This window comes from Mizuhopecten yessoensis, unplaced genomic scaffold, assembly GCF_002113885.1.
Source record: "Mizuhopecten yessoensis strain PY_sf001 unplaced genomic scaffold, ASM211388v2 scaffold8361, whole genome shotgun sequence".
Taxonomy (NCBI): Eukaryota; Metazoa; Mollusca; class Bivalvia; order Pectinida; family Pectinidae; genus Mizuhopecten; species Mizuhopecten yessoensis.
Genome location: NW_018407509.1, coordinates 245,439 through 316,706, shown reverse-complemented (window position 1 = coordinate 316,706; position 71,268 = coordinate 245,439). Strand labels below are relative to the sequence as shown.

The following is a 71,268-nucleotide window of genomic DNA, read 5'->3' as shown; positions in this document are numbered from 1 at the left end:
GGGTGGGGGGGGGGAGGGTGTTCTTGAAGACCAAAAAAAACCTCTGGTTCCGCCACTGAACTTCGGCACAATTGGGTCAGGACACTTCCGTACACCAGGTATCTCTGTCGGTAAGAGCGACAACTAAATACTTTGAGGTTCAGAGTTAGAATCCTGGTCTAGCCCCTGTCAAATGTTCACACTGAGAACACTGTAGTTCATTAAATTTTGTTTATTTCACCCATTTATTAATTGTTTTATAAAAAAAAAACCTGCACAGCGTGTTTTTTTTCCAGAAAATATTTATGAAATCTAAAGTCATTCTGGCCCGAGTTGTGTTGTCAGTAGCACATGTACTGGGCCCTGAGTATATTTATATACTTTGTCAGTTTCAGACAACCATTAGTAGCGTGTATTTTTATTTTCGATATCGTAAGATTTTTTTTTAGACAATAACTGAATGCAGATACGTCTATGTTTATATACACTGACACACACTCTATCAGACAAATACACTTCTGCATTTATTCTGACATAATAGACAATAATAAAATGTCGACATGTAATATAATGTACATGTACACGTACTGTCTGTTGTCCCATCTGTTAAAAAGTGACGATGTCGTTCGAACCTCGGATTCGCTGAATACCATGTATTCCTCGAACTATTGATTTGGACCCTAAGAATTCGAGTAAACGGGGTTTTACTGTATATTACTTGAACATTCGGATCAGCATAACTTGTGTATATGATATCCAACTAGACAGATACATGTAGCATAAAGAGGACATTCTCAAGGAGGCATTTCTTTAGCTTGAACTCAAAAGGACACAAACAGATGCATGCTCGGCGACGGAACGAATAGAAGACGAGACAAACTCTCCTCTTTCTAAGCAGTTTGTATTTCTATGCTGCATACTGTATATCGGGAGATTTTCGCCAAGTAAAAACTCTTTCGCCCTTCGCCCTTGAAATCGATTTTCGGCGAGTGTTAAATTCGACCTTCGCATTTAAATGTTTTGTTTAATATGTTGTTGTCTTATATTCGGTGTAATGATAAAGTCGTTTTTATTACGAAGGACGAAAAGGGCGATTATTGAACTGCAGCTAAAATTTCCTGGTATGCAGTATCAAGATATATACACATTGTACATTTGTATGCTATACTCTTGTTGATCCGAATATTTAGGATATGATTTACCTGTTGCGCCCTATGTATAATGCACATGTATAATGCGTGGTAGAAATTCGTCGCAATAGAGAATATTTAATGGTTACCCATTTCAAAAATACCCGCGGGAAAACCATTAAATTTTCTAATCATTCCTTTTTTTTTGAAAATTAATACAACGTAAATATTGTTGCATCAATTCAGATCGCCATTCAATTCTCAATTCTGCTTTCATCTGGTAAAATTTCAAACAAAAAAGTATAAATTGTGGGTTTATGTTAATACCATACTGTATGAAAACAAACACTTATTATGCCGTTTCTTCATCTGAATTTGAAAGTAAAAATATGCGTGACTGACAAAATCAAAAATGATATCTTCACATATGAAGACATAACATTTTATATATCTTTTTCACTGCTGTGAATGCAGAAGTTGTTATAAAATGAATAATTCCTCATATTTTACTGATAATTATATAATAAATGTATGTGTAAAACTATACATTGTTATCCAGGTACTCATATCCTCATATCATTATTACCTGGCTGTTGACAATTGCAACACAACAAAGCCATCGTTTTTAAGAAGTCGACAAGGTTTAAAGGGACATCATGTGAAAAGGCGTTTTTTTTTTTTTAATGAATGTATGTATTGTATGCACTTCCACTTATGTTACCTCGATATCCCCATATTCATTGTCCGTTCCAAATGTCCAGTTGGACCACTTGAATTATTCGGGAAAGCCCTGCTAAAAATAGCGCCGATAACGTCACCTGACTTGGCAGTAAACACAAGTGTTGCGAGCGAGGTTTCCAAAGGGGCCCCCAGAGAGGGGCCGTCAGGCAACTGCAACTTCTTACCGTATTCAAACTTATTGAACAGTAATTATTCATCATCAGAAGTTATTTGCACACTTTCCAATATTCAGAATTTAAATTTATTTAGCTTTAAACATAAATTTGTTGCCAATAAAATTACACAAGGTATGGGGCACAAGATTTTACAATTTATCACAGCCTTCTCCCGTCATACATTTACAATTAAATGTCAACAATGATAATGGGCATAAACATAAAGTAGATATATTTAAATATATATTGAATTTAGTACCGGAATGTGACCGGTACAGTTGGTACGGGGCTAAACACCTTCTCACAACAATCGGACAAACCTTTCTGTAAAAAGTAATATTCACGAGACGAATGTCCCTTTTCAAATGTTCACATAAAGTGCATATATGCAATAACAAACTACACGCGAATAAAAAAGGAAACGTTTGTGAATTTATTTATTACATTATACAACTTAATGTTTTGCACAATTTTTTTTCTAGACCATGCATATAAATCTATATATACTCTCTTTCCCACTTTCACTGTCTTATTAACCATCACACACAGTAGACTGTATGGCAAAACCACTACGTATTCCGATTCTATCTGAAGTCGAAAATGTATTGATCATACATTCTAAGTCAACATCATATGAAAACATGAACTGTTGAAAAATTACGATTTAAAAAGAAAGGTTATGCGATCCTATTTACTAGAAGTAGGTTCTTCTTCCTCAGTTATTCATCCTGGTCCGTAATTTTGACATTTTTAATCTAGCTGCGATAACGTAGCTTTCTGACGAAGAGCGATTTTTTTTATATATTGCGTCGTCGCGCCAGAGGAGGCCGGGTATTATATTAGTACTAATTTTAATCTTACATGTCAATTTAATCTTACATGTCAAAACAAAAGAAAATCGTTTAATTCAGCAATATAATTAAATCATACCATTTTACTGATCCCGGTAATATTATAAATAATGTAAATCTAATAGCGCACGTATCTCATTTGACCCCGAGCACCGACAGAGGATCAGAGAACAGAATACGCCGTGGCCATCACAACAGTTATCCCTTGGAGGGCCTCATGGCAAAATCAAACTAACCAGTCACTTATCCCTTTCGTTCGCATAAACCTGTAAAATTATAAAAAACACAAAGTAAACTCTCTCCGATACATGCCCATTAACATATTAAACTAAGTTCATCTTTGTTCAAACTCACACAATGATACTAGCGAGGTTAATAGTTTTAGATATTTATTCATAACATAAACAGCGCTAGCATTTCTGTCGATTTTATTTCTGCTTAACCGGCCGCTATCCGGAAGAATACATGCACCGGACTAACTGCTAGGACAGTTATTTTCTGCTTTGAATACTTCCCACTGGCAATAATGATTCCGTAACGTACCCCTTGCGCTATCTTTTGACCATTTGGCAACTTTTCGCTTCGTAGCTGGCACGGTACAACACTTTTCTTTCGCTTACTTCACACGGCCAGTCATTTTGTTTACAAAAAAAATGGTGTGCTATGCGCATGTGGTAGAAGAGGGAAATCCCTGAACAAAACGTTGGTCTGGCAGGTAGAAATACCGATGATTATCTTGGATTTAATCATTTTTAGGAATCTATTTCAGCCAAATCCGATCGTTATTTTCCATAAGGAGTCTCACTTGATATGTTTATGTAGTATTTAAAAGAAAGACACAAAAAAAGTTACTTCAGCGTGATGCCCCTTTAATAAACAGACAAAGAGTACAATAAAATACATTCATCAAAACATTATTATAAGTTTACAATAGAAAACTGTAGCTAGTCTTGGAACAGGGCCATTTGAAGTCGTACGGACTTATCCGAGGTTTTTACGTGTACTCGTAATTTGTGTCTGTAAAAGATACAGATTAAACCTGGTGGTGGACTTGTCGTTGCTCATGCGTCATCACCTTACATTTAAACACGCCTAACGTTTATATAGAGACTCACAACATAATCTTACGATCTTATTTGGATTGTACATAGATATATACTTAGGCCGTGATACAATTTGTTGAAGTACAACAATGCGAGATCGTTTACAGACGAAATTCCCTTTACAATAGGAAAAGAAATTTGGTGTCCTTAACGGACTTTGTAAGCTTTTAGCATACAAATCTTGGTAATTATGGACTTGCAACAACATCTCACGATATGAAATGTAACAATTTCAAAGAATTTGTAGTGAAATTCGATAAAACTGTCACTTTCTTACTATGTACAAGACATGATCACACATATTTCTTAGATATTAGGCCAACCGGCATAATAGTATCATGATAAAGTCTTCTGATTATTCCTTAACAATTAATTTGTTCCCATGTCTTTCGCGGCATTTCTTATAGTCCCAGCTCAATATAGATTAAGTGTTTATACACTTGGTCTGTTGACGCCACGTGTTAATGACTAACAAACTGGTTGGTATTTGAGACATTAGTTGGCATAATGCCCAAATATTTAAGTATGTGATATGGTTACTTTTTTGAAATGTATATATCTGGACTATACATGTTACCAAAATCCTATCATACTTAGGATCTCTACGATAAAAATTTACTGATATTTATACTCATGTGATATTGAACATATGATGTAAATCTAATTTACGTGTACTCTAAAGTTGTGTCTGCAAAGAAATACGTCCTGTACATATTAAAGTACAAGCACAATGACGCAGAACATGTTATATCTTATTTATCTATAATGATCGAAGCTGTCAATTTGACAATACAAATGTTTCTTTTTGATATAAGACTAATATCAAACAAATTCTGAAGTCATTTAGAATATATTTACCATGGAGGGAGGCAAGCACGTATTAGTGAAATACAAATGTTGCTGTAATTCAACTCATTTACTAGGTACAAGCCTGGCCGTTGGGAATACCTACGAATTTCTCCGGTGTTGAAATATCCATCCATGTCGGCTGAAAACGTTTTCGATGTTATGCTTTCTTATACTTTCTTGTTTTACCTTTCCATTGACATATTTTCTCATCACCATTGTGAACCTGGATAAGCTGTTTCGGTTTCTCTGCCTAGCGACTCTGGAACATGTTAACTATTTGGGGCGAAGCCAACTATTGTTCGGAGTGAATTCATTGGTAGCGGGTTCAGGACAGGAGGACAAGGGTGTTATACGAAAAGCAGTCTTTTTCCTGTTTGAAAGTTTTGTGGATTTACCTGCTTACTAGCGTAAAGGCAGCTAAGTGCCTGACTAAAGCCATCGTCTTCACGACACTAGCCTAAGAACAGTCAAACACGCTGGAATCCAACCAATCGAACTGTGTAGAAAAACAAACAAACAAACACAACAGGAAAACCGGAGTGTCAACAAAACCCATATTTATAGATTTTGATGAACGGTGGAAACAGCAGGAGGCAATTATAACATATGCCAACCTTGATGATTGTAGTTATTGAGTATATGTTGACTTATGTCAAACCCTAAATGAGTCGTCAGAAGAAGAAGGAAATGAGGAAGAAAAATGCAAAGTCTTACTTATAAGACTTATTTTCATTTCAGATTCTAATTGATTTTATCCTCGGTTACATAACCGGCTCTACTTATGCCAGACACATATTGACCATGCATACATCACATGAACGGTCAACGCTGATAGGTCAACTTTTGTAGTTATTTATAGTATACTGTATGTTGACTATGAAAAACCCTAATCAAGGTAGTCGTCAGAAGAATTTAGGATAAAATGTTCACGCACCTTATTAACCACAGTGCATAACCATTCTGATAATAAAAAGATTAATGATTATGATATGAGTCCAAACTTTGACGGTCTAATACACAATTAAAAAGCCTCAATTATGTTGTACATGGTTCAACCCAGTTCTATACAACAGTGACACTAATAGAAATATTTAGGGAATTCAAAATTACACAGAAAAGAATTTCATCTATGTCCTAAATTCGGAAGCATATTTCCCTATTTCTTTTTTAAAATTGATAGCAAACCAATCCTCAAATCATTTAGAATGTTTAAACCATGGCGGGAGGTAGGAAGGTATTTAGCCTGAGAGAATCACTGATGTTGTGTTTGATCTTTGGATTATACATGTGCGTTGTATGGCAAACCTCGTCAAACAATAACACTATTTATGAACAAACTAACGGGAGGTTTTCAAGTACTGATTGTACTATGGCCGGATCTACGGATTGTTATGGAGTTATGTTCGAAAGGTGGGAATGGTAATATAATTCGGTGGCGATAAAAACAATATGACAGAAAGCCAGTCGATCTTGACCTACGTAAAAATATTAGTGAAATACAAATGTTGCTGTAATTCAGCTCATGTACTAGGTACAAGCTTGGTCGTTGGGAACACCTACGAACTTTCTCCGGTGTTGAAAGATCTATTCATGTCGGCTGAAAAGTTTCCCTACATCGATGTTATGCTTTCTTACATGTTCTTGTTTTACCTTTCCATTGACATATATCAGCTTTTTCGGTTTCTCTGACTAGCGACGGAACCGGTTAACTACTTGGGGCGAAGTCAACCCTTTTTCGGAGTGAATTCAATGGGAGCGGGTTCAGGACAGGGTCTTGGTAGGAGGACAAGGTGTTACGAAAGCAGTCTTTTTCGTGTTTGAAATTTCGTGGAGTTACCTGCTTACAAGCATAAAGGCAGCAAAGCGCCTGACTACAGCCATCGTCTTCACGCCACTAGCCTAAGAACATTCAAACACGCAGGAATCCAACCAATCGAACTGTGTAGAAAAAAGAAGAAGAAAAAAAAAACCACAACAGGAAAAATGAAAGAATACCGGAGTGTCAACAGAACCAATATTCAAACTCAATATCGGTTAAAAAAAATGTAAAATACGGATAAAGAAAACTTTCTGATGAAGACACTTGAAAACTTTAATTTTTATTGGATTGACAAATTCTATATTCTGTGAGAATATTTACGAAAATATGGTGATAGTTTTGTTTTCAAATCAGTATTGTGTAATATTTGAAAGTATAAATTCATATCTTTTCATGTCCAAGTAAGTCTGATTCAACTGTGATTTATTATTTAAAATACAGAAAATGTTCGATATAATGCCCCTCGCTTTATTGTCATCTCGCATACTGTCAACAACAATAAATGTATGTTTTTGTCTTTTCCAATGACAATTGTTTTATACGACTCTCTTGATATGTCGTATTATCTCTTAATAATGTAATGCCAGAACTTTGCTGCAAGAGGCACCTTATATATCAGTATGTTTTCTGTTGCATAAATCATCGACAAATTTCAATCGTTATATACCATGAAAATACGTTGAATGTAACGTATCAAGCATTGTCCGTATATGTATTTAGATGTTTGTTTTGTCTAATGAAATCACCAAACAATTTATATGATAATTCTTTTAATGTCTTCGTATTAATCATTTCTGAAAAGAATACAGACAGGCTTCTTACCAAATCATGCGTCATTTTAAAGAACCATGAAATTAAATGGGCATTATTAAGCATGTCAACTGAATTATACAGAAACCTCCCCTTAATTTCGTTTTGGATATAGCTGTAGCACAGTTGGGACATGACACTTCCGTAGATCAGGTATCTCTGTCGGTAAGAGCAAGAGTTATATGATTTTAGGTTCAGAGGTATTATCCTGGTCTAACTCCCGCCAAATGTTCATGCAGAGAAAACTGAAGCTGATTATATGTTGTTTAAGATAAGATTAAGTTTGTTACACCTTTCTTCATTTTTTCACAAGGCCCTGCAAGATATGGCCATCTTTTTAGTAATTTTCTATGAAAGCTATAATCATGCCGGAAAAAACAGTTTCCCATGCGTAGCCGCAGTGTTTGCAAGTGGTACGGGGATCCCTAAGTGTATTTATATATTTATATTTTTATATTATGGTCATGCTCCATTAGTAGGGTGTATTTTTAATTTCGATATCGTAATATATATGTAAATATTTTATAAGACGCAATAAATTGCCGAAAGCATATAAATAACTTAAAAATTCGGATCAGTATATTTAGTGTTTATGATGTCCAACTGGGCAGGTTTACTAAAAATGACATCATAGACATTTCTTCAAAATCAAAAAAGCACATGCTTGCCCACGGAACGAACAGTGGACGAGACTCAAAACTTGACTGTTTCTGTTTCTGGGTCACATATCAACGTACATACATAGTGTATCTATACTATTGTTGATCCGATGAGTTAAGACACGAATTACCTGTTGTAATTGTTCTTTGTCTAATGGTAATGCCCTGTTGAAATTTGTGTCCATATACGATATTAAATGGTTTCCAGGTGAATACCAGCGGGAAAACAATTAAATTGTCTACTTATTACATTTCTTAAAGTAACATGACGCCAACCTTGCTGCGTCAAAAAGACGCGAGATTTACTAACTGCTCAAATGAATAGTCAATATCTTTTGATGTTTTTGTTATCAAATCGGTATTGTGTTATATTTAAATGCATGAACTAATATTTTTTCACTCAAGGTAAGGTAATTTTAACTGCCATTTATTTTCTTAAGATACAGTCAATTTTCGATATTATGCCCCTCGTTTTATTGTCATCTCGCTTCTGTCAACAAAAATCAATATAACTGTTTGTCTTTTTATTAAAATTGTATACGACTCTTTCGATATATCACCCTCACCTCTTTATAATGTCATGCAAGCTCTTTGCCGATTTAAAAGAGAATAACGATAGTTGATTGTTTCAAGGGGCACCTTATATATCATTATGTTTTCTTTTGCATTTATCGCCGACAAAAATCATGAAAATACCTTTAACTTAACGAATTAGGCATTGTCCGTATAGGTATTAAAGTGTTTGTTTTGTCTTATTATATAATCAAATTGTATGTGAAGGTTTTTTTAATGGATTCGCATTATTATTTCTGCGAAGAACACAAACATGCATTTGGCATTTAATGATGCATGAAATCAAATACTTTTGAAAATGTACCCCATAAGTTACGAGTTACGGAGTAGATCATGCCTCGGATATTTCATCTTAGATAACAATCACTGCACTCATTTAAACGAATTGGATAGAAAGCAAAAAGACCGAACGCTTTCACATTCTGCTACAAAAATATCACTAATTGAAATTTTAACAGATTTGCCCGCATACAACTCCATGGTTGATGCCAAAACCTGTACTTGAAGATTGAAGACAATTGTCCTTGTACTGAACTATATGTAAAGTACTATTGTGATCATTGTGGTGTGTGATGAGTTTAGGGATCCATGTGGAACAGCACTCTATTTTTTCCTATGTATAGTCCCCCCTTAATTTCGCTTTGGATATAACTGTGGCACAATCGTTCACACCGAGGACACTGTAGTTGATTAAAGTTTGTTATTTCACCCTTTTGTCAATTTTTTCATAGAAAAAATCCTGCACAGCGTGGTTTTCTTTTAATAAAATATTTATGAAAGCTATAGTCATGCCGGAAAAAAAACAGTTTCTAATTCTACTCACAATTGTTTTGCTAGTGGTACATGTACGGGGATCCCTGAGTCTATTTATATACTTCGTCAGTTTCAAAGAACCATTAGTAGCGTGTATTTTTATTATTTCATATATCGTAAGATTTGTTTTTAGACAATTACCGAATGCAGATACGTCTATTTTTGTAAACACCTACACCCACTCAATTAGGCAAATACACATATGCATATCTTCTGACATAATACACAATAATATAATTTCGACAGGTAATACATGTATATAACTTAAACATTCGGATCAGCATAACTTGTGTATATGATATCCAACTGGACAGGTAACATAAAAAGGACATTCTAAAGGAGGCATTTCTTTTGCTTGAACTCAAACGGACACAAATAGATGTGTGCTCGGCGACGGAACAAACAGGAGACGAGAAAAAAACTTGTGTTTTTAGCAGTTTGTATTTCTGTGTTTCGTACTGTATAACGGGATTTTTTCGCCCAGTCAAACTTTTGCCCTTCATCTATTAAAACAATATTCGGTGAGTGTTATTTTCGACCTTCACATTTAAGTACTATGTTTTTTACTTATACTCAGTGTAATGGAAAATTCGCCTTTATTACGAAGGGCGAAAAAGGCGAAAACTGAACTGCAGCTAAAAGGTCCTGGTACATGTATACAGTATCAAGATTTATCTATACATTGCATGCTTTACTCTTGTTGATCCGAACATTTAGGATATGATTTACCTGTTGCGCCCTATGTATAATGCACACGTTTAATGCGTTGTAGAAATTCGTCTCCATAGAGAATTTTTGATGGTTACCCATTTACCAGCGGGAAAACCATTACATTCTCTACTTATTACTTTTTTTTTAAGTACCGGAATACAAATATTGTTGCATCAAAAAAGTGCGAGAATTTGTAGCGCAATATATTTGAATCCGTGTTCTTATGACGTCATGCTTGATAACAATTCAGATCGCCATTCGATTCTCAATTCTGCCGTTTGCTGCTTTCATCTGGTAATATTTAAAAACAAAAATATATCAATTTAGGGTTTATGTTAATACCATACTGTTTGTTGTAAGTGTGTATTAAAACAACCAGTAAGTATGCCGTTGCTTCATCTGAATTTGAAAGTTAAGATATGTGTATTTAATAGAAATTACTGTTCTTACTGACAATATTAAAAATGATATCTTTACATCTGAAGACTTAACATTTCATATATCTTTTTCACTGCTGTGAATGAAGAAGTTTTTATAAAATGAATAATTTCTCATATTTCATTGGTACTTATGTAATAAATGTATATGTAAAACTATACATTTCTATCCAGGTACTCATATGCTTATAAAACGATCTGTGACTACGATCATATCATTATTACCTGGCTGTTGACAATTGCAACGCACCAATTAAAGCCATCGTTTTAAAGAGGTCGACACGGTTTAATGTCAAGAGTTATGGAAATTATTCGGTTAGGCCTTTTGATGACGTATCTACTTTTTCAATTTATATTTTTAAGCATCGTCTTCCATTGTAATGATATGAGCCCATGAACCACAAGTTCACTTTTTCATTATAAAGTAATAAATCTCTTACATCATTTTAATGAAGCATGAATATATGCGCATTGCTTAAATGTGTCTATATGCATGTACTAATTTACAAGCTTCGTGAAACATACAACACCACCAAAATCAAGAACTATAAAACAAGCATTATCAGTACTAGTTATCATAAGCAACAAACACCACGACACAGTTAAATGACATCCGGGTGAAATATGCAAATTAAGTAATTGTACGATCGACTGTTTGATGCCGGGTAATTCATTATTGGCATACTGTATATGTATCAGTTTTACTAGAAGTTTAATGGGGATATCATATGTACATAATGTTTGATGTAACAGGTAAAATACTTCAACCATTCCTTTCAGTTTCGTGATATTTAATGTCCGATTCACATTGATATCTGAAACAGTATGAAGTTATACTGTTACGAAGCATAAACTAAAAGAGTTCCTTCCCTTACATGGTCTGGAAACAAAATACAGTGTAACATCAGCGAAACCAGGGATGTGCACTACACATCCCTGGCGAAACGTATGCTGTTTCTCAAGGGACTTAGTTGGCGTAATAACTGGCATACCATACCTCTACTTTTATGGTGTTTTTTTTGTAAGTTTAGAGAATCTGGCTGTTTTATTGCTACTTGCCCTATAGAGGGCGTTATTATGGAGACACCGACCGCGCAGGCTATATTCGTCCAGTCATGTTTTTTTGACATTCGTGCACTATATGTCCGATACACGCCATGACTGGCCATTCGTGATCGAGCTTATTTGTCGAATTGCCTACTGTTTCGTGACCTTAACTATCTAATTTGTCGGACTTGTATTGCTGGACATAAAACCACACTAAAGCACCTGACTGTGACGTCTAGACCAATCTGAGGCGTAGGCCTCTCTAACACCGTATGATGTGTACCTAGATTAGACTGTGGACCGAGGACACGTGACCCGCGCAGTCGCACTCATACAAAAAAAAATACCTTCAAATTCCGTTTTATAATTAATAAAAGTCATGAGCTGGGCCTTATGTTGTTGATTAATTTTGGCAGTTTTCGCTGGGAAATCCATATGATGAATGTTTAAGCAGGTTATACAAACAATTTAAAGATTTGATAATGATGATCTACAAGGATTTTTTACTGTGAAATTTGAGATTTTCAAATGTTTGGTTTGTTTGAATTTTACGTCCTTTTAACAGCTAAAGTAATTTAAGAATGGGATTCCCAAGAAATACTGTTGAAACAATAATTTAGTAAGGACAAAATGTTGGTCAGTTGTTAGTTCATGAAGCACATGAGCGTCACCAAATGTAGCCGAGCGTTGTTGAGAAAAATGAAAGTAACACACACACGCATGTTATAATAATAATAATCTTTATTTAACGTCTTGTCCAATTGTCAACAATAAACATAAGCTCAGTAGAGCTTTTATTACGACGTGTTATGTTATGTGCTGGGGATCGAACCGAAATTCTTCGGAGAGTGAGTGGTCTGAAGCTCACGCTTGATTTCACACAGTAGTACAATGACTGCGCGCGTTAGCGATCACGGCTACCGAGGCACCCAAAACCTTTTATTTCACCCATACAATTTGGTAATCGCCATAAGAAGCTCACATCTTTCAATCGGCGTCATCGCTATATAATAGATACAGTAAGCCAAACAAGGGTTACACTGCACCAAACAGTAGTTTCGTCCTTCTAGGAACAATCGGTGATGCTCGGTGGCCAAACACTAATTTGGATATCAAAGTTGGTCTAATCTACTGTTGGAACACAAGGGAAGGGATGCGTAACACGTCTTAATTGTATGAATCTGAGAATTGAGAGAAGTATTTGTAAATTCCAAATCAATAATGAGTCAGCTTCTTATTTTATGAACCGTTCCACTACTCAAAAGAGGTAATGTGGCCATCAATGGTTACGGCAAACCTCGAGAACTAAAGAATCCACCAGCAGTGTCTACAACCTTGTAACTTCAAAGAGGAACTTTAGATACACAAAGGTGAACGATCATATACAATCTGGTAATGGATACTTGATGCCAAAAATGAATTTCACTTAAGCAAAAGTTTCCTCTGTATCATATTCAGAAGATGTCTTGAGGAAGAAAATATACTGCAAAAAAAAGAAATTTTCGCGGTTGGAAATGTTCGCGTTGTGACCCTTAAAACTCCTCGCTGTGGACATTTTCGTGTTGGTAATAGTTTCTATTAATTTATAAGCTAAGTAATCTATATAAAGGTATTCGCCTTTGGACATTTTCGGGCTAATTATCTCAATTAAAACAATTTTACACCGCGAAAATTTTCGTTTTTACACTATGTTTGTTTCTTATCCTACCGATATTTTTCATCATCGCACAGCGTCAAATCGAAATAGATCGTATTGATACTACGTTCTGTCAAATAGGACATGAAATACATATCGTTTAAGACGTTCACCAGATATTGGCTATTCAACTTCAGAATCCACCCGTTAAACTTAACTAAATTTACTATTGTATAAAAGTGATCCACAGGGTTATCAACGAACCTCTAAAGAAACCCGAAGAGACTGCATCACAATATATTGTAATATTTCCTTTGTTCATATTTTGTCCTAGTTATATGAATTTTAAGATACTTTGTTTTTTTATACCCGCACGTTCAAAAAGGAAACTTATTTTAGCAATTAGTCAAAGCAAGACAGAAAAAAACACCGTGTTATTTAAAACATTGAAATATTCCAATTATTGTAATTACGTAACTAAGTTTACTCACATCGAAGATGATAAAACAGTATTTAATGATACATACTAGCATATGTTTTAGCCAGGTGGTGACCGATTACCATTTATTTGTGAATTTATTACGTAGTAGGTACATGTTCTTAAACATTAATGTGTTAAATAATCGTTTTTACGAGCTTCCGGTGAATAACGGTTCAAGAATCGATTTATTCTGCTGATACCTTTACTGTAACCAAACTCTGTTTATCAGTATTCATGGAATGATGTCTATGAAAAAAATGATACAAACTGAGTTATTTAAATAGTTGTGTTGGTTTATTGGAAAAATTATCACAGATATGACATGCATAAAATGTACATGATATATTATTCGGCAGGCAAACACACCAGAAAAACATAGAGAATTGCATAAGCTTTTTGCGCTGGCATCAATGCTAATCTTGATTGTTTCGTAGTTGAAGGACTATCTTCTTTGGATAAATACAGATATTGTATATCGGGAAATTGTCGCTGCAGTTTAATTTTCGTCTTTTTCGCCCATCGTAATGAGGGCGAATTTATCACGACCATGAAAATAAGTACACACCATACTAGAAATAATAATAACATGTGAAGGGCGAAATTACCACTGAGCGAAAATGAATTCTACCAGTAAAGGGGGAGAATTTGACTTGGCGAAAGTTTCCCGTTATATTTCGTTATATAGTAGGCCTTTTGGGTTGTTTTAGCGGAAACACAGGCTGCATATTTTCTGTGTGTTTGGGCAGGAACATTGGTATTCGCTTTCAGTATTTATGGTCGGGTACATGAACTTATATTTCAGTGCATGTTTGGTTAGTTATAGACTGACGTGGTTCCGTAATTAAGTGCAGGCGAAGATGGACATGACGTTGTCAGTTTATTTGCGCAGATACACGTATATTTTTGACTGTGTCTGTTTGTGTCTGTTTTGTTAAGATTAAAAACACCTGGCAACGGCTATGATAATATGAGGATGGGTCCCTTGGGCAATACCGCCGAAAAGGGTACTAGGAAAGTGAAAAAGAAACAAAATAAATACCCAAAATGTTCCAATGACTATACATTTTGGGGGCGGTGTGTATATTGACCGGACTACAGTAGACCATTGATCCGCTCGAGAAGGAAATGCGGACAGTACTTGAAAACAAGATGCGGTATAATAAGTAACATGTTGGTCAGGTCCGGCCACTCCGGGCGGGGCCGGACGGTCTGTAGATTGTCCGCGATTTATGTCCGCCAATATTAGATTCCAAATCAGTCTTATCACGGTCGCTGGGCCGCCAAATTTGGACAAATGTCTTGCTATCGATCCGACGCTGCTAACATGTTACTCATTTAATAAATGTCAACACTTTCGCCTCGGGTACTCCTCAATTCCATTTGACTTTTTCGTACGGACCTTTTCATTTCATTTGGCGACGGATTACGCGCCGAAAGGACCGGATGAAATGAACACGGATGCTGAAATGTTTATTTCACTTTACACTGTACGTAAGTACGGGTTTTGACGATAAAAAGTTGATTAACTGATTTGGTTAGCTTGCTTTCGACTTCCCCTCTGATTTATTGCTATTATTGAGAACTGACCAAGTGTAAATAAACATGCAGATGATATTCCTTTTAGCGTGAGGTGTTAGTAGGTCTCTGTGTGTCACGCAGATGTGACACAGTCGAGAATCCATACTTAAACACGCTTATCGTTGTTAATGAAGAAAAATGGTTCGGTAATCCATCAGCGAGCCGACCTAACACAGTAAAACATGGATTGTCTACACAGTTATGGCCAATAATGGCTGTACTTGCTAGGACAGACAAAGAACCGTCCCACGCTCGTGCTAGCGCCGCCAGTTGCTACACTGATGCTATTTGTGAGCTTGCTATGACAACGGTTAAAAAATTCGAAACGCTATCCATTATAAACTTCTTTTTGAATACCCATATTGCGTACATAGATTGATACGTGAGCCGAGTTCTATCAAATTTGATCTGTAGCCGGTAGTATATTGCTTATTTTGGATACGGATGTACAATGCTGTTAGATTTAAGGAACTCTAGCCCACTGCATTGTGCTTTTCAGTATATCTATACAATAATATATACAATATACAATGTTGTTGATTTTTTTTCTTCTATATTTCAGTTTTTATTATGTGTTTATGTATTTCTTTTAAAGAAATATACATTGACTGCCGATATGCTTTCCTGCATTTTACAAGACACATCCCGATACCTTTCAATTGTGGTACAAAAATTGTGTACCCTTCCAGATAAAACCTTTAGTTTCGCGTTTCGTTGATGCTGATGGTGCCTTCCGTTTTGTTTTGGTGTCTTTTATGTTTCTGTTCTTGTCTTTTAATATCAGCATCCATTGATATTTCTTTTGTATGTTGACTCTATTAAAACTATTAAACCAGAACCTAAAAATTTCTTCAGAAAACGTTCATTTTATTTGCAATTAAAGCATGTATTTTAATACAATTCTCATGTATAGCAAGAGTAATTGACCACAAACATTATTAAAAAAAACCACCTAGTAAGGTCTTTACCTTCAACAATTGCCAAACAAGGGAATTTCTACTAGTCAAACCAACAGAAGTAGAATGCTCCGTTACAGTGTTGAAATGAATATGAAACCATTTCTAGTGATATATTAGTATTCCTCGGGTGAACAAGTGAGGCAATTACATTGAACCATCAAAAGGGAGTGTTGTTGGAACTTTTAATAGAATTCAACATTTGAAAGATACCAAATAATGTTAAGGAAATCTGATTTGCATACTCTTATATCACAGTATTAAATATAGTTTCAGCGCGTGCAGACAGAGTCTATTTGAAAACAAATTGCGAGAATGACAAGTAGGCATGGAACACTTGCTGTTCTGGTGAAGAGTTTGCTCGTAAGCATTTTTTTTTAATACGTCATGTTGCCTTGTTTTCTACAATGTTTTTCTTGTTGTCTCTTTATAATGATTTTAATTTTATTTTGATATAGTGATGCTGATGCTGATGCTGANCTTTTTTTTTTTTTTTTTTTTTTTTTTTACATTTCACTAAATCAATTTTCATGTAATTAATAATGCTACAGCAATGTAGGTAGGTTTTGCAATTTCGTTTTTTTATTTCAGGACATTTTCCAGTATTTATGACATTGATACGGAAAACAACTTTCGCAAAATACTATTGAAACATTCTATCACATGATATTTTCAAAACACATATATTTTACACGGAGATCAATAGTCTGAACAAATCCTATTATCAGTTTGTACCTAACGTGCATTTTCTTTCGAAACACATTTCAGTGTTTAGGAGAGAGATACAAAAATAAAAAGAATTTTACCTAACAATATTGAATAAATCCAACAGAAACTAATGTACTCCGCCACAAATAAAAGTGCGGATAAGTACCCATTATCGACCGAAACTCTTCCCCGTCAATGGCCATTAAACACTGTCGATATAATGACCATTACAGCCAAGCGGACGTTGGTGGATTACCGACAATAAAACAGTCATTATCTATATCTGTGGGGCGGGATTCATACACAGTAAAGCCTCGTTATAATGCCCCCTCGCTTTATTTGACACCTTGCTTACATGTAAGGACAACATATCTATTTTGAAACCTCTGTTACTTTCTATGTTTCTATATCAGTGTCCTTTTCCTTTTTTACCTCAACATGTCTTTTGTATGTATCCATCAAAATATTGCCAATCCTCTATATTCATGTACGGCCAAAATGCTCATAGAAAAATGATGGCAGTATAACGACGTTTTCTTGTGTATTTGTATCCTTTGCTTCATGACACTACATGTAGTTGTAAAAATCTATTCAGATATATGTATTACAATGTAACTCTTGAAAAACTTTACTATTTGATTTGTATTAATATATTGTGTTCCGGAAAATTTTCGAATGTCGACAGTTACATCCATTTTCGCTAATTTTTCAATGCGACCTTCACATTTAATAACTATAGATAATGTTATTTACCACCGTTCGCTGTACTGATAAATTCTCCATTACTTTGCAGGGCGAAAAAAAGTGAAAATTAAACTGCAACGAAAATTTCCTGGTATGTAGTAGACAAAAGTATATATCTGCATTTGGATTTCCGATGAGTTCTAGAATGACGAAACAGTTGTATGATGTTTTGTGATTCGGTTTTGGCAGAATGTATATATTTCCATATTCTGTCTTTGCGTATTGCAGAGTTATTTTCTCTTGTGAGCAGGTATTGACTGTTACGTCATTTGTTGGTGGTGAGAGTAACGTCATCAATTTTTGAGAAAACGACGTAATTTTCTCACACAAACCAATGACGTAACAATCAATACCTGCTCACAAGAGAAGATAACTCTTAAATACACAAAGACGGAATATTTAGGGTGCAACCACCTGTGTGTGTGTGTGTTTGTTACGCTCATCTTTCTAGTAGATTTCTTTGTCCCCGAGATTTGTCGTAGCCTTGATAGCCACAGTAATTTATTTCGAGTAGTGGCACGGTTAATACAATGTAAATATACACACTTTACTCGTTATGTAATTTGATATTAACTAGTTCTGCTCTAAAAAATATATTTATTATCAATAAGGATATTTTAAAAACGCCCTTTCTGATTCAACAGTAGATTAAACCAATTTTAATTTCAGGCTTAATTCACTTTAACATCACCGGTGAGTCATTGAAGGACGAAAGAGCTGGTTTATGCTGTGGAATTCATTTTTGGCATTAGGTATTATAAAGATTATCAAGTACCTGTGTGTGTGATTTATGTTCATTTTTCAATAGGCCGCCCAATACTGATATGAATCAAACAACAAAGTCTCTACATATACAAGGAAACCTGTAAAATCTGACCACGAAGTAATCCGGTGTCCAGCCTCATCGAACATATTGTTGTTATCTATTTATTTCCCCCTCAAAAAAATCAAATCAGACCTATTTATTTCGACATTCTGTCAGTCTTCCCGATATATTTCATACAAAAAGGTGTCGGATTATGCAGGTTTCACCGTATTCCTGTTGTTTTACGACGGAAACATTTGACTGAAGTTACGTGTAATTTCGTGTAAAAGCAATGTTAATCCTAGAAGGAGAATCAGGTGTAAGGAGTACAGTTTTCCAGGCCATGAACAACACTTGTGTATATGTATCACTGAAAACAACCTTATAATCACGTACAGAGACAACCCCTTTATGTGGCAGGACAACGGTAGGACAATCAACCCTAGTGAAATTGACAATACAAGAGAAAATCCACGTCTATACTTATTGCTAGAGTTTTTGTGTAAGGAATGCGGATCGTAAGGCAGGACAGACCGAGTTTATGCGCGAATCATTACCACTGGGTGTCGGACAGTATAATTGACTGACGAACAAATGTCTGGACGGCTGAGGTCAGAGCCGTAAGGCCACATTACAGGTCCTGAGGCTGTCACCCCATGTCAACACACAACCTCGATACTTCGGGGTTTCCGCTCACTTTCGCTCTCTGTACCCCTGGCATATGTCGTAACAAAATTGAATATCTATTTTATTGGTTCTCGGGGGAAAAAAACCTGTCCAATCGCCAGGATAATACTTGTCCTTTGAAGACTACAGAGGAGCGACAACCGACTTAAAAGCCAGTCATTTTTTCTGTAATGCGACCGCGTGATTCTTTTTGCTGTGAAATATTACACGGGTGCAGAGAGCGAAAGTGAGCGTTACCCCTAGCGTATCGAGGATGGTCAACACAGGTCAACCTCATGTGGGAAGATAATTCAGACTTCAGCTTATCAGTGTAAGATACATTGCAAAATTAGGTACATTGCAGACACATACATGCACAATCAACATAATATAAACACATCGTATAATCTGTGGTACAATAAGCAGTCGTGAACAGTGTGATACGTAAATAACATCACCGTAGAGTGTCACACCTGCTCTTATTAGCAAACACAAATTAAATAAATATAATTCAATTGTTTCCTTTGAATACTAAATGAATCAGCTATACGTGTATTTTTGTATGATTTGGTACATCCTTCATTCATCTTAAAGTTGACATCGTAACATTTTAAAAGCGCGTTTTTGTTTTTTATCATGATAAGTACAACTGTACAGTAAAAAATGTAAGGGACGTACACCTTGGTTTGACTAGAAACATGATTACGGATGATTTTTGTGGTTAAGGAATTGTTATCATTTGTTTTTTTCTGAAACACATGGTTTATGTTCGTGTGTGTTTGTTTGCTTGTGTAGGTACGTGTGTGCGTGCGTGGAACATAAAGCAAGATAGGCGGTAAAAGTGCTTCGCTTTGTTTTAATACATCATTGTGTAATCAGGTTTTGTTCATCACTACGAAGCGCAACACACGTATTATTAATGCATGCTCGTATGCGCGTGTGCGGTTTTTTTGCCTGTGTAGTTACGTGTGTGCGTGCGTGGAACACAAAGCAAGATAAGCTTCGCTTTGTTTCTAATACATCATTGTGTAATCAGGTATTGTTCATCACTACGAAGCGTATTATTAATGCATGCTCGTATGTGCGTGTGCGTGCGTAGATGCGTGCGTTTGCGTGTGTGAGTACGTGGGTGCTTGCGTCAAAAGCATGGTATACAAAGCTAGGAGGGGGATAGAAATAACTCAATTCGCATTATAACTCACTTCATAACTAAGTTATTTACAAACAAACATATTAAATAATTAATAAAAAATATGCATTTTCGCGAGTATTTGAGTAAGAGTATGTGAGAAGGAAGATGTGAGTAGGAGAATGTGAGTAGAGGATGTGAGTAGAGAATGTGAGTAGAGGATGTGAGTAGTAGGATGTGAGTAGAAGGATGTGAGTAGGAGTATGTGAGTATAGGATCTGAGTAGGAGGATGTGAGTAGGAGGATATGAGTAGAGGATGTGAGTAGGAGGATATGAGTAGGAGTAGGTGAGTAGAATGTGAGTAGAAGTATATGAGTAGATGATGTGAGTAGGAGTATGTGAATAGAGGATGTGAGAAGGAGTATGTGAGTAGAAGATGTGAGAAGGCGTATGTGAGTAAAGAATGTGAGTAGGAGTATGCTAGTAGGAGGATATGAGAAGAAGATGTGAGTAGGAGGATGTGAGTAGGAGTATGTGAGTAGGAGTATGTGAGAAGAGGATGTGAGTAGGATGATGTGAGTAGGAGTATGTGAGTAGAATGTGAGTAAGAGTATGTGAGTAGAGGACATGAGAAGGAGTATGTGAGTAGAAAATGTGAGTAGAGGATGTGAGTAGGAGTATATGAGTAGAGGATGTGAGTAGGTGTATTTGAGTAGGAGGATATGAATAGGAGAATGTAAGTAGCGGATGTGTGTGGGAGGATGTGAGTAGAGGATGTGAGTAGGAGTATGTGAGTAGATGATGTGAGTAGGTGTATTTAAGTAGGAGTATATGAGTAGGAGTGTTTGAGTAGGAGGATGTGAAAAGGAGAATGTGAGTAGAATGTGAAAAGGGATGTGAGTAGGAGGATGTGAGAAAGAGGATGTGAGTAGAGGATGTGAGTAGGAGAAGGGGAAGTGAGAAGGAGGATGTGAGTAGAGTATGCGAGTAGGAGGATGTGGGTAGAGGATGTAAGTAGGAGTATGCGAGTAGAGGAACTGAGTAGGAAAATGTGATAAGGAGGATGTGAGTAGAATGTGAGTAGGAAGATTTGAAAAGGAGTATGTGATTAGGAGTATGTGAGTAGAGGATGTGAGTAGAGGATGACAGTTGGAGGATGTGAGTTGAGGATGTGAGTAGAGGATGTGAGTAGAGTATGTGAGTAGGAGGATGTGAGTAGAGGACATGAGTAGGAATATGTGATTAGGAGGATATGAGTAGAATGTGAGTAGAAGGATTTGTGTAGGAGGATGTGAGTAGGAGGATGTGAGTAGAATGATGTGAGTAAGAGGATGTGAGAAGGAAGATGTGAGTAGGAGTATGTGAGTAGGAAGATATGAGTAGGAGGATGTGAGTAGGAGTATGTGAGTAGGAATATGTGAGTAGAATGTGTGTAGGAGGATGTGTGTAGGAGGATGTGAGTAGAAGGATGTGAGTAGGATGATGTGAGTAGGAGTATGTGAGTAGGAGGATGTGAGTAGAAGGATGTGAGTAGGTGGATGTGAATAGCAGTATGGGAGTAGGAGGACGTGAGTAGAATGTGATTAGGAGGACCTGAGTAGGAGTTTGTGATTAGGAGTTCGTGATTAGGAGGATGTGAGGAGAATGTCAGTAGGAGGATTTGAGAAGGAGTGTGTGATTAAGAGGATGTGAGGAGAAGGAAATTAGTAGGAGTTTGTGAGAAGGAAGATGTGAGTAGAATGTAAGTTGCATGTGAGTAGGAGGATGTGATTAGAATGATGTGAGTAGAATGTGAGTAGAGGATGTGAGTAGAATGATGTGAGTAGGAGAATGTGAGTAGGAGGATGTTAGTAGAATGTAAGTAGAATGTGAGTAGGAGGATGTGTGTAGGAGGATGTGAGTAGGAGGATGTGAGGGGAGGATGTGAGTAGGAGGATGTACATGTGTGTGTTTGTTAGTGGTGTCGTGCTTTCATACCTTTTGGGGATTTTTCTCCTCGATTTTTGTTGTTGACTTTTCGTAAAAAACATTGAAATATTTTTTTGTCCTGGTTGTTTTACGTTGAGGTATATTTCTTTTCAACAGCGTCGTACCAACGACAATTTGACACAATAACCACGCATTTAGTACCGAATAATTTGATAACCGGGATTTAACGTCCTTTGTGTGGGGTTTAACGTCCTTAGTGTGTGGTTTAACGTCCTTTGCGTGGTGGGGTTTAAGGTCCTTTGTGTGGAGTTTTACGTCCTTTGCGTGGGGTTTAACGTCCTTTGTGTGGGGTTTAACGTCCTTTGCGTGGTGGGGTTTAACGTCCTTTGTGTGGGGTTTAAGGTCTTTTGTGTGGGGTTTAACGTCCTTTGCGTGGTGGGGTTTAAGGTCCTTTGTGTGGGGTTTAAGGTCTTTTGTGTGGGGTTTAACGTCCTTTGCGTGGTGGGGGTTAACGTCCTTTGTGTGGGGTTTAAGGTCTTTTGTGTGGGGTTTAACGTCCTTTGCGTGGTGGGGTTTAAGGTCCTTTGTGGGGAGTTTTTCGTCCTTTGCGTGGGGTTTAACGTCCTTTGTGTGGGGTCTAACGTCCTTTGTGTGGGGTCTAACGTCCTTTGCGCGGGGTCTAACGTCCTTTGCGTGGGGTCTAACGTCCTTTGTGTGGGGTCTAACGTCCTTTGCGTGGGGTCTAACGTCCTTTGCGTGGGGTCTAACGTCCTTTGCCTGGTGTGTAACGTCCTTTGTGTGGGGTCTAACGTCCTTTGCGTGGTGGGGTTTAAGGTCCTTTGTGTGGAGTTTTACGTCCTTTGCGTGGTGGGGTTTAACGTCCTTTACGTGGTGTGTAACGTCCTTTGTGTGGGGTTTAAGGTCCTTTGTTAGGGGTTTAACGTCCTTTTTGTGGGGTTAAACGTCCTTTCTGTGGGGTGTAGCGTCCTTTGTGTGGGGTTTAACGTCCTTTGCGTGGGGTCTAACGTCCTTTGTGTGGGGTTTAACGTCCTTTGCGTGGGGTTTAATGGTGCCTCCAATGTTTAAGAGGAGTGGTGTCTGGGGAGAAACCGTCAAGAAGGTAAAAACATCAGCAACGTGAGAAAATATCCCAAAATGCGGAGGTAGATTTGTTTTAGTTTCTGTGGTGTCCCCTTAGAGGCACCATAAAACAACAAAGTGATGTTTTTCAATGTTCAAATAGACATAAAAAAAACTAACGCAAAAACAATCAAAGTGTCATATAAGAAAGACGTGTCTATATTTGGACTTACAATGTATTTTGTTAAATCGTTAATTAGGATTAGTGCTTCATATCGCATATTGGAGTTTTCGTTGAAAGAATCTTTATTGCAAACCATTAATTATATCGACTATCGACAGTCTTAATAGCCCTTTTCTTCATTAGTTTGTCTTTCAAACCTGCTGTCTTGCCTAAAATGTTAATTGTCCCTGACTTTGTTTTCTAAAGGAAAAGTCGAAAGTCAATATTACCAATGAGGTGTTAAATTTTGGATTAATTTATTGTCAAAAGTTCATGCTAGGAATTTAATGATTTTTTTATATATTACTTGGAAATGTCACTGGAAAGTTACAAGCAGTAATTGATAAAAGTACTACGAAAGCCTATATATGGTTTCAAAAAACGTTGATTGGTTCTTAAGAAAGACACCGTTTATCGTTTTGCAAATTGTGTGTAAATTGAGAGCAAGCGTAAACTTTAAACAGATGAAAGCAGATGGGATTAAATTCTTTCTTACCAATTGAAATAAAAAAAATATTTCTTTTTCTTCCGGATGTTCTAGATGTAATACAACAGGGGAAAATATACCGTAAAACTAATTGCAACAGGACATGAAACCATGACTTATAAATATTTGATGTTTCGAGAGTTACATCGCCACTATATGGTTCTACGCATAGGGCCTCAGGTGGGCAGGTGATTCGGTGTGGGCACAAGAAAATTCTTTTTATCTCGTTCAGGGACCAACACCTTGCTAATTGAATACCGGGAGCGAGCCACTAAGGACACTGGCACCAGTTAGGATGTGTGAGCGAACTTATTTTATTTGGTGTTTTATTAGCTATTACAGCCCGGACTGACCGTCCATCAAATGGACTGACCGTCCAGCAAATGGACTAAGTACATCATGTCATGTGCTGACCCGTGATGGACTTCTCAGTCGTCAGTAATTATAAAGCAGAAACACCCGACCGTTCTCCGGAATGGATGATTTACCTGAAAAATTATCGCCTAGAACTGAAGTTCCCATACAATTACAGCATCGATCTCCCGCAGTAAGATGCGGGCCTCATTGGTATTCACGTCGAATAATGGGCCTCGCACACAACTTACTATACATACGAGGTTGCTAACGAAGCCAGTCAAATCCTACGCCCTTTACGCATGGAGAGCGAACGGGAGAAGGCAGATATGCAGGAGCATAATGACATGTTCCGTTTTGTGTAGTTTTTACAACTTTAATACATTCCTAGTCGTTATTCATCAAGTTGGCCGATGTTGACATCTCATTTATATAATGCGTTGCTTAAAAACACATAACAAGGTGATGTCGTCCTGGGGCTAAAGACAAACAAGCCTTAGTTATATATTTAAGCTGTAATTCTATCCCCATTTCTGGGGGTTGTATCGATAGATATGACTTTTATCAGACTTTCTATAAATTCAATTTGATCTTATTCGATTTTACTCCAAGACTGTCTTACTGATGTCAAACGAAATAGGAATTTAAAATCTTGAAATGAGGAAATATTCAGGACGATATCCTTGCTTATCGGCTTAGGTAATTCGATTGTGTGGCAAGTATAGGTTTGTTACACTACAGCCAGACCGGAGATCGGGTGGAGTAATCTTGTTGTGTGTCAGGAATAACGTTACAAAAAATCCGGGAATATGTTACCTCGGAACTGACCACTGACAAGTATGCCCGCGGGTAGTCCGACGTCCGATAAATACGTGGTCTACACCGTGGATACGGAGGATAGTAGTTCCGGTCTAGAGGACGGACAAATTGTGTTCCGGGACCCGGACGGTATCAATGGGCTTAAAAGGATGCCGCTTCGCTCCCTGTCTTCCGACTCCTGGGGGACTTACTGGTCCAAAAGGGAGAAGTGTTGTTGTCTCTGGAACGTCTTCCTTATTCTCGTCGTCATCTGTCTTGCCATCGTCTTCATCGTCATGCATAAGACCCTAACGGACCAACAGTCGGAGCCGGACAATTCTAGTATGGTACATACAGCTTCCGGACATCCGGACGTGGCGGACAGACGCGTCACACCGGCACCTCTTGCCCCCAGGGAAACGGTAAGTCACCACTAACCTTACTAGTAGGCAATTGAATCAAATCGTATTTAGAATGAATGCTTTAATTTGATAACGGAGCCATTTTAAAAGTACAGCGTACGACAGCTGCCAAAACATATGCAGATGAGTTGGCTTTAACGGGGAAATTGAAAGAAGAACATCCAATTTAAATATTGTTTCTCCTAATCCTCCGGTTATCTTATACACTAGCGTTCGACTGAATCATATATCTGTCCGAGATAGGCCCGGGAGAAGCTCTGTTTTAGACGTTTTACTTGCTAGTGGTATACCATATATCGATCTTTGAAATTACAAACATTTGATTATACACTTGTATATGTTAAACTGTCAAGGAACACGACACTAGGCTGTCAGTTGCCAATCAAATATTGCCAATTTCATGTTTTGAGTTGCTCACCTTACTGCCTTCTATGGTAGAAACGCTTTCATGTTACAGCCATTTAAATAACTGAAAGTAGGAAAAAAGACTAAATTTGTGATATATGTATAAATATATATATATATATACGTACTGTATGTATAGTATGTATGAGCTGCAATAAGTTTATGAATAAATAGTTTTAAGGTTCAATATGGTATATATGGAGACTTATTTCATTATAAAGTGTATTAATCATCATTTCTTACAATAAGGTTACATAGAACAATTGATATGCTTGCACGTGTTTATTGTCTTAAAAGGCCCCTTATTATCTTTTTTTATGTACAAAATGTACGTTTGGAGACGTTTTTTCTAAAAGCTATCTTGTTAAGGTATAACAATCTATTCCCCCCTTTTACTAAACCAATTAATGTAAAGGTAATGTTTTCAATTATCAATAAATCAGAATTTGCATGTATACTACACCCAATAGTTTAACTTCAACTCGCTTAAGAAGGTGATTATGCAGCAATGGATAGCGATTGGGCCGATGTTGCTTTAGAGAGCAACTTGACGCACGCCAACTGCCAAACACTTCCTGGTAACTCGCGCAGGCTAATGGCAATGCAATTGCAACCCGAATTAAAGCGAGTAAACTAATCAAGGCCTTTGGTAGGGTTACCGATAGAACGTGTGAAGCACTCCAATGTCCATAGATGAGACGCCAATTAGAACAAACCATTTTCATTAAAATTAAAATGTCACATCTTTTAAGAAATTTACGAAATTAAACGAACTTGTTCCGTAGTTCGTTTAACGCCAATGTTTGGTGTGGCATTTTGTGATACATCATTTGCCATAACGAGGCTTTCCTTGAGGAACATCGTCACTCTGACCTTCAGCCTTAATTCTATTTGAAAGTCACGATTCTAACACGACGCTTAAGTGTCGCAGCAACTATCAACCTCCCTAAACCATTGTCGCAAAGACCATCAACTTTCCCCAACCATTACTGCCTTAGAACAATAACCGACTTGATGGATAGTCCTATTCGCTATTTAAAGTACGGGCGAGCGTGTAATGCCGTCTAACACAAAACGGAAATGTTGTAATTACTGGCTCAAGTATTTGTACATTGTTAAAGATCATTTATCATTCTGCTGTTGTACCTCACAAAACACAAAACACTGCGTGCGTTGTTGGTCTTAAATCCAGTGTTAAACATACATGAACGCTATAAACGGTTTCCTTTATTATTTAATTTCGCCGGCATGAACGTATGTAGTTGGTGTGATTAATTTGATGTCGTCAAATGTACAGTCATAAGNGGGCTGGGGCTGGGGGTATTTTAACGAATAGAAATATTACATTAACTTAAAAATAAAAAATAAAAAAAATGCTATTTGAGCTATCGACGAATGCTCGTATTTCTTACGAACAGACAGCCTGGCGTTTTAATTGCTGCGTAATATTTTGGTCATTGCTTGATTAACAAGTTAGATCCTTTCTTTCCCAATGCCAAACGTCCTGTTATAAAGGTAACCAGTATTTATATAATCATAGTGACAAAGGAAAGTATATTGAAACAGAAAGACTTTGAATGAACGTCTTTTGGAAATGTATTCAAGATATTTTACACAATTTATAATTAAACATTTTGTCTTAAAGTCCGTCAAAAGTCGTTATGTTTCTCGACTGCTAAAATCTTAAAACTATCAGTGTGAAACTATCTCTATCTTAGATGGCTTCAACATTTACTGATAGTTCGACCCTGTGTTTTAAAATTTAATATATCATTTCCTATTTTGCCTTCTTCAAGGAGGAATATTATGTTTTCTTGTTTAATACCTTTTCATTTGTTTGAGTGTCCGTATAGGTCCATACGGCCCGTGAGGTGAACGAGCTATGGTACCTATTATATTGATACTGAGTATTGTCTATTGATTTGAGTGATAATATTTGACGATACATTGTCATTATAGTTGATTTTATTGCAGGTTATCTTAATAATTTCATTTTGTATTATTCTGGTGTAACTTTCGTTCATGCTCCTGTCTTGAAATAACTAATTTGAGATTTGCTTTTGTTCTTGTGCGTGGTCGCTTTAATATGTAGATTATTTGGACTCCACATCAGAATATCATAGTCAACATATTTGATGAAAATAGATTCACCTTTAGAAACACACCAAAAATCATACTGTTTTATATCTTAAAACTTCTCATATTAGATAATTAGTTATTTACGATGTATCTTAATTTGTCAAATCAATACTTGTATACACAGTGTTAAACTAAGTCTGATATTCTCGTTTATGTCTATAAGAAAGCAAGTAAAAACAATAGCGGCTTAACTGACTGTGAACACAACTTTTTTTATTGTAACGCTATTTTCTTTTGGATGATATGATTTCTAGATTTCGGATTGCATTGTACATTTGTAGTTAAATAACCAGAAAAAAATGTTCAGTATAATTTTTACCGCGATATTGGTGACGGAGCGTCTCATCACTGCTTTAGTAAGAATTTAAATTGAAAAAGTATTTTCCTGTAAAATCGGAGGTGTTTTTCCTTATTTCATAAGGACAAAAACCTGTAACATTCTTTATAAGGTATTATGAAATGATTTCAAGCAACGTTGCAGAAAAATATAAATATGGTAATGATCGAAAATGACAGTAAGCGCAGTGATAATCTCCCTGCCTTATAATCAAGAGGAAAGGAGGTAGAACCCATGGGCGGTCGTGTTTTATACGTTAAAACTGTAAAATCAAAGTACGATCCAATATAACCATAAACTTAGTTTTAATACAAACACGTTGGAAATGTACAACACACCAGGCATTATGACACATCTTGATAGTTCGTTTATTGAAATATTAATAAGATATCATGGAATGTCAGTATGCTGTGTAGAAAATTCAAATTCACGATAACATTTAATTGGTATGAACTCAATCTTCTGTATCATATAAATCAATATAATTGAAACATAATTGTTGAATTAAGTATTCAAAGTTAACAAAACTAACCAGGGAAAGACACGTTACATCATAGTGATTGAAAAAGATGACTTTGTCAAAGCCTCAATTGCATTACTAAGTAGGAAATAAAATGAATGTTTCTCTTCATTTTGTTTTGGTGTTATTATGTTCTCTTCATGTTTTGATCGTGACTTTTCTTAGTTTGTCTTTGTGTAGTTTAAGCTATGACCTCTTTGATGTATTGTATATTGTACATCTAGTTATGATCTTATACAAACATACATACTCACATCAAGTAAGTAATCTCCGATACAAATATACATACTCACACCAAGTAAGTTTTCTCTAATACAAACATTTATACTCACATCAAGTAAGTATTTTCTGATACAAACATTCATACTCACATCAAGTTAGTATTCTCTGAAATAAACATTTAAACTCACACCAAGTAAGTTTTCTCTGATACAAACATTTATACCCACAGTGAGTAAGTTTTCTCTGATACAAACATTTAAACTCACACCAAGTAAGTTTTCTCTGATACAAACATTTATACCCACAGTAAGTAAGCTTTCTCTGATACAAACATTCATACTCACATCAAGTTGGTATTCTCTGATACAAACATTCATGCTCACATCAAGCAAGTATTCTCTGATGGAAATATACATGCCCCCATCAAGTTTTAGTTCTCTGATACAAACATTCATGATCACATCGAGTAAGTATTCTCTGATGGAAATATACATACTCACATCAAGTTTTAGTTCTCTGATACAAACATTCATGCTCACATCAAGTTTAAGTACTCTGATACAAACATTCAAACACACTTCAAGTAAGTTTTCTCTGATACAAACATTTATACACACACCAAGTTAGTATTCTCAGATACAAACATTCATGCTCACATCACGTAAGTATTCTCTGATACAAACATTCATACTCACATCAAGTTAGTATTCTCAGATACAAACATTCATGCTCACATCGAGTAAGTATTCTCTGATACAAACATTCATACTCACATCAAGTTAGTATTCTTAAATAGAAACATTCATGCTCACATCACGTAAATATTCTCTGATACAAACATTCATACTCACATCAAGTTAGTATTCTCAGATACAAACATTCATGCTCACATAGAGTAAGTATTCTCTGATACAAACATTCATGCTCACATCAAGTAAGTATTATCTGATACAAACATTCATGCTCACATCAAGTAAGTATTACCTGATACAAACATTCATACTCACATCAAGTTAGTATTCTCAGATACAAACATTCATGCTCACATAGAGCAAGTATTCTCTGATACAAACATTCATGCTCACATCAAGTTTTAGTTCTCTGATACAAACAATCATGCACACACCAGATTAGTATTCTCTGATAACATGCATACCCACATCGGGTAAGAATTCTTTGATACAAATATACATACTCACATCGGGTAAGAATTCTTCGATACAAATAAACATACTCACATCGCGTAAGAATTCTTTGATACAAATATACATACTCACATCAAGTAAGTATTCTCTGATACAAACATTCATGCTCACATCAAGTTTTAGTTCTCTGATACAAACAATCATGCACACACCAGATTAGTATTCTCTGATAACATGCATATCCACATCGGGTAAGAATTCTTTGATACAAATATACATACTCACATCAAGTAAGTATTCTCTGATACAAATATACATACTCACATCAAGTAAATATTCTCTGATACAAACAATCTTATTCGCATCACTAATAGTTTTAGTCTATATATAATCACAAATACTCCTAAGTTTATAATGTCTACCACAATCTCTAATACCAACACAATTAAAGTATTTTGATATAAGCATATATACATCATTTCCATACCTCCCCTTTTACAAACACATATACATATATCACCATGAGTAATCTGTCATCGTCATACGTACATTAGCGCAGCTAAAACACACTATGAGATATTCATACGTAATACTCAATACACTGTAAATACTGGTACAGAGAGACACTTGTTCCTGAAATATGGCACTGTTAGAAGATTCTGGTACAAAAATATACATTTATAATGTTCTCTACGGAAAACTTTAAATACGCACATCGTAATTACCTTGTATACATACTCAAGCTGCAACAGTCGATATTTTAATTTCTACTCAAGTTGGACTCAATGCAACTTTCGAATGTTTCCTGTTTCATTTGCCATTCGCAGTTTCTTAAAATTGTTCCAAGACCAACTCAATGTATCACCCCATGAAATCGACCAAAGCAAGACTTAATCCTTAAGTGAACTATGTTACTGAGATACTCATTCCAGTTACATTTAGTAGATTGTAGTACAAACATATACATACAAAGTACACTCTGGTGAACACTTTGTATACGCACATCGTAAGAATAGCCATACACACGACACAGCTAGAATAATACGTATACTCTACTCTATAAATGTTGAAGACACTTAACGATTTAGAACCCCTGTTGATACAATTGTGGGACGATTGGTGTTGTTGCTGTCTGTAGTATGTATTCTCCATTTATGTAAATTTGTGTCCTGTTCCTGAAAACCGTCTGAATTGTTTTTGAATACAGGATACATGTCTACGTGACAGATCATGTTTCGTCCTTGGATATTACTCATGCATGTCCTTACTCATTAAGTATACATCTGCCCTAATTTGTATGCTATGACGTATGTAACGGAAATCAATTTAAATAATACGGTTTAATCGTAGCTTGTGTCGGTGTATCGCTTTGCTGTTGATACACATAACACTCCAAGTTATCTAGGAGTAAACATTGCCTAGAAGCATTATTGTAATGTAGTACCAGTGATGTTATTCATTGGTCTTGTACAGCCCTGAATACCTTCATAGTCTAAATCAATTAAATTCTCAACTAGTTTGTAACAAATCAGTATACGTGAAACTTAAACATACATGTATAGTTCAATATTTAAATCCACTTTCACAAACGAATAAAGCCTGTATTCAGAAACCAACTTTTTGGAAGTTAATTAATTGGTATTTTTGTTCAGGTTTTCTCTTTACACAGGTGTAACTATTACCACATTATGGAATCGCAGTTTACGTGAAACTTAAACGTATGTATGTGTACCTAAAGTAAGAGAATCATTTTCTCATCTGAATAGAGTGAAACCTGTATTCAACGGCCACTTCCGGCTAGTCAGTAAAGTGGTCTCTTGTTAAAGTGGTCCCTTAATACAGGTTTATTGCGCTGTACATATTAATTTGGAGTTCATTTTACATACAACTGAAACATACATATGTGTTTGTTGTAACAAAGTCCACTTCCCGGTCTTAATATAGTAACACATCAGACACCCCTTTCATGCAGTAAATAAAGTGGTCTAATGTTACTGGTGGTCTCATAATACAGGTATTTTTGTCAATACATTGAACATATTAATTAGAGTTCAATTTACGTACATCGTGAACATACATATGTGTATGCAGTTTAACTACATCCACTTCCCCATCTGTATAAAGTAAAACCTGTTTTCAGCTAGCACTGTTTTCAGGTAGTAAATAAAGTATTCTCGTGTTAGATGTGGTCTTTGATCAAGGTTCACTTTTACTGCACCATACACATAAGTGAGCATTCAGTTTATGTGAAAATACAATGTATATATCGACGGCTGTTACAGAAACCCATTTCCCCATCTGTATACAGTAAGAATTGTATTCAAATACCTCTCTTTAGGCTCTTAGCACAGTGGTCTCATGTTTCATGTGGTTTCTGAAAACAGGTTCTACGTTGAACTAAAACCCAAATCTGAGCCTGCAGAAGCAGAGACCCGTTTACCCCAAAGGACGACTTGTATTCAGAGACCACTTTCTAGAACTCAATGGAGTGGTCACTTGTTGCAAGCGGTCTCATGATACAGGTTAATGTATTGTTGCACTATGCATATTAACGGTAGTCAGGTTTACGTGAAATTAGAACGTACACAATGTCATGTGACTGTAATCAATAAAATTCTTTTTTTCCTCGTCTAAATAAAAGTGGAACCTGTATTTAAGGGCCATTCTCGGGAAGTTGTTAGGTAGGTCTGTTGTTGTGGTGGTCTCTCAGTACAGGTTTAATAATAACTGCATTATGTGTATTTAAGGAAGCTTAGTTCGGTTTAATTCCCGATACTTCAAACAATTAAAGTATATATTGGTTAAGTATATACATTGTATAATTATAATGAGTGTGTTTAGTGGTCGTTAACATGGTATCTCTTTCAAGAGTCTCATCATATAAATCTTTCCTTTTGTTCATGACTTTATGCATCCTCGATACTCCAGGAGTTATGCTCACTTTCGCTCTCTCAATACCTGGAATATGTCATAGCGAAATCGAAGGCTAAGTGTGCGCCACCTTGTGGATGAGACAATAAGACAAGTTTGATCCTTTGATATAAATCAAAAGAATCTCGCGATCGTATAACGGTACAATTGACTGGCTTTGAAGTTGGAGGTCGCTCCTCTCTAATCTCTTAAGGCCAGGTATCGGCCTAGCAATTAATCATATTTTTTTTTACCCGAGACCAAACAAATAACTAGCTGCGTGCCTTCAATTTTTCTATGAGTTATCCCAGGGTGCAGAGAGCGAAAGTAGGCGAAATCCCTGGAGTATCGAGTATAAGGTTTATATTTTGATTTTTAATTCTAATTACGGTTTTTTTGCCACCTCACTTTTTTCTAATGATTTTTTTCTTCATGTTTATCAAGAGATATACTTATTGAAGGTGGCATCTTAATACAGATAAAGAAAATTGCCGTAAAGAACTTAGGGGCAATGGGAAGTGTTCAAACTGGTTTCTTAACACAAATGATCTCTTATAGTGAAGGTGGTCCCTCAAGCAGATATGATTGTACCATAGTTTAAGTTTGCTAAACTGGTTCATTATATACAAGAGAACGTTGTTATTTTCTCAGTGAAACATTGCTTTTAGAATAAAGTGAAATTTAAGACATAACTATCTTAAAGAGGGATTATGTTCTGTGTTTCAATTACAATATATTCACGTGAGCTTTCCAGTGATACAATTGCTTCTGACTTGTCGGCGTAGAAAAGCTCGCTTTTATATATCTGTATTGCATTTGCGGTAAAGTGGAGCTGTGTATGGCTAATTAAAACGTAGTAAACGCACCGCACCAGTTGTTGTCCGGCTACGTGTTAAACCATTTCCTAGATGGAAGACAAAAATAATTGCGTTACCCATTGCCATTAAATCTAATTTGGTCAACAGCCGCGTCTTAACGTTGCACAAATAGCACCTCTTCCAGTTATGGCTTGTGAAATCACCAAACTGCTGACGTAATGGATCTGGCAGGCTATACGTGTCACTTTTGGACATGTTTGGGACAATTTACATCATGGCCGCTTTCGCTTGTCGCATTCCAAACGATAGGACTGGAATGGTTCGTTTGTAAAATAGAGACGTACCTGGCGATTTGATGTTGCCTTTTGACGAACCTTGGCAAAGACTTTTTATATGTAAAAATAGTAATGACCTATTGAAAATGGAAACAATTTTAGTCGTGAACAGGAAGAATGAGAAGATATTGATAAAATGTTTATATGCAGTCGCTTGCATTACAGTGCGTAAGAGTTTTATCAATCACATAAAAGGTACAAACAAGATGTTTTAAATAACTGTATTTTGCTTCACTTCTGCGTATTCCTATTGATTTTTTTATCACTCTCATCGTTATAGTTGGAATGTATGTTCATGGTTATAGGAACTTGATATTGAAATAATGTCTTGAATGTGCCAGTATGATATAAGTTGTATTATTTTAAACTATCATCGTAGCAACTAACAAACGGAAAATAAGTCATTTTGTATACAGTTGACAATATCACATACAATTTACACACAATATACATAGCATTCCACATCAGGATTTGCTCATTGCATGAGTTTTACACGATAAGGTCAGCTTTGCATTTTACGCGGAAATGCAAAAACTATGTATTTTACATGTTACCATGATAGATAGTATTTTGAATCTACAATGCAAGTTACCATGGATACAAAATGACATTGACTACTACTCTTCCACCTTTTACGTTATTTACGTTTCTTTGTCTGGTGAACATTTCTATAAAACACGTGTTCCTGAACCTTGGTGTTTTTTTCTTCATGTAGTAAGAGACCCAAAGATAAACATTTATTAAAAGATTGTGTACCACTTTTATGACTTGGTGGTTTCTTGTATCAGACGGTTTGTCTAGAAATTTAAATATCTTACAATGTGCTTTTTGAAGATATTGATTTCGCTTTGCCATTGATATGTTGTTTTTAAGATGTACATGTGTAGTAAACAGCAATATATTTAGATTGCCAGAACCTCTCTTTCAATTTTAATATTTTGTGAGCACTAAAGAAAAGAAAATTGATCTACCAGCTCGATTGCAATTTTTGGACCTCTACATTTTCGTGTCCTTTTTGTTATTTATTTTTTATGTTTATATGCACTTTGCGATGGTCCTTGAATGGCCCAACTATCAAATTTCAATTTTTTAGTTGTAGCGAAGACAAACTCCAATCAATATGCAAAATGCAACACTTTAAAACTATAAGATGCGTATCGATATTATTTACACTTATTAGTAATACAAACAACTTGATTGTAAACGAATCCCTGGCGGTACCATCTGGCCCAAAACCATTGATGAAAGTAAGTTGATCAAGGTTCGTTCGTTATTGTTGTAAAAGGAATAAACTGATACATGTGGTACACAATATTATGTAATACATACCAATGGGTGATTCATCTTGGATCTAAAATACAGATAGATGGTACAACACTACAATGCAAACAATACAGTAAACAAGATGATACAAGACTACCATACAGTTAACTAATTTGGGAATAGAAAATGATCTTATCTAAGAATCGGTATTAGGCTGATCGTGAAATCCTCTGTGAAACTCTCTAATTGTTTCAATGTATAAAATGTATGACACCGATCTTTATGTACCACTTTACTTTTACTTTTTCATGAGAAATTTTACAATCGTAAACGATTGGCTGTATCAATGGCTATTTTTAGTAACCCAAATTTAGTTTCTGTACTTTTCCCCATTTCTTGTCAGTTGCCATTTTCATTTACTATATCCAAGTATAGATTCCCCGATCAGACGTTAAACGGTATAGGGTCACCGACATGACCTCGTGGGTTTCACCGAGTTCTCCGGTTTCCTCTCACATTAAAACTCCTCACATCCGGGCCAACAACAGTGATGAATATAAGTTAAATTCCTTGTTTCATAATTGTTGCAATTAAAGTTTATTTACACAGAAAATGTTTTTTGATTCTGATTGCACGTACCACTTATGATGTCCATTTTTTTTAAAAAAGAACAAAATTTAAAGCGTAGCGGTAGATACAAAAAAGTCATAATTCATATGCAAAGGCATAGGTCTAAAACAAAATACCAAGTGGCTTAAATTTTACAAAGAAAACTGTGAGAGAAAAAAAATGAATTTAAACAGGAATGGTTTTCACCTTGCAATACAAATGCATATGCACAGTTTGCACGCACGCAGGCGCGCGTGATTCAATCGTTTAACTTGTATACGAGGGGCAATGTCCTTGAATCAGATTAGGAAACCACCAATTACAGGCAAGAAGGTATTTCTTGAAACGTTTTCCCACAGTCGTCACAAGATAAACACATTCGCACTGTCGAGACGACCCGTACTTGGACACTTTACGAACCGCTAGCCCCGATGTATGGCCAAGTACCTGATGACGCCCGCTAAGCAATGGTTCCCAAAAGAAATAGATAGCAACGAACTAGCCCTGTGTACATGCAGATTAACATGAAATGGAGATGTACACTGATCTTATAATCAAGTATGTGTATCTCTCCATAGAGAACATACTATAAACTCCATTTCTGTTGGCCATAGCAAATTACCAACATTGTATTCGCGTTTTTGTTCTAGACAACAATTAACTATTTGTGAATTGCTTTTCATTTTCCTTCATACGTAAAGTTTTCGGGATATTACGATCGAGCATGAACAGCCATGTATATCTGCCCTAGTGTTGCCTGTCGGGTCGACATTATGGCCAGGAGGAAAGGATAGGAGAAATTTGGACCCCAAGGGGACGAACGATACGTGCTCGGACAGACAGACACGCACATAGCGGGCGGACATGTAATTAAACGGGCCGAGGGTCAGACAAACGTTAAATGTATGGTAGTGTAATTCTTGTTAGACTCCGCACAATGTCCTGTAAGAATACATATAGAGTTACACAAATGTATCTACTGTCGTTTACGCCATATATATTGTGTTGTCTTAAAGAGTCAACATAGCAATCACAAAAACAGAAAAACGCGATATTGTGTATTGTTGTTTGGACGACAATATCACGCATATTTAATATCAAGTGTGCGAATACCATGTCGGATAATGACCTGCACACGTCAACGACGTGTTTAACGCAATTTAATACGGAGATAATAGTAAATAATGTCTATCCAGTCTAGTACTTGTTATAATATACATATAGCTTTGTGTCTCCCGTTACCCTCAAACATAATGGTAAGGCATGGATAACTTTTAAGCCTTTTTTTATATTGAGCAGTTATATTTATCCAGGTCAACACACATCTTTCATAAGTTTGTATCATAGAAAAACTGTGATTTTTTTTTTCATTAAACACGATTGAAAAATTAGAATATCAAGAAAAAAGTGCCCCATTTTCGAGACAGCATTGTCACTATACAATTGTAGTGACATTAAAAAAAGAATATTAACCTCCTGTTTCTAAAAATAATATCACCGAGTAAGTATCACAAGGTACTACATGTAACCTCCACGTGATTATAGTTCAACCAATGAGGATGTAGGAAACATTCTGTATCTATTTTTTTGTCAAATTATCTAATATAGGCCTTTCTTAATGCAAAAGGATTTTCAAACCGGGTTAATACCCCCACACTTCAAAACATTCAAATATGCATGGATATTATATATTTAAGGGTTCGTCAATATTGTCATTGTACAGTACGCTTAACTGTCAATAATAGAAAGTGTTACCCTGATGATCTTTTTAGGCCCCGATGTATGACGTAACCTTGATGGTCACATGTAGTGGCACCTGTCAGGAATATCAAGTGCTACTCTGGTTTTACACGATATCTTTAAGAATTGAAGATCTTGTTAGGGAAAAAACGTGACATGGTTTTAGTTCGTATTTTTACAAACACATACATGTCAAAGTATTTTTCAGAAGTTCAGTATTTTCAACAAGAAATTTGATAAATATTGATACTGTATCTCAAAACATATTGTATTTTTTTATTGTCCTTTCTATAAAAAGAACAAGGATTAAAGTCACTCGTAACATTCCTATGTCAAGTGTAAAAGGATTTTTGCTACCTTGTAATCCTTCCACACACTAGGGATTTTGTGCTTCTTATACACGAGCCGTATACGTGCAAATGCTGACACGTATTCTCGGAAAAGCAACAACTGACAACCGACCCTGAAAATGTCTAATGGTTCAGAAAGTTGAAAATCATAAGACTGAACAAACGTCCACTCATTCATGGCGTCAAACGTAAGATTCAGCAGTCTGAGACACCTGAACTCCCATTAGAATCAAAGTATCCTTCAGTTCTTACCAATAGTTGTCACAAAGTGATGGCTTTATTGTGAAACATGATGTCATCATATGTACGATTCAACAATGATCAGACAGCCCAAACATTTACTTCTGCTGTGTCAGTATATCCGAAAATATTTTGCGGCATTTCCTGGAATTAAATATGGATGACGGCCTAAGTATAGTTGTCAAATGTCGGTGTTCGGTATCCCATTTTTGGCGTAACATCATGGCTGCTCTTTGGATCAAGGCGTCGTGCTGCCTCTTAATACCTTAAAGATATTACAATATCAGAAATGCGACCTACCGGCAAAACTTTTACGATAGTTGTATATGTGAACCTGCCCAATAGCCGCCATAGTCAAACTTGGGTAAACCGATTATATTCAGCATATGTATCGGACATTTATAGTTTTCTATTATAGGAAACCTTCCCGTCTGGTCTAAAAATGGAACTAACAAAAATGCTTGAAGAGTTCCGGAACATTTGTTGAAATACAGCAAAAAGGAAAAGTTGCATGAAAAAATAGACTTTTTATGTTACAAATGTTGTCTACTGCAGATACGTTTCTTAACCTAGTATTTCATGTACACATAATACATTTCAGCAATAAGGGTTTAGCTGTAAAAACATTCTTTACATGAAACTAAATTGTCTGAGCCTAAACTTTGTACACTGTAACACTTCGTATGCGTAAAACATTGACTTTTTTCATTGACGTTTTACAATGATAACTTGGTTTTATTACGATTAGATTATTGTTTCACAGTTCTTATTATAAACATACTTCAGCATTGCATAATACGGTTTTTATGTGTTTCTAGAAAATCTGTTTTCATGTTTCACTCCAAGATGATGAAACAGAAATAGGGCTACAAACTGTTGAAACTTAGTAGGTCTGACATTTAGATTCCTCTGTCTATCTGTATCAGGTCCGCCCCTTAGACAGCTAGTGATGGGTAATAGGGAACAGTGGAGGTGGTGATATCTTTGTTTTACACTCCACAATCAATATAGGGGAAATCACCGAGAGATACGAAAGGAAAGTCGGGTTATGGAAGTCGGGTCGCCAGGGGATAACAAAACATCCATGTTTTATGAAGAGAAGTTGGGGGCTATATGTTGTAAGATAAAGACGCCCGAGTTAATTGGTACCTGATCGGTAGTGAGCGGCTCCTCCGTGCAATCGCCGGTCACTTTTATTTTATTACTTCCCTAGTATCTTTAAACGAAACATGTGAACCTAAGCCGTTATCGATTTGTTTCACAATCTGTTAATTCAAACCAAGCATTCCATTTATAATATTCAAATCTCATAAATAGCAATCCGTCTGTATCTTAAACTGATTCGCGAGTGTCACCATCACAAATTTTAAAGGTGCACGTGACCTTTGCCATACAACTAGAGCCCACGATACATACCGGTATTTGTCCAGATCGATATCCTTCATCCAATATACGTTAAACACAAAACCAGGCTGGGAATACCACGGTCTTACGCTCATCTGATGAGGGTTGACTCCTAAATTATTTATCGTCTTTGCACATAAATATTTATGTAACATAAACTGATCTACAGGCCACAATGTTATTTATTTATACAAAACTGTGTTGTTATTTTACAAGGCCATTTGACATCAATGTGTTTAATGCAAGTATGGAAGTATGGAAGTGTAGTGCTAATAGTCGTTGCTAAGGTATATATGCGTAGTGCTATATGCATAGGTCACAGAATTTGTGATTAATATGTTGTGCTTAAATAAGAGAAATCACTAACCCAGTGTGTGTAAGGAACATCATTAAGGACCAATTAAGCTGTCCTTGACGAGATGATATTCTTTATAACAACTTCATAACCGATAAAGTATAGTAACCTTCTCAAAAATATTTTAGCACCGGGCGCTCAGCTAAGAGTCCTGGGATGCATTTTTCAGTCATACTAGTATAGATCTAGAGATGTTAAACGTCAACGGATTACTTTTATGTGTGCATTGCCAAATTATGAAGACTTAATATATCAAATATGTATTTACATGTATACACTCCTTAATGTCGGTATATCTATTCCGTCTTTTCGTATTGCAGAGTTATCTTCTCTTGGGAGCAGGTATTGATTGTTACGTCATTGGTTTGTGTGAGAAAATTACGTCGTTTTCTCAAAAATTGATGACGTTACTCTCTTAAACAAGTGACGTAACAATCAATACCTGCTCCCAAGAGAAGATAACTCTGCAATACGAAAAGACGGAATACGATATGTTGAATTCAACATTTCTGGATGAAAGGAAACACTGCCTTTCAGAATAGGATGGAAACGAGCTGTGGGCGTAGCGCCGAGTATGTATGGCCTGTGGAATAGCCCGGGGGAAAGTGTCATTTAAGAAACTTATTGAAATAAACATGCTTTTAAATTCAAAATGAAACAAAAGAATGTCATGATATTTATATATAGCTAACGATGAGGATCGAATCGCTATCAAATAAATAAAATTTGATTATGTTCAGGCTGCTCATAAGTGGCTAATGTAGGTATTTGACGTTTTCCGTGTGTTACAAGCATTTATAAGACCATGATCTGTCTTCATTCTTGATTATCTCGTTACTGCCGAGAGGTGGTTGGGTACTGGCATTAAGGTCTTATTTTAACCATTGATGTTTCTGTAAATATACAATATGAGTTAGTACTACTATCAATGTAATGAAAGGGACTTCATTAAGACGTGTGATCCCTGTCATTGACAAGGTGAGGTTCGCCTTGTCAGGGCGAGAACCGATAACGTCCTAGGACCATGATAGGGTTGATCAGGTTAACAGTGAGGTTAATAGTGTTTGATCTCTGTCTGATTCTATCGTTACAGATCTGCAGCAGTCACGACTGTGTACGCCTGGCGGGATCTATTCTCTCTCACATGGACACGGACGTGGACCCGTGCGAGGTAACAGTTTTAGCCCCTTCACCCGGTCAGAAACTCTAAAGTAAATGATATGGCCAGTCGACCTAGCGCCGGTGTCTCAACAATGCAGCACTTTGGGTCAGTGCGGGGCTTCTAAATAAATTGGTTTTCTCACAAGACGTGTCAGCATTTCAAAGCAAATGCACACTTGCATACCAAGGAATCTTCTAATTTATTTATTCATGTATTTATTATTGATTAAGCACAAAAGGCTCCTGACATTTCAATTAACAAATAATGCCATGGGCGTAGCCATCTATATATATTAGCGCATGCTGAAGTAGGGCTTATTTTGCTATGTACGGTTGACCATATACCATTCCTTTTCATCCCTTGCACACTAACTCAAAGACCGTTAGAAACTGGTCATCATCCATTTCCCCGTAACCCAATATTGGTGTGACGGTGCTGAATAGAAACACACAAGCATTCCAAGCTCATGAAAAGATTGTCTCCACCTTTCGTCCATCCAATCGATACAAATACCAAACAATTGTGTGTTTAGTGCCAAATGTATCGCATCAATTTGTGTGAAGAGGTAATTTTTTCCCGGTTTCATTAATCAATGAAAAGCAGAAAGCGGAAAAAGATATCATTTGAAAGGCATTTTTTACGCCCCCGTGTTAACTGCACGACGGAGATAGCTAAAGCTAGTGCTCAGTGGTATGGGGATAATCTTTAGTAAGGAGCTTACCTGTGAAAAAAGTGAAACCTGTTTGACAGCGTACTGTAAAAGTGGTAATTTTCGCGGTGTGGAAATGCTTGCGGTTTTGGCGTCGGGCAAATTAGCGCAAAAATATCCAGACGGGGATATTTATTTATAAATAACGGATATATAGAATGTATAGCTTTCAGAAACGTTGCCAACGCTAAACAAACAAATCCTCACCGCTATCTGTTTAAATAGTCACAACGCGAATAGTTCCACTCGCAAAAAATTCCACTTTTACTGTCAATGATAGAAAAATATTATACTTTTTTTTTTGTCATGAAATTGATCAAACCACTTTTGCTTGTACAAACAACTTATATATTCTACAATGCTTGATGTTTCAAACAACACTTAATCAACATCTTTGAAATAACGGAACGAAAACAACAATCACTTTCATCAAAACTATTTAATAATTTTAGAAACAGAACTCGACACCTTCACTGCCTTTTCTTTCAGGACTTTTATGAGTATTCATGTGGAGGATTTAAAAAAATGGCGTATCTTACCTGGGAAGCACCACGTGTCCGCGAGAATCCCGATATACTTCTAACAAAATACGAAGATTTCTTGAAAGGTTAGTAAATCATTTATGAGCTCTCCAATCAATGTCATATAAATCTTTCATTTACTGGAGAAATAAGTTTTTCGCAGCCAATCATATCTTTTTTTCGAGGATTAAAGACAAAATTTAGATAAAAAAAAATTGATACAGAACATACATATTTTAATATAACCACTGATTTTCGTTCCCGTAGCTTTTTTTGAAATGGACTATAACCTATATATCGAACAGGTGGGTACCAATACAAGAGATGATTTGTTGAAATTAGCAGAAAATAATAGTATATGTATGATTGTTCCAGAACAACTCAAGCTTTTAGACCTGTTTGGAAAAGATGCATTAAAACAACACGTGAAACCTTTTTTATATAAATTGTTTATAAACAATAGTTGGTGCTTTATTTCAAAGTTTAATCAAATACTAAAACATCAACACTCTGACCTTTCAGAGAATATTTTATTTCCAGACAAACTTTTAGACTGGTTCTCAGTCCCCTATATGTAAGAGGGTTGTGATCTTGCGCCAAAAACTCCATCAATCCGAATAGTTCTAGACAGACATTAATTGGTATTAAAATCAAACAGAATAGAACTGGGTGTCGAAATGTTAACAGAAGCCCCACGTTTTAATTATGTATCTGTACATATGGAGCTATTATTGTGATCTGTTCCAAAACAAAGTCCCGGGAAAACTGGCAAGGTTTTCAATTGTAGGGGGTATTGTGTAAGGTTTATTCCAGTCTAGACGGTGTTAGTTAATACAAACGGCACCATCAACTCTCCGCCAGACAATATCAACATCCTTCTCCTCAACGCGTAATGAGCACGCCATCACTGGGACAGGCCGTCTATCTGTTCCCGCTACCGACTGAATTACGTGCCCTTTCAATCTACAGGGGTGGGAAACGACATACTTCTACAATCTACAAGGGCGGAGAACGACAGACTTCTACAATCTACAGGGGCGGGGAACAACAGATTTCTACAATCTACAGGGGCGGGAAACGACATACTTACTATAATCTACGAGGGCGGGGAACGAAATACTTACTACAATCTACAGGGGCGGAGAACGACATACTTACTACAATCTACAAGGACGGCGAACGACAGACTTCTACAATCTACAAGGGCGGGGAACGACAGACTTCTACAATCTACAAGGGCGGGGAACGACATACTTCTACAATCTACAAGGGCGGGGATTGACAGACTTCTACAATCTACAAGGGCCGGAAACGACAGATTTCTACAATCTACAAGGGGCGGGGAACGAGAGACCTCGACAATCTACAAGGGCGGGAAACGACAGACTTCTACAATATACAAGGGGCGGGGAACGACATACTTCTACAATCTACAAGGGGCGGGGATTGACAGACTTCTACAATCTACAAGGGCCGGGAACGACATACTTCTACAATCTACAGGGGCGGGGAAGGACAGACTTCTACAATCTACAAGGGCGGGGAACGACAGACTTCTACAATCTACAAGGGCGGGGAACGACATACTTCTACAACATACAGGGGCGAGGAACGACATACTTCTACAACATACAAGGGCGGGGAACGACAGACTTCTACAATATACAGGGGCGGGGAACGACATACTTCTACAATCTACAAGGGCGGGGAACGACAGACCTCTACAATCTACAGGGGCGGGTAACGACAGACTTCTACAATCTACAAGGGCGAGGAACGGCATACTTCTACAACCTACAAGGACGGGGAACGACATACTTTTACAATCTATAAGGGCGAGGAACGACAGACTTCTACAACCTACAACGGTGGGGAACGACAGACTTCTACAATCTATAGGGGCGGGGAACGACATACTTCTACAACCTACAAGGGCGGGGAACGACATACTTCTACAACCTACAAGGGCGAGGAACGACAGATTTCTACAATCTACAAGGGCGGGAAACGACAGACTTCTACAATCTATAGGGGCGGGGAACGACAGACTTCTACAACCTACAAGGGCGGGGGACGACATACTTCTACAATCCACAAGGGCGAGGAACGACAGATTTCTACAATCTTCAAGGGCGGGAAACGACAGACTTCTACAATCTACAGGGGCGAGGAACGACATACTTCTACAACCTACAAGGGCGGGGAACGACATACTTTTACAATCTACAAGGGCGAGGAACGACAGACTTCTACAATCTACAAGGGTGGGGAACGACAGACTTCTACAATCTATAGGGGCGGGGAACGACATACTTCTACAACCTACAAGGGCGGGGAACGACATACTTCTACAACCTACAAGGCCGAGGAACGACAGATTTCTACAATCTACAAGGTCGGGAAACGACAGACTTTTACAATATAAAGGGGCGGGGAACGACATACTTCTACAATCTACAAGGGCGAGGAACGACAGACTTCTACAATCTACAAGGGCGGGGAACGACAGACTTCTACAATCTACAAGGGGCGGGGAACGACATACTTCTTATATCTAAAAGGGCGGGGAACGACATACTTCTTCAATCTACAAGGGCGAGGAACGACAGACTTCTACAATCTACAGGGGCCGAAAACGACAAACTTCTACAATCTACAGGGGCGGGGAACGACATACTTCTACAATCTACAAGGGCGAGGAACGACAGACTTCTACAATCTACAAGGGCGGGGAACGACAGACTTCTACAATCTACAAGGGGCGGGGAACGACATACTTCTTATATCTAAAAGGGCGGGGAACGACATACTTCTTCAATCTACAAGGGCGAGGAACGACAGACTTCTACAATCTACAGGGGCCGAAAACGACAAACTTCTACAATCTACAGGGGCGGGGAACGACATACTTCTACAATCTACAAGGGCGAGGAACGACAGACTTCTACAATCTACAAGGGCGGGGAACGACAGACTTCTACAATCTACAAGGGGCGGGGAACGACATACTTCTTATATCTAAAAGGGCGGGGAACGACATACTTCTTCAATCTACAAGGGCGAGGAACGACAGACTTCTACAATCTACAGGGGCCGAAAACGACAAACTTCTACAATCTACAGGGGCGGGGAACGACATACTTCTACAATCTACAAGGGCGAGGAACGACATACTTCTACAATCTACAAGGGCGGGGAACGACAGACTTCTACAATCTACAGGGGTGAGGAACGACAGACTTCTACAATCTACAGGGGCGGAGAACGACAGACTTCTACAATCTACAGGGGCGGGGAACGACATACTTCTACAACCTACAAGGGCGAGGAACGACAGACTTCTACAATCTACAAGGACGGGGAACGACAGACTTCTACAATCTACAAGGGCAGGGAACGACAGATTTTTACAATCTACAGGGGCGGGGAACGACAGACTTCTACAATCTACAGGGGCGGAGAACGACAAACTTCTACAATCTTCAAGGGCGGGAAACGACAGACTTCTACAACCTACAAGGGCGGGGAACGACATACTTACTACAATCTACAAGGGCGAGGATAGACAGACTTCTACAATCTACAGGGGCGGAGAACGACAGACTTCTACAATCTACAGGGGCGGGGAACGACATACTTCTACAACCTACAAGGGCGAGGACCGACAGACTTCTTCAATCTACAAGGGCGGGGAACGACAGACTTCTACAATCTACGAGGGCGGGGAACGACATACTTTTACAATCTACAAGGGTGGGGATTGACAGACTTCTACAATTTACAGGGGCGGAAAACGACAGACTTCTACAATCTACAGGGGCGGAGAAAGACAAACTTCTACAATCTACAGGGACGGGAAACGACATACTTCTACAACCTACAAGGGCGAGGAACGACAGATTTCTACAATCTACAAGGGCGGGAAACGACAGACCTTTACAATATAAAAGGGCGGGGAACGACATACTTCTACAATCTAAAAGGGCGGGGTACGACATACTTCTACGATCTACAAGGGCGAGGAACGACAGACTTCTACAATCTACAAGGGCGGGGAACGACAGACTTCTACAATCTACAAGGGCGGGGAACGACATACTTTTACAATCTACAAGGGTGGGGATCGACAGACTTCTACAATTTACAGGGGCGGAAAACGACAGACTTCTACAATCTACAGGGGCGGAGGAAGACATACTTCTACAATCTACAAGGGCAGGGAACGACATACTTCTACAATATACAAGGGCGGGGAACGACAGACTTCTTCAATCTACAGGGTTGAGGAACGACAGACTTCTACAATCTACAAGGGCGGGAAACCACAGACTTCTACAATCTACAAGGGCAGGGAACGACATACTTCTACAATCTACAAGGTCGAGAAACGACAGACTTCTACAATCTACAGGGGCGGGAAACGACAGACTTCTACAATCTACAAGGGGCGGGGAACGACATACTTCTACAATATACAAGGGCGGGGAACGACAGACTTCTACAATCTACAAGGGCGGGGAACGACAGACTTCTACAATCTACTAGGGCGGGGAACGACAGACTTCTACAATCTACAGGGGCGGAAAACGACAGACTTCTACAATCTACAAGGGCGGGGAACGACAGACTTCTACAATCTATTTGGGACGGGAACCACAAATTATCGCAGTCACCTGAAATTTGATCACAGACCGTCAGAGATGAAGGGACGGTTACTCCAACAACACATTAGGACTAGGTACCACTAGTACTAATCGGACTTCAGACCCTGAAATGCAAATTCCTCCTTGGTATTTTCATACTTGACCTTTGTAAGACCTTTGATAAAAATACATTTAGAAATGAAGTCGGTTGATTCGTGCTCAGAAATCGCAACGCGACGGGACGGGACGGGCAGGGACGAACATGGGTACAGTGTAATGCAATACATGTAAATATGCCCCCTACCTTCCCAGTAATGCTACGTTTACATTATGTTCCCGGCAGCCACGGCAGTCCCGTTTGCCTGAAACGTAATGCGCCGTGGGATTTTGGCCTTTTTTGTTGAATTCAAGTCTTGGCAAGTTTTCCCATGGTCTGTCACGGTATCCGTGACAGGCCGTGGGGGGAAAGGGGCTGCTGAGTCCCGGAGGCTCCAAGGCGCCCTACGGTTCGGCCCGCGGTATACCACGGATGCCAGTACGTTCCCTCTAGGCCCGTCACGTTCTGATGGGGTCCCTCACGTTTCTCACGTTCTGATGAAGGTCCGACACGTTTTTCACGTTCTGTCAAGGCTTTCCACAGATGAAACGTGGACACCGGGCAGCTTTGCAGCACGTTTGTGCCCAAGAAGGCCTCCCAAGCAAAGCAATCATTATATCCCGAGACGAATCGACGAGATAACATCATGAATTCCCAAGATGAAGAATATTTTGTGTACGAAAGGTAGTGCGCCGTGGTATTTTGGCTTTTATATACTCCCTCCCAGACCGCGCGCGTGCGGTTTCTCATCCGCACCGTTTCTGCCGTGGCAAATTTTTTGACAGTTAAAAAATCTGGCCCGGCAACCACGGCAATCACGGCCTGTCACGTTGGCCCATCCCGTCCCCCCGCGTTATCTCACGTCCATCCCTTTTTGTCCACGTTGGCCTGAAACGTGATTGCCGTGGCCACCGGGAACATAATGTAAACGTAGCATACAATATCACGGGCATAGAAATATATGTAGGATGGGGAAGTCATATATAGTAAAATATTTCTTGAATCAGACAACAGTTTAGTAAGTCACATTGGTTCTTATCTACAAGTCATGTGTTCTTCCCTTACTCTATTTTTTTTCTATACCTTATGGTATGGCTTATCTGCAAAATTAATGAGTACATTGTCTAAACCTTAAACAAAAGGCAGCAAGTGCCAGACTTTGTGTTCCATTTGACACGTAGAGGGCAAAATTAATTTTTACAACTCATGTGTATTTCTTCGTTTTATTGATCTGCTTTGATGTTACATGTAACACGCATTCTTGTGTTATGTTTTTGTTTTTAAAATGTTGATATATATATTGTGTCTGCTTTAACAAATATATTCATTATAGGGTATCTTTGCACTTAGAGAAGAACACACAATTTCCATATACGCCTTTCCTATGCCAACAAATAATTTGTCCCTTAATACACAACTTGATTTTATTCTAAACAATTTTCAACATCTGGTGCTCAAGAGTAGAATAGTCTGCTAAACTTATTTCACATTTTACTTATTTAAGGAACAATCTCTTCGGTTTTTTTTTAGAAAACAGTTTTTAATGTAATTAACAGATCTGTATATAAAACATTTTGAAATAACTTACATAAAAAACAACCCTGGGGTGTTTTACGTCCTATGTTATGTTTTTAGGAAGTTATTATGTCTTCCAAACTATGATGACCACGTGTTTTGGATAAACAATTTGCTAAATATATATAACATTGTACAGTATATGAATATACATATACACAAAGTATAATAGTATGTGAATTTGCACCTTAAATCCATATACAAAACATTAACATCCTAATTTAAATTCATAGTGCTATGAACGCATTTGGATCAGTATCAGCTTAACACTTTTCCTCTAGCTTTTTTCTTAATAACGTGACACTTTTGAAAGAAGATAACGTTAGTCTGTTTAATATGTTACGAGAATACAAGTAAGGGAATACTTATATTTAGCTAACTTATAGCTATTTCTTTCAATGTAACAACACGTATTGAGAGGATTTTGTAAAACATCCAAAAGGGGTCGATGTATGATTAACATGAAGACCTAGTGACCTCCATGTCATACCAATGTTTCCGATTTGCGTTTATTTCGGTATGAATGCCAAAAATAACTGCCGTTCAATCCATATAACAAGCTTCAGATACATTTCTTAATCTATCTGGCCGAGCACCATGGTCGTTTCAAAATTTAAGAAATTCCTTAACTTCATATTTTCATGTGAAACAGTTTTTTGGCATTCGTACCGAAATAAACGCAAATCAGTAACATTGGTAACACGGAGGTCACTTGGGCCTCAAGTTAACCATAAATCGACCCGATTCGGATGTTTTACAAAATCTTCTCGTTTCCTCTGCTCAAGATTGTTCTTGCCTCTAATATTCTTTCCAATAGAAAAATAGAACTTCAGGACAGATTTATGTGAAACTAGAGCCTGGAATCGTGTACTATAGTCACTTGCAGCACACAATACGATGTATTACGTAACACAGAATGTGAGCATTCGGAACAGGAGCTCAGGATTACAAATTAAATGTAGTGACAAATTTAAAAACTACGTTTACTTTGTTTCAAAGGGAATGAAACACGAGGGAAATGTCAATTAGGGGGTTTTGATGCAATGAACGTGCTTTGAGATTTAAAACGAAAACAAAAGACAGGTCTTGATGTATGTAGCGACATCGTGGCTTCTAATGATGCGATTCAGATCAATATCCAATAAATAAAATCTTATTGTGTTGTGTTTTTTTGTGAAAAGTTTCAGGAGTTTTGCGCCTAACAAAGGACGCTTGGCTACCCAGCTTAGCTATTTGAGGCTTTCCGTGTGTTACAAGTAATTGTAAGACCATGATCTGTCTTCATTCCTGGTCATCTCGTTACTGGCGAGAGGTGTTTGGGCTCTGGCACTAACAAATAAGCAGCCAAGCTTGTGCGTCGTGCAGCAATTACGCCACAACGAGGCTGATGGATTGGTGTACGTGCGTCCTATCCATCTCAATACTAGACATCCCCCTTGCCAGTAGCCCACGCTTATATACTGCTGCTAAATGTTGAAAATCGAGAGGAAAACAGACAATTATGGCTACATTCTACACTATTAAAAGGTTTCGATTTATTTGTATTGGATGAGATGAAGGAGGTTGGTTTACGTCAAGTGCATTGTGAATCCGGTTCTTGTCTTGTCCACTGTGGTCGGTCTTGCTTGCTCTTAGGCGGCTACTAGAACGCTATAATTAAATAAGTAAGTATCGGGTCTCTTAATCCTTAGTGATAGAAATGGACTCCTTAAAGTAGGATAAATGTCTTGGAGACATCAAATTACCAACCAAATATATCAAAAAAAGGTGGGGTTTTTTGGCGATTGTAACAACAATCATTGCTTTTTATAATGAATGTATAAGTTGACTCATTTTATGCCAGTTTCATTGTTTAAGCAAATGTCGTGTTTTGAATAGAAACACGGGCATATACACTTCATTTCTAAATATGCAAATAAAGAAAGGATATTTAGGATTTATAGTCATTTTCCCCTTTTTGCGCTTTTTTTGCTGTACATTTTTAGATATTTCGAAAGACTTGAAACATTTGAAACAAATATCTGACCTTTAATAATACCACGAATTAAGCCTTTACATGGCGAAATGGCCATTTGGCACAGTAGAAACGGTAACTTGATTTTATTGTCTACACTGACATACTCTTGTTTTTAAATTGCATTACTTCATAATTCCCGTAATGAACATAAATGTATGTCAATGTATTTTTAAGAGTGATTGATAAAAGTTGAAATAACTTGTTTCATAATTGCTGTCAAATAAATAAAGTTTATATTTAATGCATGTTTAAAAGCATGTTTCAACATCTTTTTATTTTTTTTTCAAAATTTCTGTTTGAATAAAAACAACAACAAACAAACTAGGTTAATATTCGAGTAAAGATAAGTTTATTTATTACTTAAATTGTCCAGTTTGCCCTCATGCCTTACTTGCATCACCCAATATGCAGATGGTAACCAGTTCCGGTCGCCTGTGATGTTTGAAGAGTTTGACGGCGTTAGAACCCCAATGTTGCTCTTGGTTAAAGTATTGATTGTCCGTTTCAAGTTATTCCGTCTTTGCGTATTGCAGAGTTATCTTCTCTTGGGAGCAGGTATTGATTGTTACGTCATTGGTTTGTGTTAGAAAATTACGTCGTTTTCTCAAAAATTGATGACGTTACTCTCACAAACAAGTGACGTAACAATCAATACCTGCTCCCAAGAGAAGTTAAGACGGAATATGTGTGCTAGACCTCTTTGTATCTGTATACATGTATAATGATATTATACATGTCAGTGAAACATGAATGCCCCCGCTCCTATGAAAATTAATGTTATTGTTTGAAAGAAAATTATATATATTGATTGTGGTATCGGTCTTAATCTTGGTACCCTGAGATACATCGCATTTGAAATATTCTCATGTATAACCTTTGTATAAGGTTTGATTAAAAATCCCTTAAGAAAGGAAGTTACAAGAGTGATGACACCGAATAAGGAAGGAACGCGACGGAACGGACATGCGTAATACTATATGCCCACATCAAATGTTTGGCATTATAAAATAAGACAATTTTGGAAATCGCTATCATAAGGGGTAGGGTTAACTTAAATCGATTTTATGAGTTAATAGAATAAGTTTAAAGAAATATTGCATCAATGATTTAAAAGAAAATGCTATTTTTATCAATTCTGCAAAACATTCTTACACATCTGATATCACACAGGAAAGATAGTGTGTGAATTAATTCTACAAATAGTCAAAACAAAACAAAAGAACTAAAATCATATTTATGTTTAATTTGAATCTTTGACCAATCATTTAATTCTTTTTTCAATTTCTACTATGCCATTTACTCCTTTTAAAAACATGCATGTAATAATAAAAAGTTTAATACATGATTTTATTGACTTCTCAGAGGAGTGCATTCTTAAATAAACGAATTTAAATAAAATGTCGACGGTGTACGTGGGTTATAAGGTGCGAGTAGTGCCAGTATTGTAGATATATATGAATCTCTATAAACCAATTTGATTTTGTTAGCTCCTAAAGACCGTGATAGAAGACTATCATTCATTTGGTGTGTTTCTGATCCCCATTGAGATAGAGAAGACAATATATGATCTTATCGCAAAACAAGTTGTCTGTTATATGGCATCAACGTATAATTGGATATGGTATTAGAAGAACAGAAACGATCTCTCTGAAAAATTAATCTAGACTGATTTGGGTGCGTATGGGAAAATGTGTTATTTATAGCAATCCCTTATACGTAAGTTATGTAATTGTTAAGTTATCACGTGTAGGCTAAATAAATATGTTGTTGACTAGTCACAAAGATGAAATAATTATTCCGTACATTCGTGTTCTTTAACAATTTAAACACTTTTCTCAAAGGTTAATTGAACTTTTGTCAAGTGTTATCATGGGTCGCCCTAATTTAAAATCTTAAAGCGAAATAAAAGATATATAAAAAAATGAAATAAGTATTATTTTATTTTTATATATATATAATAAAAATATATATATATAAAAAATATACAGCGTATATAAAAAAAATAAAAAAATAAGTGAAAAATCTAATTAAATTTAAAACTTACATATGTGAATTAAAAATCTCCGAATTTTGTTTCAAAGATCGATTGTCCGCACCATCTGACCCCTCTGTATCCCGACACGAAAACAAACTGAAGACCATCTACCGCGCATGTCTATGGAGGCGGAGCATTCCCCTTGGTACTATTAGATCTGCAAGTAAGTACTATGTTTCGTGCAGCAAACAGATTTACCCGGATTTATTCACGTTGGCTCTTGCCTGTTTTTGTGTACTATTGTATAAGTATACCTGTTAGTACTAGCTCTGTAATAAATCTGCATACTATTGAATAATGTATCCCTATCCTGTGCAACGCAACCTCCTGACTACATTTCTGTTCATTTTGACAGTCAGCTTTATGATTGTCCGAAACTTGATATTAAAACCTCTACACACATTTATATATATATAAAAGTACCATTCTGCCGCACGAGACCATGCAGGACATAAAATGGAGATTGTTTTACCACACTTGATGAATAGGAAGTGACATTAAATGGGGGTACGTCAGCATGGATGAAAACTCAAACGATCTACATCGATTAATTGCATCGTTATGTCACATAAAGACGGCTTTATTTTGGCATTCACTGAAGCAACCGTCGTTCACTAATACAATTTTACGAACATTCGTCTTGAACTATTCGAAATCTTAAGTGAAATTGAATCTTGTGTGCATAGTCGCCAATAACGCAGGAGCCGATTCTATTTCCTTTCATCACCATATTTTACATTGCAAGATCAACCTTTCTATTAAAGTTCAGGATCTGGTCAACTCGCAGAACACTTCCCAGCAGCTAGAGAGTAACGAATTCAGGTTGACGCAACTCGTTGCTATGGTGACACGAAATTTTGGTGCTTCGCCATTTTTCAAGGTTATGGTGGACAGAAACCAGAAAATATCTGTAAGTAATAGGCTAGGCGGCTGAATTATCACATTGCATCTATCTTCCAGCGCCAAATGAGACAATTTCTCGCTGTGATCTGATACGGACAATGCGTATTCGTCTTGATACCGATTGGTATTGACCTCTATCCGGAAGCTATCGCTCCCGTAACTAAGATATGTGAGAAAAGTTTCTAGGGATGACCTACTGACAATATCTTTGTTCCATTTACTGTACTTACACTGGTATAACACATTGCGTCAATCAGCCTTTAAGCTTACAAAGGGATATTTTAGGTACGCCTCTTTGAAACAGGCAAATAAGTTCCAATTTATGAATTGTCTCCCATATGGGTCTAGGTAGGTTGAATAAATACAGATGGATTTACCTGAAAATTTCATTTTTTTCTTTTTCTTTTTGTGTTTGTTTTATAGTTGTTGTTGCTGTTGTTTGCTCTTTATTCATATTGTCTTTTTGTGTCGATTCTTAGACCCGAGTTTTTTTCTTTCTATTTTATTTTTAACTTGATTACAAAAATTCTTATGTGTACTTTATTTAAGAAATATTACAATGTTTTTAATTAACAAGGGACAAAAACATAGTTTAAATACAATCACTTTTCTTTTACACAGATCATCAACAATTATTCTGATGACGTCATCAGGGAGATGTTTGATGACGGTGAAATTGTTTCCAGTTTTCGTCATTTGATGCCAAGTGATTTCTACTACCGGGATCATGTCTCGGACCAAGTGAGTACCCTTTTGTACTTCCAGTGGCCATTACATATATATGCTGTATATTACATACTGTTATAGTATTACAACCACTGTTGTTTCCATTCCTGTTTTTAAATATCCAAACTTTGTTTGTTCGGATTATAAATGTTTTCACTGCATTTTATGTCATATCAAGACATGAGTCCAGAAAGACAGAAAGGAAAAGGAAGAGTAAAAAAGAAAGGATAAATAGAGGTTTTGCAGTTATATGCAAACGACGACATTAGGGAAGCAATTGGGCTTTGGTCCCGTTAATATCTTTTACGCAAAACAACAGAAGATAACCGAGAATATAACCGACGATTCTGCAGTGGGAGGCCCACATTAGTCGCCTCTTATGATAACATGTAATGGAATAGGTTACAGCAGACTCATTTATTCTCCTAATCAGTAGGGTTTAGATAGTGCAACAGCTTTCACTAATGAAGAAAACAAGAGAAAGGCGTAATCAAAACCGGAAGTAGAACTCAAAATGTATTAACACGCTAACGCAAAGTACTGGAAATTATCGGCTGCTTTGTAGCGTTGATCAAGAACTGGAAAACATCGTGTAATACACATTGCCATATCTACTGATGCGTTGTTTGTGATTGACTAGCGTTATCTCCATTTAATCGTCCGTCATATTCTTTATTAAATTAGGAGTAAATTGAAAATGTGATGCTTCAGGGTATACTGTTGTTGTATTGGGCATATGAATGGCTTTGTCGTTCGTTCAGAGTAGAATGATTGTATCACGAGTTTTGGTAATATCAACAAAGAATATCTACCTCAAGTTGATTTACATAACAGCGTGCAGTCATTGCATATTGGGTTAAGGTAGGAGAATATTAAAATTATCTAGGGGTCGCATAGGGAAATAATGAAACCACTAGCTAGGATATGTAATAGTCGCTTCAGATGGAGGTAACTTCAGAAGCTTTAAAACAGATTTAGCAAACAACAACCAATTATGTATCACATTATCTCTTATAACGTTAAAAATCCTTTTATTCTTAATTGCAACTATTGTAACGTCAAAATGTGGCAACAGGCACGACATCATGACAGTGTGGCATCGCATGCCAAAGACATGAAGTTAATCAGTGAAATCTTGATCTTAAATTCGTTTTATTTCATTTAAGAATTATGAAACTTCTCCGTAGTATTTGTTTTAATCTAATCAACGTCTCGTCGTCTTCGTAATCTAATTACGTAGACATTTTACGGCGTGAACCTCAGCGAGTTTTAAAAATATCATATTTAATGGGAATGGACTTAAGATGTTTAATTGAACATTTTGTGATTATCTAGACGGGGAAAACTCACAGCAAAACACCACCAGTTCTGCCATTTGTAAAATTGTGATGTCATCTAATTGTTCCTGCTGACCTCACAGAGACTGATATTACGCATGCTATATTTATGCACAATGTATTCGATTGTGTTATAACATAGTATAAACGCCTGTGTATATTGCAAATATTATGACTTGTTATATATATATATATATGTATCATTATGCATATAAACACGCAATGGCAATATCGAAGTTTATATACTGTTAACGTACATATTTTTGCGGTATTTTAATTTTCCAGCGTTTAAGATATTGTACGTTACTTTGATCGCGCAAATTGTATTTTTTTTTTCTTTTTTCTGTAGCATACACTGTATATTGTTGGTTCGCCAATTTATCAATACACTAACATGTAAAAATTGTAAAGCGCTAACATGAGAGTGCGCTAAATGTGATAAGTACGTTTACGATATGTTAAAAAAACATTGTTCATCATTTGTTTTATCTGTCCGGATGGAAGTACGTACGTATATCCTGATCAGACAATGTCACCTTGTCTGTTATCCTTTCAGACGATGCAGTCCTATAAGTCTTTCTTTAAGATGACAGCAATGACTATTCTAGATGCCCCTGAAGGCGACAAATTCACCAGGGGCCTAATCGATAATTTGGATTCGGTATTTGAATTGGAAGTCTCGCTGAACAAGGTAAGATCTGCAACCAAATTAAATGTGTGATAGTGTTGTGTAGAACACAGTTTCAATACCACTAGCTTAGCTTTTTAAACTTACCTTTGTTTCAGGGATAGTATAATCAGTCTTATCATCAAACCTTAAATAGATTGGGGATGTTAACGGGATATCATCAATTGTGAAAGATTTTACATCATCTTAAATTTTTTTCGATTGAAGAAATAAAACTTTGGAAATTTAACTTAAAATACGGAATAGCATTGAGGCTACTACATATAATAAACTTGAGCTTTTTTTTCGTGTTACTTACTCGAAATTTCGAAATACTTGCCTGTAATTTTGAGATAAAATTTAAATATTTACTTATTTGAGATAACAGGTACAAATTTCAAATTAGTCATCAAGAATTTCTTTTGTTCTAAAATACCCTAATGCTCTTCCGTACTCTAATGTGCTACAAGGCTCAACTTTAAATAACATTTTACCTGTTGGAAACATTGATATTACAGCAGAACCCTTGTAATATTTTTTCCAAATAATACTAAAAGATCGTGTTTAAGACGTGATGGTTTTCGGGAGCCTGAAGCTGGTTCCTAGTTCCTAGTTCCGTTTAAGATAAACGGAACTAGGAACCAGACACTAGTTCCGTTTAAGGTAAACGGAACTTGGAACCAGACCCTAGATCCGTTTAACATAAACGGAACTGGGAACCAGACCCTAGTTCCGTTTAAAATAAACGGAACTAGGAACCAGACCCTAGTTCCGTGTAAGGTAAACGGAACTTGGAACCAGACCCTGGTTCCGTTTAAGGTAAACGGAACTTGGAACCAGACCCTAGATCCGTTTAACATAAACGGAACTGGGAACCAGACTCTAGTTCCGTTTAACATAAACGGAACTGGGAACCAGACTCTAGTTCCGTTTAACATAAACGGAAATGGGAACCAGACACTAGTTCCGTTTAAATTTCAGTCAAGGTCCTTATTTTCTTTCCATCTGAGAAACTCTTTTAGTTTATTTCAAAGAACTTCCTCCTGAAAGTTTATGTCTCTTTTAATGGGATTAATCTATACCGTACTGGCTCACTTTGAAAGAAATTGTGCGACAGTAGTGCTGAAAAGCAATTAATCTGAAAGAACATGGCAATTGCTTTTCTCCGTGGCAATAAGTACACCTACAATGTATTGTCATTGATCTGTGAAAACACGACTACAAACGTGAGTCGAAATGATAGCTGTTGATTACTTCCCTGTAAGTCCATTGGTACCGTTGTACTTTGGGGCGCAGCATAACGGCCTCGAAGAAGAAGAAGAAGACCCCAAAGATAAACAATCAACAGCGTCGACAGCGTCTCTTCTAGTTATATATTTTCAATACAAACGTAATATGTCTTGTATTTTCTTCAATATAAGTTTTCTCTTCGAATGAAACAGAACATTTTGATTATTTTCAGTGTCAAAAAGCAATTACATTTCCATTCATATATCACCAACGATATGAACTTAAGTAAAAATTACGATGAACCTATATGAACACAAATAACTTGTGCCTCCATTTTGTAATCAATTCTCCTACGAAAACGGTATTTACTACTGAACATGTGAAAACTCGGCCAAAAACCTCTTTCATGTATAGCAGACTTACTTTTTGTCCAGCCATGGTTTAGCTAAGAACAGACGGAGATGCTGTACATTCAATCGACCGGATCAGTGTCATTGAGTGCAAAAAAGTGCACAATATATAAATACAAATGTGTCAAAATATCAAAGTCATGCATACTTTTCCCCTCAAGACAAAAACTTATAAAATATATATTTCTTTTTCTAATTTCAGAACTGGTACAAAGATGAGAGGAGAAATAATTTTAAGTCAATAGAAAACTGTGAATCACGTATGAACATATCAAGACTACAGGATAAATTTCCCAGATACGGAATTTCTTGGGAGTTATATTTCAAACTGTTGCTAGGAGACAGCCGTAACGTGACAGGAGGGACAGAGCTTTGCGCTGTGGATTTGTCCCCGTCTATACAAGGTGTGATAGCACGGACTGACTCCCTCACTCTCATTCATTATGTGTGGATGCATACACTTCTACACACGGATATATTCAATATGTTTGCTGACAGAACCAGGCCTTTTAATCTTTCTACAAGTATTTATAATATCCCCAAACATTCCAACGACGAAGCAATGTGTATTGCATACCTGTCTACAGTTTTGCCACTATCGGCAATTGTCACCATTCCAAAGTTGAACGTGTTTGAAAAGGAGTCACAGATGCTCTTTGTGAACTTAAAACAGACATTAATAGAGGTCATGGACGGTTTATACTGGATTCCAAGGCATCAAAGGGAGGCAGTTGCTGCCCACATGGACAACATAACTCTTCATTTTGAATGGACGAAGTGGAAAGTGTTGATCGGGAGCGGAGTGCTTGATATATCTAAACTAACAGGTGGATACATCGATAATATGCTAGAAATCACAAGAACTAAACACAAGTTATATTTAACAGGGATTAAAATATACCCAACATGGAGAATGTCAATAAGCAAGTTTGTGAAAAAGTACCAATCGGTGGGTAAGTAATTTATACTAATATTCCTATTGTCGTTGTATATCATATTTTTTATTATTTGAGATGTTGTTGTGATACAAACATATATATTATTGATACATACGTGGTGTTGAATCTACCTGAGCCTTTTCATTTTTTCATATTTTGCCTGATCGGTTTGGAGTGCGAATGATGGTTTTGTTGACACTTCAGTATGCTCATTTTGATATCAATAATGATTTTAATTTAATTTCTGTTTTATAACACCTACACCCACAAAAAAGAATTTCTCTCACTTATTCCGTCTTTGTGTATTGCAGAGTTATCTGCTCTTGTAAGCACGTATTGATTGTCACGTCATTGGCTTGTGTGAGAAAATTACGTCGTTTTCTCAAAAATTGATGACGTTACTCTCACAAACAAATGACGTAACAATCAATACCTGCCCATAAGAGCAGATAACCCTGCAATACGAAAAGACAGAATATCGGGATTGCGACCATAAAGCCTAATACACAGCATGTATCCCTCAAACACTCAGATCTTCCCTACAGCCTTAGAAAATGTCATGACGAAATCGAAGTCTCAGAATGCTAATACTCCAATAGCAATTTACTTTGATTTTCTGTAGAGTTGTCGGCTTCTGCTATCCAGGGGCCGTCGTTTTACAGCCCCGCAACAGTTCCTGTGACGTATGGGTCCACGGGGGTCCTCATCGCCCAAACATTGGTCAAAGCATTTGACATCGACGGTAAGTTAAGACAAATTGTTAATATTTGGTACTTGTATATTGATCAATTATAGACTTTTGTTAAGGTGAATATGTGGTTGCATTGACCTGAGAAAAAGATATTGTTAATATCGATTTCCTGATCGATATTCACCGAAATAAAAGTCCTTAATTTGTATATTAGATAGGAAATGATGGTGTATTTAATCATAATACAAAAAAAAAAAAAAGGTGTGCAAAATTTTCAATAGAAGGGTTTTGAATTTGGCAGAGAGCATTGTCACGTTACATTTGAAGTGTCGCACTAAGGGAAAATTAACTTGCTGAGTTTAAAAAAAGTAACATCGAGTCAATTTCGGATATAAACGACCTCAACGTGCTACTGATAAAACCAATCAAGATGAGGGTAAAATGGTGTCACATTATAGAATGATATAAATATATCATCTATAAAGATTTAAAGCGACCTTACTATTTTATAAATGACCATCAGGAAAGATTCATAATAAAACTAATAAGTAAAATAAAAATAAAAAAATTGGTAGTAAAATGTTAATCAAAAATATATTATCAAATAGTCACAAATTAACCACAACACAACAATTTCAATTGATTTTATCTTCAATACTAATGTCTTGGCAAGTTATTGTCGTGGTATATAAACATATAAGAATAATTTGGAGTGACCAGTGGGAACAAAGAATCGCCAAAATAAACTTTCCAGCTAACTATAAAATTGATATGGTGATCTGAAATGTTATGCCCAACTGTCCTCAACATGAAATACTCTCCCATGAAGATCATGCTCACCAGTCTCATGTGCTCTTCCCTGAGCAGCACACAATATACCACGACGTTAGAATAAACGAACATCATCTGTACAAAGAAAAACACTGGCGCCAGAAAATATTCAATTGGGTGGGTGGAAGGAAAGCCTGCCGCATAAGCATGTTCTAGAAAACAAGGAAGTCCTGTTACATCACCTAATAAATTAAACGGATACTATAACATGACTGTAAACAATATCCGGATCAGCGCTTGCATTCCGCACTAAACCATATACTCAAAATTGTTTTTAGCATTGTGATGAATTGTTTGAAAATATGATTTTAAAACTTATTAATTATAACAACAAAGATAATGCTGTCAATAGATCAGAATAATTACTTATTTTCTATTTTGTTTCTTTTTTAAGAGCGTTTGCCTGTTCTTCACATTGACGCTTGCACTCTTTTCACACTCGTGATATATTTGCCGATAGGCGCTTTTCTTCTCCATATCTCACAATACAAATACAACTAGGTAAATACATTCACACGGTGCTAGTACCTAGCGGCGGCTAAATCGAAAAACGGTAAACCTCAAATGCGATGCCATGCAAAATTCTCTTTAATTGAACAAAGAATAATGAGCTGGTTTACTGTGAGAGAGCTTAAGAAATAGCGGTGGAGGATAGAACTGTAGAACAATAACTTTTAAACTCTGATTGATCAAGTAGCTTCTGATACCATTTTTAGCAGGTCCAATGAATACGCCAGTGTCTCCTAATTCATCAGGTTCCAAACAATTTCCAGTTTCCAGTAACGATAGGAAATCACGTTTGATATTTAAGAACATCCTAAATTGACGATGTTTATATTCGCGGAAAAGAGTGTTTGGCTCGTGATATATTAACAAAGTAAAACGTTTAAATGAGCTCTTATTCCTCTAGATAAATTGTGGTATTTATAAGTACGTGTAAAAACGTGTGTGTTATTTCAATCCATAAAACATTTTAACTGGAAACCGTGACCTTAACGTCAATGGAATGCAGTTTTTTCTGGCTATCAACTTTTAATCATAACGATATCTTTGTCAATAAAACGAATTGTATGATGTGTTTTGTTTTACTGTATCTCTTAAATCTCTTTTCACTGATATGTGGAACTTGGAATTTTCGTTGGATTGTTAAATTTGCTGTTGAATCCTTCCGTTATAACCACGAAAACAACACTGCCGCAAAAATTACCCGTTTCACAGCATGTCAGTACTATCGTGCAGTTTGAGACATCAGATGAACACAAGAGTTTGGTACTTGCAATTAATAATCCCACGTTCACTTAGTACCGTTTCGAAGGATGTGATGACGTGAAAGTAGCGTGCACCTCTTGTAGAAACAAAGGGGTTCTTATTATTAAACACAAGACATTAATTGCCTGATTGTTTGGTTACAGCGTTACTGCTGCACTTCATGACTGGACTGATCGACCGCCGGGTACTGTTCACGATGGCCCACCACCTCCAGTGTATGATAGACACATTCGACAGATACTCTCTGATCGACACCCAAGGCGCCCGCCACCAGGTATAATTAGACATTGCCGATGGTCAGTTAATATACAAGATAATACATAAACTTTATTAGTTTTGCAACAATTATTTAAGAAGTTTTCTTAAACTCATATGAGATTATGAGTTATATTTGTGCGGAAAATAGAAACTCTCGAAAAATACAATGTTTGATGCAAATTCACAAAAAAAATAAGTATTTGCAAAACTGCAATATATTCAGCAATTGTTACAGAACTATTCTTTTAGAAAATTAGGACTCTGATGACATCATTCACGTTTAGGACATGGGTACGTCCTTCATCAAAATTCAATTGCACAGCTCCGTCAACGATATCCTATAACCATCTTCTATAAATAATCTTTTATATAGCGGATATCATAAAATTAAGCCCTCTACAGCTTGTATATGTTAGCGTGTTCTCTTTAAAAACTTTGTTCCTGGTAAACCATTTTAAATTAAAAAAAACAAATTCTAATCGTTTCTGGTTTTTCTCCAAGTATCAATTTCACGCAAAAATGTAATCAATATCTTTGCCTGCAAAACTATTTATCGAACGAGAGAAAACAATATATTAGATTCAGAGTTATAGGTAACGTAAACATACGTTTAAATACTTATGTAGTTGATTCGTATTATTGTATTATTTGCCTTGTTTTCAAGGTTCGAGGAGACCTGACCAAGGGAGATAATTTCCGAGACACTCTAGCTTTACATGTAGCATTTAGGGTAAGTAGTCGTACAATTGCTTAGCTTGTGGTAGTAGTGCTATTCGCAAAAAATCTAATATCCACTTGCTTGCGAAAGGTGACGTATATTTGTTCTCAATGTTTCGTTGTACAAATGACCTTTATACCTCCGTTAACTTACCGTCACTGAGGCCAGTCCATTCGCTGGAAAGAGACAGGATTTTGCTTTATAGGGTTAAATTTGGACAAAGATACTGCAATATAGGTGTTTTATCTGGATCTTATTTCACTATCCAGTGAAACCTATCCATAAAAGATCTCCCAAGGGAGAGAGTGCAGTCTGTGTTTATATGCATGGATTCGTTACAAAGAGTTTGTCGTTATAGGCATGCTTTGTTTTTCGACATGTGGTCGCTGTAGGCAAGTTGCGATCCAAGAAATATTTATATCTTATGTGGATAGTGTTTATAGATAATGTAGGTGGTCGTTATGGTGTTTGGTTGGATGTATAGAGTTTAACGTCCTGTCAACAACTAAGGTAATTTAAGGACGAGTCTACATGTGTGTTGTGTATGTGTGCATGTGTGTATGGGTGCCGGAGACAAGGACAAATAGGTTTTACCAGACTTGTTTTAGAAAAAAGTGTTTTTCAAGTTACCGTTTGCCGTTTACATACATGTATACCATCAAACGATACAAAACCTATTCACTTTTATGTATTTTTCTTTTTTTAATTTCTTGGTTTAAAATTTAGGTACCAACTTTGACAGTTGTTTGTTTGATAAACTATTCATCCGATTCGGAATGAGTTAAAAGGATTCCGGTGTTTTTTTTGCATTTTGTTTTAAGCAACCATTATACATCTTCCAAATAGTAGTACTGTATAATATGTGTCATTTGTTTTTTGAAGAGACGGCATCGTTTTAAATGCTTGTGGTGGTATGCAATATTGAGTTCTATTCAACCGTTCCATGAGACGTGGTAGAATATGTTCGATTGAACCTGTGATGCAATTTGTATTGGTTGGTATATCTGAGGACTGAATAAATAAATTGTCAATTATATAATTATATACCTTTCCAGGCCTACAGACGATCATTTGACCGTGGCTACGACCGGATGGTGCTACCAGGTCTTAATCTAACCGACCATCAACTCTTCTTTGTAACATATACACAGGTAAAGTCGTCGAATGGTTGATAAAATTGATAAAATTCAGTGGATGAGAAACGATTCCTCAATTAAGCACGATATACCACGATATGAGTTTCTTTTCATGTAAAATATAAATAGATCAATGAATATTACAACATTTAATATAGCGCCCTATCTTGATAGAATAAACCACGCTAAAGCGTCTACGGTATATAGGTATATAATTATATACAATCAATATAATTAGCGTAAATATTAATCAAAACAATATTGAGGAATTCGCAGGAGCTGCCTTATCAGGAGCTAACTACTAGTCCTATGCCACCTGGCTAATATATCCCCATGTGTGTATGCCTGCGTGAGTGCTTGAGTATACATGCCGGTATACTAGTTTCGACAAGATCATTGACTATGCAGGGTTAAACGGGTTTTATAGGCCTAATTCCCTTTTTGATCTATTTAAATATATATTGAGTGTATTATATATTTTTGACACCTTAAACGTACATGGATTAGGTGAAATGACTATACGGTGAAGCAAATGCTTTCTTTCTTTGGCTTTCGGCATCCAATAAAATTTTAGAATATGTCCTTTCTCACTACGTTCTTCTAGTGGTAATGTTAACTGAAACATATTCTCTATAAACGTCCTCTTGGATAGGTTGGGGAAAAGAGGTTCATAACACGGTACTAACGGCTAATAATTACTCATTTGCATGAGTATATATTTAGAAATTGCCATCAATAAAAACTTCTAACAATCCGTAATTGCAATGCAAACAGTTTTGCTAATACTGATTTAACACTGGCCAGTAGTGAAGCATATTTATGTGTAAAGTGTAAAAGCAAGCCATGACGCCTGAAGAATTTTAGTTAAAACCCTACTATCGTTTCAATTGTTTATCAATATGAGTTACTCGATTGCAATTCGACAAGACATGAAAATAAACAACAAATCTCTGTCCAATTTTATTTTATTGAATACTGATCATTTCAGACTATGTGCGAGAAAGTTAACGCCAGAGGGGTCGAGTTATACTACATGGATATCAACAATCCAGAATTACCAAGATATATCAAGTAGGTATAATATTCGTTGGTGGTAGAAACGCCATCGAGTAAATTTCTTTTCTATTTTTTTCTCCCTTTTTTCAAATGGTCAAATGCTTACTATGCGTATATTAAAAATGATGTAATAATAATACTTTTTTCCCCAATTCAGTTGTTCTGCTTCAAATCACGGGTTGTGTTTTGTGAAATATGTTGTCATACACATCAGGTCGAGTTCCGCGACTTGTTATTTAGGGATCCTTGTACCACTACCAAAAACGGAAACAATGCTTTCGAAACTTATTTTTTTGGCATTACTATAGCTTTGATAAATAATTTTTGAAAGGAGAAGTGAACCATGCGTGACTTTTAAGAGGAACAATGAAGATGACATTATCAAAAATAATGACAATAGTGTTCTGAGTGTAAAACCTCAGCGTGGCAACACCAGGATTCGAACCCTGGACTTCATATTGCTATACTGTCGCTTTGTTACTTTTGTTACTGTTACTTTGTCAACGGAAGTGTCACGAACCTGTTATTTTACAGTTAAATCCAAAACGAAATGAAGGGGAGGTTTATGTTTAAACGAAAAAAATCCCATAATGTTGTGGGACAAGGATCATAATTTGACAACTATTAAGATATATTACGGGTTGTTCTGTTAAGTGTGTTTATTCAATTATATATGAACCGTTGTTTTCCATTTCAGAGTACATGGATCGCTTTCCAATTTTCCAAAATTTTCAGCAGCTTACAAATGTCCTAAAAAAAGTCCAATGAACTCCGATTCCAAATGTATTGTGCTGTAAAGTTGTATTGTAAATGTTATGAAGACAATTAAATCTATATTTTCTCAAACTGTGTCTCTCTTTTAATTTTCTATCCCGAGCTATTTTCTCTTGTTTTAATTGAAAATGTATTGATTGTGTTATATAAGCCTGTCAGATGTATGCAATAAAGAGACAATCAACGCATCTATATTTGTTATTCTAAAACATAATACAATTATTTTGTTCATCAAAATGTTCTCACTGCAATTTGAATAGGAATTGAACCTCTGTGCTATTTACCATCCATGCGATTCAGATTTTAAAAAGGTGTTTTTGTATTAAGAGGTGCAGATACAATTGTTTATCACATACCTGTTGAATCTTGTTATAGTAATACAAGCAATTTTCAGACCATGAAATACAACGTTCTGTATTGCACATGTTGTATTTACCTACTAGCCGGAACAGCTTTTTATGGGAATCCCCTTGTGATGGAGAACTGAAATGTTCCCGGTATTTGCAAAAGATATGAAAGTTATAAAATCTTTGTATCGATTTCTACCTAATACGGAAGGTATGTGATTAAAGCAAGACCACACAACGCGCACTCGTGATTATATTCGTCCGCGCAATACACTCGTGCTTTCTGATTCGTTAAAAAAACACAAGTGTGTGGTCTTGCATATATGTACATATGTTTGATAATGATAATTACAATAGATTAACGGATCACTTCAGTTCGAAGTACTAATAAATTTATAATTACCAGCCAAACAGTTATAATTTTAATTTTAATTATAATTATAAACTTATCTTGACATAATAATGCAGAATTATAATACAATATATCATTTAACTATCTTCCACTAGATTATCTTTGAATTGGGTTAGAAGTGTTGGAGGATGCTTTTATTGGTGTAGTACAATTAATGTATATGAAGGTTCATCTTTCTTCATTTACATTTGCATATTGATAATGTTTAATTCAGGGAGTCGATGAGAGGGTTTATATAGGCTATGTATGTCGTGATTCCCATTCGATTGTTCAATAAAAGAAATATATAATGGAAATTACAGGAGTATGTCGGACAATGTATAGCAACACTTTTCATTGCCATATGCATTTTTCTGTGTCTTGATAGGTTGGTAATTTACTGTTTTATCATAGTTTTGCATATTGAGCAATTCGGCCTACAACATCGCTGATCAGATTTGTTTTAGCGAAATATGGATGTCTGGTTGCTATTATTTCTATTTGTGGTAATGAGTAGGTGTCAGAAAGTAATTGTCATTGCTCGATATTCGAGCAATCAAATGCCGATGATGGCATGGGATGCAACATATAACACTCTATCATTTCATAGTAGTTTTTTGCAAATGAACTTCAAAGTTTAAATTTCTCGATGTGACAAAATTACGAGAAATTCCATTTTTCCCCAAATAACACTAATTGCATTTTATTACTGAATTAAACTTTATAAGGCGATTTAGTCACTGTTTCGACTACATTCATCAACGTCGGCTTGGTATGAAAACATTGAAAACGACAACTAAGCAATCGGCGTAAAAATAATACCTATACATTAACACGGTCACAGGCTTCAGAAACTTAATTGACCAAACAAAGAAATGTTGAATTCGATAAATCACTACGCAAACTACAGCGTATATATATTCTAATAACGGTAAATTCAATATTGTAGATGTTAACTTCAATTTTAAGCCTGTGTTGTGTCTAGGATCTCCATGATGGTCAATGTTTAACATTCTCGAGTCCAAGTCACTATTTTTCGATTTTTTTTCTCTATGGTCCCACAAAGTTCGAAACATCGACGTTTGACTGTAAACTGTATCCAAATATCCTTCCATTCGAAAAAAACATGTCCAATTAGTGAACGTGTTGTATGGAATCTATTTCTCTAATTATCCCATCGATAGCTTTTATATAGATGTAAAAGTATGTGTACCAAAATAAATAAAACATTCATAGATTGATCAAATTATCGATCCCATTGAAATTTAATCGTGTTAACTTGATTTGTTTGTACTGTACAACACGAAGTGTTCGTGGATACTTTCCTTCGTGGTTTAAAGCCATTTAGGTCGTTTCGTGGTACAGACTTTCTTGGATATCCTTTATTAATAAAAAGAAGACACGTGTATCATTCAAATTCGTTGTATTTATTTTCGTGGTTCACTAGCAACCACGAAAACCACGAATGTTTATACACAACGAACATTTCATGTTATACAATATTAGTTTCCATCAATAATATCTTAGGCAAGGGATTAAGTTTTTGCTTGATCCGATAACATCAATATTAAGAAGTAACAAACGAAAGTGTAATTTACTAAGACAATGATGATTTGTATTTATAACAGTGTAATGTGTAAACGTGTAAACAAAAGAACCCAACACAAATATAACTATAAAAATATCTTTAGTATATCAGCACTGCCATATTCACAAACAACAACAACTGTCTACGGAGCACGACTTTAACTTATAGCAGATAAAGTCGGCGGGATTCACATGATCATAACACAGAAACACAGTACACAACCGCTCCACAACACATATGTGAACTTTGGACAGTGGATACGAAAGTAGTAACCAAATATCACAGTTAGCTTTACTAATCAATTATCTGACATATAATAATAATACATCGCATCTAACCTAATAAACATCCGTATGAGGCGTCAGCAGCGTAATGAAAAATGTTTTTTTTTAAATCAACGGTAGTTTCGTAAATATCAATTTACGTCTATATATGTTCTGGAATATGTATATATGCAAGACCACACACTTGTGTTTTTCTAACGATCTAACGAATCAGAAAGCACGAGTTTATTGCGCGGACGAATATATTCACGAGTGCGCGGAGCGCATCGACTGAATATATACGTCCTCGCAATAAATGAGTGCTTTCTGATTCGTTAGAAAAACACAAGTGTGTGGTTTTGCTTTTATCAAATGCCTTCCGTATTTGGTAGAGATTGATACAAAGATTTTATAAACTTTAATGTTTTTTGCAAATACCGGGAACTTTTTAGACAAGGGGATTCCCATTAAAAGTAGTTCCGGCTAGTAGGTAAATACAACATTCCGTCTTGCACATGTGCAATACAGAACGTTGTATTTCATGGTCTGAAAATTGCTTGTATTACTATAACAAGATTCAACAGGTATGTGATAAAATAATAACTATCATAGGAAAAAACATAAAAGTAAACACGGTTTACAATGAACATAAAATAATGAAAGATTTTGATGTTACTCTTTGGGAAAGTTACAAGGGCGTAAAGACTACATCTGGGTCAATTTCAAAATATGTAATTATTATTTTGTATATGAATGCAGGGGAGTGTTTAAAATGATGGCCTACACAATACATATACATTTTCGTATATTTCCTAACTTTTAGAGATTTTTGCAATGTATAACAAAGCATATATGTTGAAGTTTGAATCTAAATTAATTGCAAAAAAAATTAAAGTATCGAAGATTCATATTTTTATTTCATGTCATTAAGCAATTGAAGTAAGCTACAATTGATTAACATGTACTAAAAGCTCAGCATCTGGTGTAAAAAGGAATATGCTGTATTCAAATATGTATTAACCTAACACAGCACACAGCGCACTTTGTTTTGCCACAAATACATCGCACGTTTGACAAAATCAACAAATAACACAATATATAAATGTGTACAATGCCAATCAACAGACTATTATGCAAATGAAAGTATGAAATGTTATTACGCAATTTAATTGGAAGCGTTGAAGGAAGAACAGTCAAAATATACGGATTACATTTAAAATGCAAGAATAGAAGGAAGAACAATAGTTTCATATTATAAATAGCTTACATTGTACCTGGATGACCAATCACAGGTAAATCTAACATTTTCAAAAGTGTAAAACATTATTTTGTTCATATTCCACACCGTAAATAATTACAGTATACAATTAGCTTCAAAAAGCATTTGATTGAAATGAACCATTTACTACACTTCCTCATACGGGTAACCGGAAGAGCGACTCGTACCCTGGGCGGAAGAGATGAGAGGTGACATTTCGACGGATACACGACTATTGAGACAATCTTGGTCCCTATCGTCGTTCTCACTCTCAGAGAAATGGAGCTGTTTCCATGATTTTGGAGAAGACATCTTATTTATTTGTTTTTGAGGCCACATTTTTAAGAAATTTTGTTTACTAGCTCCTGAATTTGTGTACAACGGCACAGCGTCGCCATTTTGTCTAACATACTGGGCGTCCACTAGACCATCGCCCAAGGGTTCGGCACTGTCTGTAATACTACATACGCACTGAACGTCATACACTCTGTTATTATTTCCGGAAAGGGACGGACTCTTGACTGGACTGTTACTGGTGGATAAACGTTTTACCCGGTGTCGCTTGTCCTCGCCCAGGAGCCAATAGGTCAGTACATCACCTTTACCCTACAAAACAACAGAACAATCATTAACAGCAATGCCAACATACAAGGAAGGGAACACATCCGATTACATGAGGGCAACTCACCAAAGCATTGGTGTGACGAAAAGTAAACATACTAATACAAACACTTTTTAGGATCCTCGTATCTCTGCAAAAAAAAACTGTAGCTTCGCAGTCCCGGCATGACCCTTACCCTCCAATACAATAGAACAGTTATTTACAGAAGAGCCAACATACACGGAGATTCCACACTCGATTACATAAAGTCAACACACGAGAGATTGATGTGACTGGGCACACATTTAAAGGGAGGTAAACATTACAAGTTGAAACCCATTCAAGGATACCTGTTCCTCTGCCAAAAACTATTACTTTATTACTTTGCATTTGAAGCATTTTTCCTCGGCATAACTTTAGATTTATAAATCATTTTTGAATAGGAGCTCATATGTTGTAAACTTGCAACAGCATTGTTTACTAACAGAAGAATACATATGGCGTTATCGTTATTCAAACTCTTCACTTAGAAATATGAAACGGTCATTCTACCTGGTTTTAATAGTTTTCACATGGTTTAACCAAGCTACAGTTATATCCAAAACGAAATTAATTGGGGTGGAGAGGGAGGGGAGGGGGTGTGGGGTGTGG

General features: G+C 36.5%; 2 protein-coding genes across 8 annotated transcripts in view; one reads left to right on the top strand and one right to left on the bottom strand.

Moving 5' to 3' along the window:
* The first annotated feature begins 24,768 nt into the window (after positions 1-24,768).
* LOC110455649 (membrane metallo-endopeptidase-like 1) lies at positions 24,769-66,241 on the top strand. The gene is made up of 14 exons (XM_021505895.1): positions 24,769-25,674; positions 41,560-41,637; positions 42,827-42,944; positions 53,272-53,388; positions 53,990-54,135; positions 54,750-54,869; positions 56,748-56,882; positions 58,701-59,451; positions 60,059-60,178; positions 62,371-62,501; positions 63,150-63,215; positions 64,259-64,354; positions 65,328-65,410; positions 66,093-66,241. The coding sequence occupies exons 1-14, from the start codon at positions 25,294-25,296 to the stop codon at positions 66,190-66,192; spliced, it is 2,442 nt and encodes an 813-aa protein (XP_021361570.1). The 5' UTR covers positions 24,769-25,293; the 3' UTR covers positions 66,193-66,241.
* A 3,054-nt stretch (positions 66,242-69,295) lies between these two features.
* LOC110455680 (guanylate cyclase 32E-like) overlaps positions 69,296-71,268 on the bottom strand; it is a 109,318-nt gene continuing 107,345 nt past the window's right edge. For all 7 annotated transcript variants that reach the window (XM_021505953.1, XM_021505955.1, XM_021505950.1 and 4 more), the window contains exon 22: positions 69,296-70,622. In XM_021505953.1, coding sequence (XP_021361628.1) covers positions 70,164-70,622 — 459 coding nt within the window. In that variant the 3' untranslated portion in view covers positions 69,296-70,163. The remainder of the gene's footprint in view (positions 70,623-71,268) is intronic.

What these genes read in the sequence shown, in the direction of transcription:
- LOC110455649 (XM_021505895.1), top strand. Translation starts at nt 25,294, where the DNA reads ATGCCCGCGGGTAGTCCGACGTCCGATAAATACGTGGTCTACACCGTG. An exon ending in TCTTTGTAACATATACACAG is followed by an intron (nt 64,355 to 65,327) that starts GTAAAGTCGTCG and finishes TGATCATTTCAG; the next exon opens with ACTATGTGCGAGAAAGTTAA. An exon ending in GAATTACCAAGATATATCAA is followed by an intron (nt 65,411 to 66,092) that starts GTAGGTATAATA and finishes TTTCCATTTCAG; the next exon opens with AGTACATGGATCGCTTTCCA.